The following is a 72,089-nucleotide window of genomic DNA, read 5'->3' as shown; positions in this document are numbered from 1 at the left end:
GTGCTGCAGTTCACCATCATGTTGTCTTTGGCTGACAATTCCCTTCCACTTAGCTCCGAGTTGTTCTCTGCTCTCCCTGTTACCAGGCTTACGGCTTTCTCTTTGGCTTTCCTGACTGCTCAACCTCTTCACAGATTTGGTCCATATTGCCTGAGGTCAGCCACTGAATACAGTATACGCAGTGTGTGCTGATCCTCCAAATTGCCACGTGTGAAATCCACCCCACTTACTCCTGGGGGAGTAGTCATATCACTCAAAATGAAACAGCCTCCCATATCCTCCCCTTATTCTTCCACTTCAGTGTTCTCTATGGCCACCTGGGACCATGCAGTGGTGAGGCTTTATTGTGGAAGCCTATTAGACAAATCTGAGAAGAATGCAGCAGAGGTGGTGTGATATCAGGTTGTCAGTGTGCTCCACAGCCTCATATAAATATATCAGTCATGCTGGCTTGGAGGTCTCACTGAGTGATATTATTTTTCTATTTTGTATAAATTCAGTGGAGGGGGATTTTATTGTTCCATATGGGTGAAAATTGCATCAAGTTTTAGGGAGAATGCTTCGTTAGATTTATTAATAACATCTGTCATTATGTCTCAGTCAATATTGTGGTAAAGCTATTCAGAAGTCAAATATGCTTAGAATCTATTTCCATGCATGAAGTGGCATCCTACAGCTTATAAGGATGATGTGCACCATTTGAGCATCTGCACATTATTATATACCAGTTTCAGCCTGTGTCACCTGTGCCTCTCCTCATCTCATCTGTCACAATATTTTCCATTTTTTGCTTATAATGTGCTGCAGGCACAATGTAGCCAACCCTCTGTCAAATCAGGGAAAGAAGAAAAGAAGAATAACACAGAGAGAGGACAGAGATGTTAAATTGCATTATGGCTGTTATAGTGGAGAGGTGTATCTCCCTGCAGCTGGCAGCGCATGCGCCTGTGGCTCCTAATGAGCCTGCATTGAGGAACCTGTGTGGAAACAAAAGGCTGTGCTTGTCGGCCATACCAGACCCCTTCACCCACCCTCTCACTGCTCCCCCAGCACTGAGCGTGACAGACCAAGAGCAGAGCGCCGGTCCCTTCCTGGTGGCGTGATTAGATTGGGGCCGAAGTCTCCAGCTGGCAGGCCTGTCTGTGACTGGAGGCGGCCGTCCCCAGCGCTTGTCACTGGCTGACACCTCTGACAGGCAGGGGACAGCTTCAGCAGACAGGTTCATTAAATGGCATTTTTTACAGCTGGGCCTCCAAAAATGAGGGCTGGGCTTTGTCAAATCCCCAAGTCTACAGGGGCCCTGCATGTTGGTTTAGACCAAAGCTTTGTTGTTATGACAAATTTTTTTGATCTGGGTGGTTTGAAATCAGCTTTTTTTCTCCTCTTTAGCCTCTCTTTTGTTGACAGCTAGCCCTTTGGCCTGTACTTTGTCATGGCAGCAAACTGTTCATGTTAGTTGTGTAACAACAGCCAATGCTAAGCTATTATACTGACAATCAGTTTATTGATACATAATTGCAGCTGTTTTCAGATATGTTTCTAAAGAACCTGCAGAGTAGTGCCTGTTTGACATTTTTATTATTCCTTGAGTAATATCATAGTTTTTTATAGTACATGAAAATACCAATGAAGAGCTAAGACATGCTTCTGTTAAACTCAAAATAGTAAATGAATACTAATTCAGAATATTGAACATAACTATTCAGTCTCTAGACATCAGACAGCTCATCACACCCATGATGGACTAAACTATTGTGGCCTGTGCATGATTCACATCTGTCTACCTTGTTCTCCAGCATCTGCATTCAGAAGCCTGCTTCCAGAACATCTGGCTACAGAGTGGTAGCAGGAAAAAAAGCTTCCAAGTCTGCTAGAGAGCTGCTTCTGGCCCCCAACAAAGTGCCTGCAGCTCCATATCCATCCGTCTGTCTAACCTCCCTTCCTCTCTGTGCCTCCACTCTGCATGCTGCCTCCTCAGGGCCATGCTGTCTCTATGACAACTGTTTGAGTAGGGGGTTGCAGAGGTGTCAAGCAGGGGCATTACTGGTAGAAGAGCACCAGAGCTGCTGTGCTGCACATCCAGCATCTCCACCTAATCCAATTTTAATTGAGCTCCAGAGATTTTGGATGAGGCACGGAGGTCGGGCATGAGCTATTCCACAGAGAAATTAAAGCGGCCCAGCTCGTGCTGCACTCCTTCAGCCTGTCACTATTTTAAATGAGCATTAGCATCAGACCTAACCCAGCTCACCATCTCACTGTACCTCTCCACATCGTCCACCCCCACCCCAACACACACTCACACATGCACACACACAGATATCACTAACGTGCTGTAGGGCCTCACTTCCTTACTGCCTGCCCTGTTATATCTTTATTCCCTCACACTATGTCTGAACTGTACCTATGTGTGATTACAACCTGGGGAGTTGATGACGTTTCTCCAGGGTTCATACTGTTGGACAAAAATGTTCAGAGAGATAGGAGGAGGGAGGAGAGGTGTGAGGGGATCATTCTCACCTGCCAGAATGACTATCTTGATTTTCTGTATGTGGACCTTTTATCCCAGTGGTGCTGCACACTCCAATGATTCTTTGTCTTCTCTTTCTTTTCTCTAGCACAATGCTTTTATTGATTATTTATATGTCATGGGCCAGTGGGTTATTTCTTTGTTGTTTCATTGTGCGTTTAAAAACCAACAGAAAACATGTGAAAATAGATATGTTGACAATTTCTGTTTTGTTTGAACATGCCTTGATACTTTTTTTTTGTTGAAAGAAATTAATGGGCTAATACTAATACTGAACTCATGACTGACTTGATTTTGTGAATGTCTTTTAGTTTCTTTAGTATGGAAATAATAGCTTACAGATATAGCTGAAATTTGGTTTTAGTGGTCCAAATAAATAGAAATAACTTATTTGACTCCAAGCTGCCAACGGTGAACGAGGGCAACATTCTTTGTCTCAAAAGCTGTAGGAGGGATGGCCATAAACAAGGCAGAATTCAAAGAAATTCTAAACAATGCAGCGTTGTTCAATTCTTTTATAATAACAAAGCATTAAACAAATGCTGAACACACTGATCTCTCTCTCCTTCAGCATTGGGTTTTTTTTTATGTCAGAGCTTTGACACAGTATGGAAAACAGTTTGTTTACCTATTTTTGTCTAAATAACAATAAAGCAATATCTTACTTCACATTAGGAGTTTGTTTAAATAGATAATAATTTAGAAACTTGTCTCAGTCATAAAAATGGATTGCAGTAAAAAAAACAAGACACGGTTGATGTTTTCAATTATTTACAATTGCTTTTAATACCCAGTAATATGGTGACACTTTTGTCTTATTTTATTCTGTTATTCAGTTTACTTTTTACTCTTTAATTTTTTTTTACTCATTTATATTTCTATATTTTTTGTGCTAATTATTTTGTGTAATTAGCTTTAATGATGTTTTTCTTTTGTGAAACACTTTGGTTACCTGAGGGTTGTTGAAAAGAGCTATACAAATATAGTATTAATATTAAAGTATTATTATTATTATGGTTTTGCTCTATAGAACTTTAAAATTGGATATTTTGACATTGGTAGCACTCCATATGGCCTGTAATTTGGCACAGTCTTAGCTTTTATACAGCCATAATGACCAGAGGACGCTCTTCTCTCTGTGACACCTTCCAGGTGTTGGCATACACTGAGGGTTTACATGGGAAGTGGATGTTCAGTGAGATCCGAGCGGTCTTCTCCAGACGCTACCTCCTGCAGTGCACTGCGATGGAGGTCTTTATGGCCAACAGAAGTAAGTAAAGTACCAATTAGAGATTGTGATTTTCAATACTTTCTTTTTTCCCCCTTTTAAAAAAAAAGTAATTTCTTTCACTGTTCACAGCATCTGTCATGTTCAACTTTCCTGATCAGGCCACAGTAAAGAAAGTGGTCTACAGTCTCCCTAGAGTAGGAGTGGGCACCAGCTATGGACTTCCTCAAGCCAGGTGGGTCAAAGGATGTCATGTTGAAAAATTAGCAAATCCTTGTCAAATATATTTTGTATTGTAATTCATATATGACCACTGTTATCTCCTCTGTGTAGTGTTGTGTGGTACATCTGTTCAGCCTGGCCTGCAGCAGAGTTTATCTGAAGTCCCATTGCTGCACTCATTGAAGTGGATGTGCACTGACCCTGACTGAACTGACCTAATTCTCTGACAGAAATCTCTATACTGCAGGACTGCAGCCAGGTCAAAGACCATTGGAAAAAAATACACTGATTCCCTTTAGACTCAGTGCTAACAGGCCTGTTTATTTACTGCTGCAAAACAAGCGACATCATATTAAATGGATTTAAAGCAAACCACTCCATTTAAGGACTTATAATTAACACCTTGTTTTCGCTTAATTTACTTGAGTGAAAACTGTACGAGTGAACATTTTCTTTTGTTTTTAGTGTGACTTTTTGTGTTCACGCTTGACAGCTCACAAATGACAAATAGCTGCTTATTTGCTTCTGTTATTATTATTCATAGCCACAGTGCTGCTAACAATGTGAGCATAGTTTTTTAAGCATGTTTCTTTTCCTTCTAGGCGAATTTCGTTAGCAACTCCCCGACAGCTTTTCAAATCCTCCAATATGACCCAGCGCTGGCAGAGGAGAGAAATCTCAAACTTTGAGTATCTCATGTTTCTCAACACCATAGCAGGTAAAGATTTAATGTTGTGAACTCATCTGATTTCCAAGTGAAAACTGCTTGAACAGTGAAAGTAGCCGAGAGTACAGAAATAATATTTCTTTCACAGCCATCAGTTAGATTAATACATTTTGACTTCTTTTCTTCCTTGTGCAGGTAAAATTTACAACCCATGAAAGTTTTAAGTTTTAATCTTGTTACTTTAAGGTCAGCCATCAGGATGAATAAACTTTATGTGTCAGTGGTGCTGAAAACATTCTCTAAGTACCCTTAGGTATGTCGTATTTGTTTAAGAATTCACAGTAGCCTTAAGCAGTGCTCAGCATGGTAAACTTCACTGTTCATGTGCAGTTTGAAACAAAGAGCAGGCACAGCAGATTTTTCCAGATAATTAGTGCCTGGCTTTGTGAGTGTGTACACACAAGTGTCGGCGGAGTTGAAAGGTTCTGTTGTCGACTCTCTGATCTGAACTGCAAGTAACAGGGAAGGCAAGAGCGACTGCACGCTACTCTGCTCAGAGAGGTGTCATCCACTCTCTCACTGCATATTCATGCATATTTATATTTAGCTTGTGCTCAAGTTCGATACATTATTGTCAGCTAATTAGATGTAAGGAAGACAGAAAAACATGCCCAAAATTCATTAAAAATCCCTGGTAATGACCTGAGCTGCCAGGAATGTCAGAACAGTGTGGAGTGGGAGACAGGCGGGGGGAGGTAAAGTGCTGGGATGAGGCGCGAATGGGAGGTAGTCTTCTAATTAAACACTATTCCACTGTTATTAACATCCTGCCACCCCCAACTCAGGCCTCAGCACCAGCAGGTCCAACGTCAACACCAACGTCCAACTCATCCTCTACATTCACCCCACTTTTTCCTTTAAAGTGTGTGCCATTAACCTGGATAATTATGCTCTCCAGCTTCCTCTAGACCCTGGCTACTCTGCAGAAGCATTCTCCCTTACTAGCCTGTCAGACACTTTGACTTGCTCAGCTAGATTTAGACTCTCATGCCAACATTTTGCAGAAACACATTTTCTATAGTGGTTAAAGTTGATATTTTGTTGGAAATTTTCAGAAACTTTGGAAGACATTGGCCATCTCATGAAAGAGCAAAAATATTCAGCATTTATCTGCCTTTGTAAATTTCAACCGTAAAATGTTAACTTATTAATATGAAATTGTCCATATTTTTGCGTCAATTTCTTTACTATTTCCTGTGTAATGAAGCCGTTGTAATGTGTGGCTCTGATGTAGTCCTAGGCCTAAAGATTCATCCTTTCAGCATGTCTCAGTGATGGGTGTGAATGCGTTCTGGAAAATAGGGTACGTTATACAGTATATATGCATTTTTCTGTATTAATAGCTAGATGAACTGATGCCTAAAAACCCATTTATGCTTGACACAGAAGATGCATACGCAGACGGACAGACAGATTCATCCGTGTTCTGCATTGATTACGCATGTAATTTGGTCTGTTTTCAGGGAGCTTAGCTATCCCTCGCTTGACGCAGAAGATAGAGCAATACCACCTGAAATCGCGGGGGCAGTGCTGAGCAGAATAGCTGAAACAAACCAGAGAAGAAGGGTCAGGAAGAGAACAGCCTCCGAATCCATCCTACTAACCCACACTCCATTTGGCCTGTAATGAAGGCTGCTGGTGATGCATCCTTCGCAGCCTCACTTCTCCTGGAATTCATTGTGCACATGACGGCTGCAAATGAGCAACTAAGAGCCAAAGAATACGTTTTGTCTTTTTTTTTTTTAAACCACACTTTAGTAGAAAGGTGACAAAACCAAGTACATTAAAAACATGTTTGTTAAATGGTGGCATTAAAATTCTGTAATATTTGATATTCATGGATTTTTAAGGGGTAAATGAAGTGTCTACCAGCAAGAAAACAACAGAGCCTCAGATAGATTTTTTTTTTTTTTTTTTTTTTTTTTTACATTATTACTCGGTCAGTGTTACCATTCACTAAAGTGTCCTATGATATGTAAACAGTAATTTCAGAGGATTAAATGATTTAATGTCCCACATTGCTGCTTTGGGAAATATTTGTTAGCTAGGTAGGCTGTCCCATTGCACAAAAGGTTAGCAGACTTTGAAGTGTGCAGACTATGTATGACACTCCTTAGCCTACATAGTCTGCACACTTTGAAGTGTGTAGACCCTGAATTGGGACACAGCTTACATCAAAGCGATGCATTACTGCTGCCAAACGGTGTCTGAATCTGATTTTGGCTCGCAGGAGTAAACCCTGAACTTAACACTGCCCAATAGTGGAGGAATTGACTTAACAACCATGACAACACATAAGATGCCTGAAGGTATGAGGACGGCAACATATGACAATGTTTCAAATAGACGTCCCTATTTACATACTTAAGGGAGCATAAATGGGCCTTTAGGAATATGGTTCATTTTTGATTGTAAATTAATGTATTTACTTTTTTAAGTGTCATTTTGCTTTTGAACCAATGTATTTTGCTAAATTTATTATCTATTACCTATTAGCATTAGAAATTAAAACAAAATTATCTATAGCAGCTCTATCCCAACACCGGATTACAAAAATTCCTCCCCTCTGATCTCAAAGAAAAAACCAAATATTCCTGACAACCCAGGGCATGCTGTTAGATTTTCCCATGGAGCCTATGGTGCTTTTTTAAAAAAAAAATATCCATCTGAAAATCATGTTTCCACCCCCAGAATTTAGAGAAAGTCCACATCCAGTAAATCAGTGATTCAGACTTGCAGTGATGTTCCCAGGCTTTTAGTGTAGTGAATCTATATCTCTATAATTACATCCATTCCATACAACAGAGAGTTTTAAATGTTCTTTGTAAACTTGGAGACAGGCCAGTCATGACTCCCACATCTACTTACAAAGCGATCCCAGAAGGCTATGTCAAGGCCTGTATGCAGAAAACATTCTCACATTTACTGCTATTAGTGTATGTATTTGTATTTCCTGGGCAGATTCTTTATGAAAGTGTTGAAGGAACTCTGTCCGGTGGGGGTTCTGAGATCAAGGCTTCTTGGAATGTTGCATACTGATCTCCAAAAGTAACTACAGCCTCAAGTGTACCCTGCCCTGCTGTCAACCCTTCTGTTCCTCTCCAAAACTTCATCACTCACAGATTTCTGTCTGCTCTGTGTCTAGGGAGGACATACAATGACCTAAACCAATACCCAGTCTTTCCCTGGGTCCTCACCAACTATGACTCTGAGGAGCTCGACTTGACCTTGCCAGGGAACTTCAGAGATCTCTCAAAGGTAAAGGGCCAAGCACCTGAACATAATGAAGAGTGCCAATTAAAAGGCAGCAGGACTTGATAGCTGGGGATTTTCATACAATGTGGTGTTTAGTGTCGAAAGAATGCACACTGAACTCAAGAGGTAAACTTGGGAAAGTGGAAATTGTCAATTGTAACATCCTGAAATGCACTTTTATACTTTATATAAGTTTACTCCCCATTTGGTTAAGGTGCTGCCTTATCTCAGCATAGACAATTCTTCACAAAGTCAATGATGCTGTCTTGATAGGAGGCCACCAAGTCCCATCCTTACTAGATTGGAAAAAAATACTTCCTTACATTTGGAAAACACATGATGAAACAGTCCTATGCATTGGTTTCACCATCAAGTGGTATTCACAATTGCTGAAATGCATAGTTGTTAAATAAAGCATACCCATAAGCCATTTAAACAAGAAATTTGTAGTTTGCTGTTCTTCAAGTTTCAAGTTGTTTATTTGTCAAATGCACATACAAGATGGCAGTGAAATGTAGTTGTACATGCATCCAAGGCTGTGCACACCTATTTACCACCAGTAAAATTACAACAACACAGTAATCAACTAAAAAGACATAAATATAAATAAAATAATTGTGCATGGTATACACAGACTGACTATATATATATATATATATATATACATATATATATATAATGTACATGGTGTACAATATATAAACCTTAGAATAGTGACATGATTAAATGACAGTGCTTTTCAGCAGAAAGTAGGACACTGTGCCAGTGTCACTACAGGGCAGAGTTCACAGTTCTGATGGCCCGAGGGAAGAAGCGCCTCCTGATTCTTTCTGTGTTTGCCTTAATGAGCCTTAGGCACTGGCCAGAGCACAGAGCTCATGACCATGTTCGCTCTGGCTGTTGTTCGCCTCATGAAGATGTCCTGGAGGGTGGGGTGTTTTGTACCCATGGTACGCTCTGCTGTCCTCAGCACCCTCTGCAGGGCCCTCTGGTCACAACCAGTAGCCTACTGTTCCTGTACCACTGAGTGATGATACCAGTCAGAAAAATCTCCACCACTCCTGTATGGAACATCCTCATGGTTTTCAGAGAAACTCTGAATTTTCTCAGTTGTCTGAGGTGAAAAGGGTACTGCTTTGCTTTCTTTATCTGTCTATGTGCAGAGTCCAGGATATATCCTCTGTGATGTGCACACCTAGGTACTTGAAACTGCACACGCTCTTCACCAGAGTCCTTTTAACCCTTAGTGGGGTGTGGTTCCTCTGCTGTCTCTTACCATAGTCAAAAATCATCTCCTTAGTTTGGTCTACATTTAGCAGGAGGTTGTTAGCATGGCACCACTCTGCCAGTTTCTACACCTCCCCTGTATACACCCGCTTATCATCATCATCATTGTTGCAACCAACCATGGACTCCACTCCATCTCTGTACCTCTGCTTAGCATACTTTACCGCGCATCGCAGTCTGTATGACATCACTTTGTAGTCGTCCATCCTGCCGGTGAGAAGTCCCGAGTTGTAGGCGGTAGTGCGCTCCCTCAGTGGTTTGGGGATATACTTGTTCACCTATAGTTTCTGGTTCGGGAAAACCCAGACTGTCGCCATGGGAACGACATTATCTATCAGCTTAGCAATGAAGTCTGTCATCACCTAAAGTTGCTGACATCCCATGAACTGGACTGGAGCCATGGCCCAGTCGACATACATGGCCTCCACCTGGTCGTTCCAGCACCTCATCTGCCTCGTGGAGACCCCCTCCTATGCTGTCCTTTGTTTGTTCTTTCGCACAAGGAAAATGGCAGCGGAATCCGATTTGCCAAGAAGATGCACAGACACCGCTTTGTAGCCCTCTTTGAGTGGTGTGTAACAGTGGTCCAAGATGTTATTCCCTCTGGTGGCACATGTTACATGTTGATAAAAGGTCGGCATAACTTTTTTAGGTTAGTCTTGTTAAAATCCCCTGCCATGATAAAAGCAGCATCCAGGTGTTTGGTCTTGTGTTTGGGACACAGCATATCGTGTAGGTCCAATAGCGGGGTGTTGGCGTCAGCGTGTGGTGAAATGCATATGGCAGTCACGATGGTGGTTGTCAATTCCCAGGGGAGATAGAATGGCTGGCACATGATGAAGAGATGTTCCAAATCTGGCGAGCACGTGGTGGAGAGAGTTTTGGTGTTTTGGAGGTTGCACCAGTTGTTGTTCACTATAAACCAAACTCCACCTTTAGACTTGCCTGATTTCTCCATTTTGTCCTTGTGGAAAGCAGAGAAGGATTCTGACGGTGATATGGCCCGGTCTAGCACCAAAGGAATGAGCCATGTTTCCATCAGGCAGAAAATGTTGCAGTTGCAGTGTTGCAGTTGCCAAATGTTGCATTGGAAAACTTGTTTGAAACAGGATTTCCAGTGTCCAAAAGTGTGCTGCAGTCATAATTTATCCTGCCTGAGATAACTGGGATAGCAAAAGTCAGGAAAACTAAATAAAAAAGAAATAAAACACACAGTCTAAGTAAAGCAGTCCGGAAGGCCACGCTATCTTAACTAGATGGAACACATTGCAATGCTAACAATGTGATGATGATGATAACAATAACAATGGTAAATGTTAAAAGTGAAATAGAAAATTTGAATGTATATTAGAGTAACCTCAGTTTCTATTCCATCTGCACTTTCTTTGGCATACGCAATGGATTATAGGAGCTTTGACGACAGCAAGGTTACACAGAAGCCTCTTTAAAATGTCACTGAAGTAAGGACTAAGTCCTTAAAAGATTCCTTGACATCAGAACAGCCCTTTGTTGAGATTTGATGACGTTACATACAAATAAAGTAAAATAGCTATTAGAGATCCTTCCTTAACTTTGAGAAGCACCAAGTGTATAGTCTGAAACTTTAATGTTTTTATGTAGGTTTTTTCTTCTTTCTTTTTTTTTAAATGTTTTATTAGCCTTCATAATCTGAATTTACAAGCCAAAAATATGTTGCTGAAATAAGTGAAAGGATGTGGATTCAGATTCCTATTTGAGAAATTCTTTCAGCTGTAACTTATCTTTGGTTTTATTTTAGATGTGCAAACTTGTTGGGCTTTGATACTAAAATGCAGGCTAGAGTATGGAAAACATTATTTTTTCATATATAGCCTTGACTATCCTGTATGTGCCTGACAAAGCCTCAGTATGTGACAGAATGGTAGTGCAAATGTACCTTTTTGATTTGAAAATGGTTCAGAGACAGAAATGAATCATAAATGAACCAACAAATGCATTGCTTGCATTTTGCTTTGGTAACTGTGCAAGCCAACAATTTCTCCAGTGACCTTAAGAAAAGCTAAGCTATGCATTCAAGTAAACTAATTATTTGAAATATAATATGGCAAATGTGTACAAAATTATTGTATAATGTAAAACAATCCTTCTGATACTCAAGATAATGACATGTTTGAAACCAAATTTAATACTTGAACATACTTCATTATAGTTTAGACAACAAATGTTTTAATAGCTGTCATAAGATAAAACATATGATCACATCATGATCAGCTCAAACACAATAAGTAATAATGAGAATATCTCACAGACTCACCCTATAAACAGACAAACCCAAATCATAAATTGTTAACTTACTTCTGATAAAACCTTCTGCTAAATTACTAAATATAAACATTTAATCTCAGGATAAAGCACAACTAAGACATGTTTTTGATTGTTTTTATTTTCTTATTTATTAAATACTATCACACAACTGCTTGGAAACACTTTTTCAGGTTTGATGTGATGATAAAAGCAAGTCACACACAGTTTCAGTGAAAAATGTTCTAAATGTAGCAATACAGAAACATGTCAAGCTGTTCAACGATCTGTAGCCCTGATAGTCTGCCATTTTATCTTTGATTGCAAGGGAGAAGGGAAAAACTCTGCCCCAGACTGTGGCCTGGTTTACTGGTCTACCCCCCACCCCACCTCCCTCCTCATCTCTCGCTCCTGCACACTGCTGTTCACTGACCTGAATACAGTCGCATTCCTGTCTGAGCTCTCTCTTTCATTTTATTGCTGCCTCATTCCCTCTGGTTTCCCTCTAAGCACCAAAATTCTGACCAAGAGCCCCATCTTGCCATCTCACTTCCCAACAGTTTGTATCAATTTTCAGGTTTTCAAAGCATGTTTTTAAGACATGTCATCTGTTCTGTACTGGGAAGAAGGTGAACTTTGAAATTCTAAAAGAAAGTCATTTAAAAACAGTCACAGACTGACTGGAATTTTTAAAACTGATTTTGAGTATCTTTCATTTCAGTGCACCCAGAGCACATTGGACAAACATCTTAGCTATGTCTTACCACTCTCATTTCAGCATTTATTGGCTTTACCTAAAGGGTAACCAGGTGGGCTGAGAAAGCCATAGATTGGTGTGGATACTGTATGTGTTGAGGGTGGTTGATCAAGGCTGAGCCACATGCAACCCTACTGCCCTGGGGAGACAGTTATGTATTGTAATGTATTCCAGTGACATCCTTCCATGCTGTTTACAGGCCTGAACTGCCTTCATTAGCATGAGTTCACAGCTCGTGTCTCCTGACAGTTGTCCTTGGAACCCCGGGGCTCTTTCCTCCAAAAGTTCACTGCCAGTATAGCAGAGAGGGACAGAGGCCTCTTCTCTGCTTGGTCTGCTCTTTTGTTCAATTATGGATTAGTGGCTGAAGAAAAGTCTCTGGAGACTTGTTCATTGTAAAGGAAGGTTAAGTGTCATTTTAAGGAGATTGTCCAGTGTATGTGGTTGTATTTTAAAAATGTGATATGTGTATTAACTAAGGAAGGGCATCATGTCAGATTTGAAATAGTTGGCCATTTCTTTTTTTTTATTAATTTCTATTTATTTTTCCAATAAATACCAACAATTCAATCATTTTAAGGAGCAAAAATGTGTAACACAGCTTCACAACAACTTTGACATGATTTTCAACAACAGTTGTTAAAGCTCAAGCAAAAGCAAGTTTTTTAGATACTGGGCTACAACCACATTTCTGTCTGTTTCTAATAAAATTCAATGGCTCTGGTCAACAGACGGTATGTATAAGAATTAAAATGAATGTTGGCAACATGACATCATCCGCTGTTTTGTAAATTACAACTTTTAAGTTTTAACATTAACATTTAGGTGTCATTCTTTCACTTAGGCTTTTGGAGCCAGAGGGGAATTATAAAGAGGGCATCTGAGGGAGAGGATACTTTCCACTTCCACTGGGTAAATTGTCACTGAAAGCACCTGTCAGTGATACACAATAAATAAATAAATAATCATCCATGTACAGTTTTAATAAAGGGACAAATTATTCATTTATAGACATTTTTCCCTGCTTTGAGCATGTTTTGTTAACTCACAACTGAAGTTAAGCTCCAGTGGTAATTTAAGAAGCTGCCATTTTTAGCACAGTGGGATCTAAAAACTGGTAACAGTGACTCCACAACCCCCTTTAACAAATTAAAAAAGACTGTAGCTTATTCTATATTTATACTTAGAACGTTATTACTAATTAATGCTTTATTTAAAGGCCTGTTTATTTTCTTATTCATTTATAATATGGTTAAATAATATCTAATCATCAAAGTTAATGTCGCTGAGTTGCAGAATCATAAAGACACACTGTCTTTTTTAATTCTTAGACAGAAAATCATCACAACTTGTGAGTTAGTCTCACATGATCCCATACTATATCTTTCTTTCCCACAGATCATACCTGAGACTATAGCTTCTCATGCATTCATGACTCACTGTCACCTGGACAGCATTGTTTAAACTGCTTGAGGTCTGATCTGCTCAATATCTTCCCAAACTTGTACACACCTACAGTTACCTGCTGGTTGAGCAGTCATTTGGCTGTAAACTGTGCTATTGGATGCTGTATTGCTTTTCCTTGAGGCTAAACTTCTGCATATTTGTATGTCAGGTTCATTCATGCAGTGAAGTGTTTTGTTAGATTCTAATGATTATTTCTTGATGAAGTGACAAGTGGATGATAGATGGAGGGAAGCTAATCTTCCTCATAGCTGTTAAATGATGTGATGGAAATCAATTTAATTGCAAAAGAAAGTGAAAGGAGCAGATGTGGGTTAAGACTGCTTCTTTATACACTGACTACAACTAATGACATGTATTTAATTTAAATTGTAATTTTGAGTAGGCACTTTTTAACAACTATAATTGAATCTGATATATTTAAACTGTATGCTAATATTCTATATTTTCTCTATATTTCCTCTATATTTCCTCTATATTCTATATTTTCCTCGTTAAACATGTGATAGATACAGAAAAACCTATTTCTGTTTGTTTTCTTGTTTTTGCATCTGCACCCTAAACTGAACACAAAGTTTCAACAATACTTGCAGAGCAACTCCCCCCCTAACTTTCCCATCCATAATGGAGCATTACTTATCCTCAGTTCCACTCCAGACAGCCTGTTTTGAAGCACATCTGCTTTATCTTGAGTTGGAGCAACTTGATTTCATTAGACTAGAGCTTCGTGCCACCCTGCTTCTGACAAGGGAAGCAAAACGGACTATGACTTCTTTTGACAGAGCACCATAGCAACATACTGTAATGCAATTTCTTTTGAAATATAAAATGCAATATGCCTCTTTGAGAGGAAACTAAAATATAACCAAACAAAGGGAGATACTGTCTGTATACTCACCCACCAATAGCCATGCTCATTTCCTGCATCTTTGGAGTTTAACACCAGCATGATCCAGATTGAATCTGAAGCCAATCTCAGTTTGATCATCCTTTGCTTAGTTGTGATGATGTATTTTAGTAGGTCAGGTGTTACAAAATAAATGATCTCTGACTGGAGAAACTGTGGAACTGTCTGATGCAGTTTTTTCATTTCCCTTTACCTGTGATCAATGTGATATACAGAGCAAAGAAGAGTTGTTTTTCTTTGTTGCACAATGGTAATCAAAGCTGGATTGGAGTTTATCAAAAGATGGTGTGCATGACAGGACTAAAAGCTCTTAAAGTCCACAGAAGTGCTCATGTTATCTCATCTTAAATGTTTTTTTTTATATATTTAAAATTAAATGTTTAATCAATCATGCATTCTTTTCCTACTTTAGCCTACTTTAGTTTAGTTAAAACAAACTCTAATTCTCTCTCTCTGTACATATATATATATATATATATACAATATTTGGTGGGAGTTACTTGAGCAGAAAATAAAATGTGACATTTCCATATTATACATAGTGGATTTTGCCCATGAGGCCAAGGCAACACATTCAGGCTGTGTGGAGATGTACAATATTTGTACTAACTTGGAAAGAGTCTTCTATTTTATGCTTGAACTCTCCCAGGAACAACAGTGCAGGAGCTTCATTATGCAAAGCCTCCATGTTCCTGCAACATGGTGTATTTTCTTGGCATGCATACTGTGGAAGAAGTGTCTCTCGCAATGCAACACTTTAAATTCACATCATTGCTTTTGTATGTGCTTTACTTCACAGTCACCACTTTGAGATATTTTACCCATGTTTTACAACCAATGTTGAGGACATTTTTTTGAATTATTATAGAAAATTATTGATAGTTCCAGAAATATCAAAATATTAGCAGTGACTACAGGTGCAGTCACAAACATTGTCCAGGTACAGGTGAAACAAGACATTGAAAAAGAACAGGCATAGCATGTGAAGGAGTCAATCTGTTGCATGGGGATCAATCAATCAAATTTTATTCATAGAGCACTTTTTCATACATAGAATAAGATTTTCCAAGATGGAGAAGTGAAGTTTGTTCTACACTGTTTATTTATGGAGAACCAAAGAAAACTTGTTAATCAAACTCTTTTAAGCTTTCAGAACAGTTGTAGCTTTTATTGCTTCCATCGCTTTAATGTTTACATAAATTTATCACCTTTCTATGTAAATTCACCCCTTTTTTATGTCTATATGAATTTTTCACAATGTAATTTATCAATGACACATTTTTAATTTCCTGAATCATACCAGCAACACAGAATCACAGCAAAACAGACATAAGGACAAAAAATTCCTCTACTGATTTGTGTCCACAACCACCCTGTTTTTGTTTTTTTTCTCTATGCTGTACATGGAAAAACTCAATAAAGCAGCACAGGGATACCACAGCTTGTCAAATACCCATGAAATGAGGGTTGTGTCACTTTTAAGAGGTGATTTGCAGATGAAGCTGCAGAAATGATCATGAAGTTAAACAGTAAAATCAGTCTCCTCTTCTAACAAGTCTTGTTAAAGGTAACCTCACTTCTCCAAATGTAATTTTAAGATTCATTTGCCGTTCCATTGCTTTCTATACACTGCAGACTACTGGGTAAAGGCTGTAATGTAATAATTTGAGGTTAGGAATTACAATCTACATGGTTGAGGTTCAGAAAGTCATTAAATGCAGGTATGCACTTTATATAATCTCTATAATAACTTATAGCAGCTACATTTTGAACAGTTTTAAGCAGTCAGTTCTCCATGACATGACAGTTAAATGTGAAGAATAACTTCTTCAGTGATGTGGGTTTTTTGTAATTCAGTCATACAATTATCTCTGCTCACCAACCACACAAGTTTGCTGGGAACAAACATTATTAGCGCTACAATGCAAGCTTACATAGCTGAACAACTTGGGAACACTGTGAGACCAATTTAACTTCATTCATGTAGAGCCTAATGGAAGAATTCATAGGAAATACCTTGTCAAGTAACATGTTTTTGTATTCCTTCCGTGTAACGTGGAACTTCAAGATGTGGTTAGCATAGTCAGGAAAAGTTTTGATAGCAGGGGAATAAGTACAAATTTCCTTTTTTTGCATGGCCAGAATGTGGAAATGTATATAACCCTATAAAATCCTTCCGGTCACAATGATCTTTGTATCGCATTTTCTTATCTGTAATGAAATATTTGAGCTAATTTTACTTTAAAAGCTTTGTCTTTTGTCCTAGAATATTGTTTGCAAGAAAAAACATTCAATCACATAAATCAAAATATTGCAAAATCAGGCATTTTGCAAACTTTTTACTTATGACTATTGTGTGAACTGTGCCTTATTGCTTCGTTGCACTCTCAAGTGTTACCTGGAATTGTCTTTTCTTTCACTCTTCTCTCTCTGTCACATAAAGAACTAGTATTTTTTGTACAGCTCTAAACTGTATTAGTCACACTAGCAGCGGTTTTACTGAGTGTGAGACGTCTTGTGGCTTGCACCCCAATCCAGCTGGGCCACAACGTCACATGCAAGGCTATTATCACCCCATAAATCTATGTAGATCTCAATAGACTTCTCTTCTGGTCTATTCAATTGTGCTAACACTGATGTGAACCGCCATTAAAGTTTAAGGAAGAAGGAGGGAATAAAGTCTCCATTTAGTTTTAACTTAGTTGACTAAGTGTTTCAGGAATGTACTTTGTGTCACACAAATATGATTGTAATCATCACAATGAAGAAGAGCATCAGTTAGTCTATTATGTTTTAGACAAGGTGAATGTGCCCAGGAGTTATGGTGTTGTTTTAATGATCCAATTAGAAAATATGCCTATTAGGCATCAGTCTCAGACCATTCAGAATTGATGGCTTTTACTCTAGTTCTTTTGACTCCTGCACTCCATTTTTAGGTAGAAAAGCTGCTATTGATTACATTACCAGTCTCCCCTTCCCCTTGTGTTACTGATTCTGTGGTACAGAGTATATTAATATTGACTGCCAATAGGCCTTTGAGGCTCATATATTGAATGGTGTGATTGAAAATGCGAAGAAAGCAATTTATTCACCACTAAATGTATGTTTAATGGGAGTCATTTTGTTGCCTTGAGAACATATGAAAATGAAACTGCTGCCAAAGGGCAAAAATCCAGTGATGGTGTCAGTACAATACTGAAGTTATTACTGAGGCTGTGGTTAAATTATGAACCATGCTATCCAAGGTTCCACCTAACAATGAAAATATTGGTAGGATGGAAAATAAATTTAGCAATAATGTAGTTTTTTTTCTTTGTCTATCCTTTTCCTCTTCACATTTTTAGTCTGGACACTTGAAAATTTCAGGCTCTGGTATTTTATATATATATATATATGTGTATATATATATATATATATATATATATATACACACATACATTTGTGTGTGTGTGTGTGCATGTAAATGTGCTCATTCTTTGCAATCACTACTAGTTATTTCCAAAATGTTTTGAAGGGTGTTATTTAGTTCTGTATACTCCACCTGGGTGTATATATATTGAAGTCCTGGCAGTTTCCACTGCTCAGTAGCACAGAAGGGCTCTAATGGAGAAAGAAGTAGCAGTTCTGGGTTAAGTGTTTGGCTTGGGTGTAAATCAGGTCACCCAGGGTTAATCCACATGGATTACCAACATTTTGCAGGCACATATATTTTTCCTCCCATCCTCAATGCACCATCCTAGTCACCTGTGCCTTTAAACCCCTTTAGATTTAAGACAGAATACAGTGCAACAGGATCAGGTTTAAGAGAAAAATGGGGTTTGACAGAGTAAACCTCCATGTCTGCTGTGAACTTTCAACAAAACTGGTTTTGTTGTTTGTTTGTTTTTTTGCTGATCTAGCAAGTAACAGGAGAAAAAAAAAAGGATTTGTTTTTGAATAAATGTTGTTGGAGTGTATAATAAACACATTGTATTCCATTGCATCCTAGCATCCAGATCTTTCAGTAGTATATATGAGTATATTGAATTTACAATGTAATTAATCAATGTTAAATTTAATCAAAAAGTCACAACACTAAGTCAAGATTGTTTACATCCACTGAGCAGATACAGTGCTATGAGGGGGAAACTTTGATTGAACTAACACAAAAAATAAGGAACGAATGACTTTGTAGCCTGAACTATACCTTTTATTTCCCATTTCTTTTCTTTTCAGCCTGTTGGCGCACTGAATCCAAAGCGTGCAGCGTTTTACGCAGATCGCTATGACACATGGGAGGATGACCAGACGCCACCTTGTCATTATAACTCCCACTACTCCACTGCTGCCAACACCCTGCACTGGCTTGTCAGAATAGTGAGTAAAATCACTCTTTTAACAATAGTGACTGCTATTTTGTTCAGAATCCGTGAATTAATCAAGTATGTGAAGAGGAATGAAGTCAAACCAAGACTACAGATAGCTTTTCATTTTTTGTCTGCATTGGTTGATTGTCACTTGTCAGACTTGATGATGCTGTTACTTTGAGGTCTGTCGGCTTCTGCACAGGAAGCAGCTCGACATTTCAATTTGATTGGGGCTGGGTTAGACCAATGGCGCTCAGAAAACACATTTCACAGGCCAGTAAACCAGCATATGTGAACTAAATAAAGAGTGGCTGGGTAATGATTTACAGGGGCTGCTGTGACAGGTTTATGTGTTTCAGGCTACCCAGTGAGCGCTGGAGACATGTCCATCAAGGTTACTGAGCACTGTCCTCATTTACTGTGGAAGAGAAGAAGGAGGCACATGTACCTCCAGTCTGTTCCCTATAAACAGGGCCTTATATTCAGCAGATTTATTTTGTGAGTTGTTATACATGTGAGCTTGAAGAAAGTAAAAAAAAAAAAAAAAAAAAAAAAAAACTGGAAAATTTGCACAATATTTCTCCCCCCTCACATTAGTAAAAAAAAAGAAAAAAAAAGAAGCTGATGAATTGAGGGAGCTCCCTTGACAACAGTTAAATTGGTTTCACTGTGTTTGTTCCCAGAATCCCTTACTTCTTCTGGTGAGTGATCCACCTGCTCCTGCCAGCATTGGTTGCTATCACAGTCTTAGGAAACCAAATTTTAGCCAATTATCAGTATGGCTTACTGTACTTAGGAAGACCACTAATTGATTCTCCCTCAGGCTTGGAAACAATGAATGACTGAACTCTACAGAAACCCCTTAGTGTGCTGCATAGAAGAATAGTGAATTTGTGCATAAGATTTTTTTAGAAAAAGTAACACATCGATTTTCCTTTTTATTTAATGATGATAGTACTCGAATGTGAAGAAAGTGGAAAAAAATTGTAAATGTAAATTTGAACAGGGATCTTTGACTTTGTTTTCTTTCTTTCTTTGTAGGAGCCCTTCACCACATTCTTCCTCAGTACCAATAATAACAAATTTGATCACCCTGATCACACATTTTCTGCCATTGCCCGCTCCTGGAGGAACTGTCAGAGGGACACCTCTGATGTAAAGGTCAGAATCATAACAAAAGTAAACAGTTCAATGCATGTTCTTTATTATACCGAGACATAAGTAGAACCATCATATTTTTATTTAGTTTTATTCATCAAGCAGTTACAATGGACTTGGCCATATTACAAAGTAATCCTGCAAATTATAATAGATTCCAATATATAATATACCAGTTATAGAAAATGTAGGGAGAATTTACAATCTAACCTTGTTAAACATGCAAAAATAAATGGTACCACACTCACTATGCACATTTGATTTTCACATGCAAAAAGTAAACTATTTTAGAGGTGGAATGATCTTGAACAAAGCCTGCATCTGAGAGAAAAACAAAGCCCTCTCCCAACAGATCCAAAGTGCAGTCATCAAAAACGCTGAACCCTGCTGATTTTCCTCCATTTTGCCCACTGCACTGCACGCAGCAGGAATACGCAGTGACCTCAAAGTGTCATATATTTCTAGCACACCCTGCATCGGGTAGTGTTGCTCCAGGCAATTAATAAAGCATTAATGACAAAAGCTATTTAAAATCTAGTCTTTTATGTACAGACAGGGCTTTTACTTGCCAGAATCTGGGGGAGAGCAGCCAACAATCTATGTGAGGCAGAGGTAGAATGCTGCAAGACACTGAACAACTGAATAGTCAAATACCACCCTGTTAACAAATACAGTCTACTTTTGACTACTTGTATGTCTGCATGCATTCGTTTTTACACACATAAGATGGCTGTTGATCTATTAGGAGTAGCATTGTACTGTGCAGGACAGTGCAGGATTGGTAACAGTATTTCATAATGCATAAGAAAAAGGAATAATATTGCTCAAGAGCTTGTTTGGGTTTGTCATGGTGCAGCAATGAGGCAATGTAAATAATCCACTGTAATCTCAGATCTGTCAGCCAGATTTGGAAAATATTTTTATATGTATAAATTTAAGCTTATTTTATATTATATTAATTTATTCAAATGATAAAAGAATAGGTTTTAAAGGATGTCAACAGAAAGGCAGCCATACATGTAAAAAGATGCAAATACCACATTGGGTACAACATATTGGAGTTCAGGGTTAAGGTTAGTTTTAGCTCTGACCACCAAGCAGCCCACTAAGTCTCTGATGTAAAGGTAAAGGTAGCTTGTTTTTTCCCGAGTCTCCCTTTCATTAACCCCAGCCTCTGCAGTTATGACAACAAGTCCAAGGGAGCCTGAACCCCTGCTGGGGATTGGCCTCCTAAAAGAGCAAGTCAAATGGAAACAACTCTGTGTCTACCAAGAAAGAACCTCACCTCCTTGACCACCTCATCATTAATGTTAATCTGTTTCCATATTTCTCATTTATTCAGGGTGCACATACAGTCACATTATACTAGCACAGTTGCCCATGGGCAAAGAGAAGTAGACTTTTCTTGGTAGTAGCAGACATACATCCACACACATATAAACACACACCCCAAACCTGCCACTATTTTGTCTGCAGGAATCCAGCAGCACTCTGCTGGTGACAGAGTTTGACGAACATGTCATTAAGGTGACACAGTATAAAGCAATGGAGACTTGTGTGATTGACTTGTTAGCCCATTATGATGCTGTTGCAGAATTAATGGCTGCCATGGGATGGTGGCTTGAAAACGGAGCTGGCAGTTTTAACGGCTTGGTGGTGAGTTACGGCAGGAAGTTTACAACAAAAATATAAGGGTGGGGGGTGTATGTGGGAGACAGTGGGAAATAAAGAGGAATGTTTTTTTTTTGCTCCCTTTCCTGTCGTGTGCAGAGGGTGAAATGTGACCAACAGCAGACCAGTAGTGTTTATTGGTCTGTACTATGTCATGCTATTTCACTTCTTAGAACCTAGTGATTTATGGCTACCTAAAAGCCCTGCACATTATATATCCCATAGGCAAAGTAAAACTTCATAATGCCACTTAACCTGGCAAAACACTGCATTTATAAAACAAAGCTGATAAAAGGATTCTGATTTCCATCAAACTTTATAATCCCAGGCTAAGAGAAAGAACTATGTTTAACTTTTTCTAGTTTGTGTCTCTAATAAGGACAGAATGGAGGATTTAAATTCCTCGTGTGCATATGCCTGATTGCTCTGAGGCTTCACTCACTTATCCGTTCTTAGCTGTATGATCAAGAAGATAAGCGATTGAAGTGGAGATTGCATAACTGCAGTTTTCTTACAAATAATTAACATGATCACATAAACTATATCAGCCTTATCTCATTTACTATGCATATCATGCTATAATTTTTGGATTCATTGTCAGTAAAATAAATCCCAATTTTGCAAGGGATCAATAATTGCTTTTAATTATATATTTAATTTTTAGAGTTGGTTGCAAAAGAGCACTAAATAAAGTTTATTTTTGGAAAAACAAGTAATATTGTAATGGTTTTAACTCATGTAACAGTAGAGCTGTTTTGTGCAGAAGTAATTTAAGCAGTGGATTACCTCAAGCAAGTTCCTGAAAATTAATTATGTAAATTCATGAAAATTAATCTAAGTATTCTTGAGCCAGTATGTAAAGTATACATGACACATTCATACTTGGTTAAAAAATTAAGAAATTCCTGTGTTTACATTTAGTTTTGCAGGTGAATGCATTTTCAAACATAATATAAGAAAAGAAAATGAAAAAAGTTTTTAAAAAATGCAATAAATGAAATGGAACTTCACACCCAACAAATAAAAAGAAACAGCAAAAAACAACAAAGACAAAACAAAGACAAAACCAAACTCATTAACAAAATTTCCAGACATTTCCTTGAAATCATTATGGTCTGAAAAAGGAGTGGGCAGAAGTAAAAACAGCACAGGAGAAAATAATTTAAACCGTTCTGTTTCAAAGTGTAAGTAAATATTTGCCTCCTTCTTTTTTGTAAGGAATCACACCAGGCTTTACATTTGGGGCTCCTATACCAGTTTGACTTCTCCTCCAGTGCAAGGTCCTGACCCCATCACAGGAACCTAGACACCAGGGGGAAAAAATCCAACTCGGTTTCAGTTTCATTTACCACATCTAACACCTCTGCATGGAATAACTGGACTAGCACCTCTCAATGCCTTTTCATGGCCTCCTGTTCAATTTGTTTGTGCAACCTTTTCCACTGAAGTCACACATCTTTTTTCTGGTTGTTTTCTATGGTTCTGTCCTCACATATGTCATTTATTACGCCTTGTTGAAATGTTGGACAACTACACAGCGGCGTCTGTGGTATTATGTAATGTGTCCTTGTCAATAACCTGTAAAACAGGAACATCTTTCTTTCTCAGGAAATGATTCCAGAGTTCTACTATCTCCCTGAGATGTTTGTGAACAGCAACGGCTACCATCTGGGAATTAGGGAGGACGGTGCCATGATTTGTGATGTGGACATGCCAGCCTGGGCCAAGAAACCAGAAGATCTTGTCAGGATAAACAGGATGGTAAGCTTTAGGCCTAAAGCAGTTTTTAATCCTATGGAATATTTTATTATCTAACACTGTCCCATGTTTATGATTTTTACTCACTTATTATATAAACTAAAATATATTTTAAATAAAGTTCCTCAACTATTAGTTATCAAAAGCCTCTGCCAGCAATCATTGTCTCCTTCACCTTCTACCAGTGCATATGTTGGTACTCAGTAAGTATCTAACAAGAAACTAAACCTATAAATATCATAAATGTTTACTAAGAACTGAAGCTATGTTTCTACACTATTTATTTGTTAGGCTTTTTTTTCAGGTTTTCGGGATGACAAAAGCAATAAATTTATAAAATCTAATACAATAAACAAAAAATATTATTACATACTTAGGCACATATAGGTCAACATATAAATGCATGAACATGTAAAATGTTAATAAAAAAAATCTGAATAAAATAAAGATGCAGAAGAAGCTGTTTTAAAAATACTGCAGTTAATGTTTATTACATTTCATAATATTCATTTCCTATAACCAGTTCCACATCAAGAATAGTAATATATTTATCTTCAGTCTATCTTTATTCAGACAAAAACTGGAATATTTTAAACTCAATTTTTATTTTTATTTTTTTTCCACTCTTAGCTTTTCTGCCTCCTCGTGGCAGACAAAAAATAACAATTTTCTTCTCTGTTCTTTAACCTTCCCATACATGTGTGTCTCCTTATCTTATTCACGAACCATCTATTAAAGCCCATCGCTCAATACTATGACTGTACCCCCTGACCCCAGTGATGTCACTGAAAGATGTGGCTGAGGACAAGGTCGCCCTATAGTTTTACCTTCTGAATTCCCTGGACTCATCACTTTGGCAGTGTGCAGGACCCTTCCCATCAATTTTTTTGTGTATGTGTGTGCACACAGGCACATTTATTACAGACAGCTTATCAACATGTGGCTCACAACTCCCAACAGGTTTCAGGAGCAGCACAGAGACAACAAATTAGATTGTGCCCATTTTTGTGTTCAGATAACTCTGTTCTTCCTTTAATCTGGAATCACTTATTGCTGAAACCCAGCAGTTGTTCTTCTCACAAAACATACTGATTGTTCATATAAAAACATCACACAAATACTACGCAATAAGTGGCCATTATGCTGATTTGTTGAGTGCATATGTATTTTATTTATTCACAAATGGTGACATTCAAATTAGACTAATAAAGTTAGTCATTGTTTGTTGCTATTGATGAAAGTTCTTAGTACCCAGTAATTATGCACAACAGTTTCTATGTGTTGTAGACACCATGCTAGCATTTCCTGGCCTGCAAGTCTAATCACTTCCACAAACAGTAGATAGTGAAGTAAGAGTGTTGTCTAAATTTTGTATGAGTTTAAAAATAAAAAGGTTCTCAATTATATGTCTTTGCTTTTTAAATTTAGGTGTAATAAATAGCTTTCTTCCTTAAAGCAGAGCAACTTCCATAATACTTCTGGGAAGAAGCAAGTTATCCTGACTTTAGAGTATGCAGTGTTTATGGTCCTGAGGTAGGAGGAGGCTGTGGGAACACTCCTGACCTTTTCAGATGGAGTGACAGAGCTTGGCTGGTCTTATGCAGGTGACCTTTCCCCATGTTTTACCCATACGACCTGGTTGAGCTCTATTAGGCTTGTACATTGGCTGAGCGGGGTTAAATGAGAAAAGCGAAAATTTTTTACAGGCATATTTGCATCTCCAAAACAAAACCAAAGGCTGACTGAAAAAAAAAGATTATGGTATATATGTGTGATGTTCCCTTCCTTTGTTAGATTCACAGACCATTTTATTCATAAACCCAGAAAATCATAGTCCTCTGCCTCCCTTTTTTGTCTTTTGTTCTCTTCCCAAGCTAGCCCACACTCTTACTTCCTCTTTTATTTATTCTCTGTCAGTGGATCTCTCTGACAACCCCCCCCACCTCCCTTTCTCTCACTCTTTTCTCCGTTCCCTCCTTTTCTTTTTCCTCCCTCCCCCCTTGTCCTCCCACTTCCCATCTTTGCATGTGCCACTTTCAATTGTCGTGATATGCCCTGTGGCAAAGTCTGCCTCTGTGTGCTTGAGCAGGCTTTGTTGATAATGGCTGTTATTCCTGACGTGAGGGGAGGAGTGTAAATTTCTCTAGCTTCTCCTCAGTATGCATGGGAATTATGTTCTACCATACTCTGAAACAATACATTAACTCCCCCATCGGGTTGCTTCCATAGATACTGTATATTTATTATTGGGTACAGGCCTTAAATCTTATTCTGATCTGAACGTCTCTCTAACACCCAGCCAAAAAAAAAAAAAAAAAAAAAATCCAGTCTAATTTTTCATTTAAACTGGTAATTTATCGGATTTTCTCTTGCAGATAATTTAACAGTAAATTGGTTTCTGTTTGTACTGAACCACTTTCTTTATCTCCATTCAAAGGTGGATTTTTAAGTGGACAGAGATAAATGTCTAATTGTTTTTCCTGTAATCTTCGTGTTCAATAAAATTATTAGATGAAGATGTTTTACTGAATACAAGTTATTTTTGGTTTGGAGCAAACATCATAAACCATAATCTCCAAATATCATAGGCTAATATAGTTACACCACAGTCAGTCAACCGAATACTACAGTTTTCCCATTTGCTGTTCTTCTGTCAAAATATTCTGGTATGATGAATCAAAGCACCATGGAGAAAACAGAAACATCTTCCTTCTACCCAAAGACAGTATTTCCTTCATTTTTCAGTCTCTCTTTGAAGGAATAAAGCTTCTTTAGAATGTGGTTCTTGGTATTTTTGCTGCAGTCCAATAAATGCATTAAGTGAACACAGAAATGTTGTGGTAGCATGTTTATCTGCACTGCCCTCATCCCACACATAGAGAGCAGTTATGGATATACCGCTCGTGCAGAAGGGCTTGCACCAAAAGACTTAATGTTGGTAATTCTGATATGCAACATTGCTGCAAGAAGAGCAGATCTCAAACCACTGTTACTTGCGATATAAGATCTCATGTTGCCATAAATGCAAAAAATCTGACTACTTTTTAATATAGACATCAACCACACATGTTAAAAACTGTCTCCACTATTGTATGTTAATCTTACATAGCACAGCTATGCTAATACAGTGGGTTTATGTCTAATCCTGTTCTCTCATAGCACTCCATGAAATAAGTTTTGTGATGTTTGATGGCAATGTCATGTTCTGTACACAGGTCGTCTCTGTACTGTATGTATGCAGGCTGTGTTTTGTTGTATTCACTGTTGTGCTTAATTTCAATTTGTATTGTGTCTTATGGCTTAAGTGCTGTGTGTTGCTGGTGTGCTTCTCACCTATAATTGCCCTGTACTCCTTTGACAGGCCTTGGAAAGCGAGTTTGTGTCATGTCAGCTGCATCAGTGGATTGACCTTATTTTCGGCTACAAGCAACGAGGCCCAGAGGCAGTGCGTGCCCTCAACGTCTTTCACTACCTGACTTACGAGGGCTCTGTCAACCTGGACAGTATTACTGACCCCTTGCTCAGAGAGGTAAAGCTTACAGAGACACGCAAATGTATTCCTATGGCAACTGAACCCTCTATTTTCTTATTCACCAGCGGCACCACTTCCTGTCTCTATCTGTTCTGGCATGTGTTGGAGCTGTTTGTATCGTGCATCTGTCAATCACTTAATGTGCCATGCACATGTAATCCGTGAGAAAATCTGACTGAGCTGCTGACTCATTATTTGCTTAAATTTTTTTGACAACCTGAGATATTAATTTTCTTTCTTGGGTAAACAGCATTTGTTAATATTTTTCCTTGTTCCTGATAAAACTTCTAATGATTCTGTGCTTTCTTTTTTCCCTTTTTTTTATTTTTTAATCCGATCAATAAATCTGATTGCGTTCTTTGATCAGTCACTAGAGGTCACACAGTCAAAATATGAGAAAGTGAATCTTCATATTCTTTACAAATTAATTGAATTACTATTAACTTGATGGTAGTTCTCCTGAATGGTTTATTTGCGAGAGGAAAGAGGACCACAGACTGCAGCAGCTGGCATGCATTGTGGCACTTTCCAGTGTGAGCCCATCTCTCTCTGTGATATTCACCATCTGCTGTCTCCAAAACAAGTCATTTATATACTGTCACTTCCAGGGGCGCCTTTATTTATCAAGTGGCCACTATGCAAATCACCTGCAGAAGATTTGGCTGATCTAATTACCAAACCATATTGTGAAAGGTTTGGTTTTCATCGTTTCAAGAAAGATTTTAGATGAGGCCTTGTTTATTTTGCATCAGACTGAAAGGTTTTTAGCTGTCTTCCAACCTGATTGTTGTTAGAGATGACAGTATTGTTTGTTTGTAGCACATTAGAAAGCCTGCAATTCAGACTTTCTAATTGTACCCAGTTGATGTAGTCACTGTTGTGACATGTGATTGCATTTGTGCAGGAAAAAGAAAAAGGTTTAGCTAATTTCAACTGATGCTATGCTGATACGGTGAGTGCTAATGAAGAAAAACCCTCACACTCTCAGTTATGTGTTTATGTTTTTAACATAAAGTCTAACCTTTATATGTAAACACCAATATGATTGGTGTTCTTGTTTTCTAATATTATTGACAGTAGTTTTATTGAAGCAATTTTATATTGATAAAACATAAAACTCATAAACACACAATAATGGTGTCAGTGAAATTTAAAAGACAACCAAACAGAGATCTCTACAGCCTGAACATACAAACCACACTATATATGTTTTATGTATTTCTTTATTTATTTTTGGCAACCATATTGTATTTTTAAGGGAGATATACAGTTAGTTGCAATCTGCAACTTTTGTTTTTGATTAAATTTATCATACAAACTGCCCCTGTAAGCATGGTTTGTTTGTCAGCAGAGCTAGTGGAAATAAGGATGAATTTGCCTGAAAAATGTAACAAGTGAGGCATGAATCAACTTACAAGCTGGTAACATTTGATGTCGATACAGATTTGGGTTGTGGAAGTATTTTTTCATTCACTTTTGGCATAGGGGTGAAGTCCTGGACTACTCTTGTGTAACACTTTTGCAACAACAACAAAAAAACTTATAATTAACAATATTAAAGAGGATATTTACTAATTATATTCTGATTAATAATATTTCAGATTTTCCAAAAGATATAGCAATAATACAAATATAATCATTTACTCTTCTTAAAATAAAAGTTGAGCATGTAAAATGTACGGTAAAATGTAAAAAGTTATTACTACACTGATAATACATCATAGACATAAGACATTTAGTAGAAACATGCCATGGTAATTCCTTCATCTCAAATTTATTGAAACAGAACTTAACAACAGTGGTAAGTATATCACAACATAAAATGTTAATAGTTTGTCATGTGTAAGGTGGCATCTTGTTTGGATGATGAATATGTGAACAGTTGGATGAAGAGGACTGTTTTAAGTAAAATTTTTTAGTTAACGAGAACATTTAGTGGTTGATTCATGGTTAGGACACTTTTATTTTTGGTAAATCTTGTTAGTGACCAGCATGTTGTGCAATGATTACATTAAACATGTGTACATGTGCATTCAAAAGTTTAGATTTTTATTATAATTATTATTCAATCTGTGGCAACTTCAATGAAATTCAGTCAGCTGAACCCTGTTAACTGTTGCCATTATCTCACACAGACTAGTCTGGGACCTACCTGGATGAGTCAATAAGGTGGAGTATGGAATTCTGCCCAGTGACCGTCTCACTAAGATCTTCTGAAATGTGATGATTAACTCTGGGGTATTGATTCATTCTGGGCTTGACAGGTGAAACTGCTGACAAGGCATTAGTCACAACAATTAAGGCATTTGAAATGTCAAGAAATTAGAGGTCATGAAAGATAATTTCCTCTTGCGTGTCAGTAGAAAATGATGACACCTTCTGACATGCTGCCAGGCCTCTGGTCTGTGGTTGAGGATGAAGTGACAGATCTACTGGGCACACTGCCGGAACAGCAGTCCTTCGGCGTGATGCCTCTGCTGACAGTCTTCTCTTATGGAAAAACATGACAGCAACCCCTTGATTCAGACTCCTCTGTGTCACTCAGAAGTATACAGACAAATTATTCATCAGTGGGACTCTATTTGTCCTCCTGCCACCGCCCCTTCTGTCCCCTCTGAACAAACAAAGACAACAAAGTATGCTGTGGCTAGCTTATGACGGGCTTTGAAGCAGCTGACAGACTTAAATTTGATTTCACCTCGATATTTTCATGGTTATTAAATGTTTGACCATGCAGTCTGTGCATCACATAGTGTATATAACTTAATGTGCATTATATATGATAATAGCTGCATTACAGACAGCCACTTACTAGTGGACATATTGTTTGAGACATTTTTGCTCCTGCATACAGTAGTGCACATGTCAGCTCCCAAGCTGTCACTCAAGAAACACCCTCAGGGCAATTCTTTGTTTGTATTTGAGGATTAAAACTTAGACAAGCTTATCGTGAACAAATTTCCATTGGCATGCAAAGCATGGACAGCAGTGTAATCACGTGCAAAAATAACACAGTTGCTTTATGTCTGTATGATTTTTATTTTTATTTTTTTATCATCTGGTATGTTACTTTAAATTAAACAGTGCTTAAGAATAACTTTTGGCTGAAATCCCTAACAACTTTCAAAAGGTTGAAAGATCAGCTTCATATTTGTTGATCCCAGGTGTTGTGACTCAGCATGATCCCACGCTTCTTACTGGGTCAACTCAAGGCCGTGTCTTGTGTTCTGTGTGACAGAGCAGTTGTGATGCTGCATTACGTGAGTAGATTGGAGGGTGTTGCTGGGGCATCATCCTCCCTGGAGTCCCTGTCATCAGTTTGGAAACTAAACATTAGATAAAGTGAGAGCTGCAGCCACTCATCTCAGAAACTTTCTGTTTATGCTAAAATTGTACTCACATGGAAAGGTTGATTCAGTCTTATGAAGGATGTTTGGTGCTTAAGCAGGCATGATGGCTTTTGCTTGGAGGGGAGATCTTTGGCTGTGGCTAAGAGTGTCACTTGTTAACTAAAAGTCAGAGCCTGAAGTGACTTTAACTAAGGAGTTGCCTGTTAACTACTCTCCATTTCTGATTGAGGTAGAGATAAATTTCTGACATACATCACAAAGGATTATCCTTTAAGCAGCTGAGAGATATAGATCTGGTTTCATCATCTAGTGGAGGAACGTGCTTAACCTTTAACAACTCATATCTCCTTCCCAAACACATGCATTAAAAAGCCACAAATGAAGAAAAATCTTTTCTGTGCTTTCTGAAAATTATTGTTGTCTGAAAATAAAAAAAAATGCTTAATACAGCAGCCTTGTGTTCCTGGTGATAGAATCAGCTTAAGAAACATGGTGATGCTTTCCACATGGCCCTTTCTGCATTTTTTATTCTTGTATCAAATTTCTTTATTTAAACAGACACTGTGACCCTCACCTCAAACCTAACTTTAAATAGCCATAATGTCAGTTGCTTTATTACTTGACAGACTGTGTTTTAAAGACACACCAGCTCTTAATGGTTGCCAAATGTGCTCACTAACTCACATGAAACTTTCACTGCTATGTGACAGCACTCTGCTATGTGGACAGCACCTTTTTTTGATGTTGTGGAAGATCAGAAGTGACCAGGGGGTGTTGGGTGCGACTGTATGCCTTGCAGGTGGCCTGTCCTAATTCAGCAGCACCTCCAAACTTCTTGTGCCAAATCTCCCACCATGGCATGTGCTACCCAATGGGTCCTTTTGATAGTGAACAGTGTGTACAGGCTGAAGAAAATGAGGGCTAGTTGCCAAGGCAGTCAGAAAGGCAGGCGAAAAGCAGAGCATGTATGTTCCATTGTGCACAGTGGCATTGACGGACGTCTACAAGCTCCCCTCTGATGGTGGAAGTGGCTCCAGTCACATCAATCACTTCCACTGTGGAGTACCCCAGTCAAGCTTAGCAGCGCTCACTGGTTGTTTTTTCCCCTTTCATTTCAGACAAGATGTTCATTGGTCAGTTTAAAATTGCACTTATTTTCTAAAAATAGTGATTTATGTCATTTTATTTTTATTTTTTGCCCATAATGAGATTTGCATGGCTGTTTTTATTTTTCTCCCTGCTAATCACAAACCTCTAAACTTATAGACTGTATCCATAAATAATGGTTCATTAGAGTATTGTACCTTTAACCCAAACACTATGTCCTGCTTGTGTGATGTTGTGCCTTTGTATATGAGTGTGCACATACACATGCTTTTCCCTTTTGTTTCAAACACAATAACATCTAAAAGCATACTGGCCCACTGCAGTTCTAGCTGGATGTCACTCCAGGTTAACGTTTGTGCAGTTGGGGCCCCTGCTCCTGGAAATGGGAATGGTTAACTGAAGCATGTTAATAGGAAAAGGCTTGTCTCTTCCATACTAACACTTGGATGACTCTGCAGGCTGAGGGGGGAAGGGGAGCACCCAGGCGGATTGGGAGTGCACCCCTTTCCCTTTACCTCCCCCTTCCTCAGAGGCACGGCTGAGTTAGGATTTGCTTGCATTGTCAAGTAACGCATTGACCCATCACTTTGATGCATATTGATTGTGACAGCCGCTCTCTCTCGCACTCTCTCTCTCTCTCTTTCTCCCGCAGGCCACAGAGGCGCAGATCCAGAGCTTTGGACAGACGCCATCTCAGTTGCTTATTGAGCCACATCCTCCACGCAGCTCCGCCATGCACCTGGTGAGAACAGTGAGCATGCTGGAAAATTTTCCTGCACCTTTGGATGTGGTGTGTGTTCGAAGAAAGATGAGTGGACCTGGTGTGTGTTGCAGTGAATGTGATTGTAAATGGACATTAGATTGAGAAAGATGTCCATGATTTCTCATTTCTGTGCATTTCCTACAGTCTACTCTTATTTAAAATAAAGGTTAAATATTTTAGATGTTTTCACCTTTTGTAGGTTACAAACCCTCAATGTAAAAAGATATGTTTTTATAGCTGGCCTTGCTTGCAAGTAAAGTTTAAAGGGAACAGTGCTCCCTGCTGGCCCACTAGCTCCTCTCTTTGTTACCTGTTCAGTCTATTTAATAACCAGCTTTACCTACATTATCTGCACATGGCTTATTATTTGCATTATTATTTTCCAAAAGACAAGTATGTTTCAGTTAACATGTTCACTTCTTTCAACATCATCTAGGATGAGATGAGAACTAAAACTGGTTCTTTCACAAAGTACTGGTCCATCTGCACCATCTCACATAAACTGTGCCTTCCATCCCAGTTTCTCTCGTCAACCCCTCTAATTCTCTTATCAGACAACCGTCAGTGGGGACTGCATTAATTCTCCTAGTGTCAAAGCCTTACTCCCTCCAATCTCCACAGTATTTCTTCTTGTGTTCTTTTCTCTCATCTTTTTATAGATTCTCTTATCATTTTCTCCATCTTTTTCCCTCCTGTTTCTGTTTTCTTAAACTAATCCTCTCCTATCATCATGTCCCTACATTCTATTCCACACTTTGTCTTTTCCCCTTTTCTACTCAACAGTGTTTCCTTCCACAGAGTCCTCTCATGTTTAAGGACCAGATGCAGCAGGATGTCATCATGGTGTTGAAGTTTCCATCTAATTCGCCCGTAACCCACGTGGCTGCAAATACTCTGCCCCACCTCACTATACCTGCTGTGGTTACTGTCACCTGCAGTCGCCTATTTGCAGTCAATCGATGGCACAACACTGTTGGTAAGTGGTGCCAATCTCACATAGGAGGTGATATGTTCAAACACAGGCATACGCTCTTGGAAAAAAGTGTGCCACATCACAAATGATACCAACCACAGGAGTGGCCCTGTAAAATCACTTCATCACCCTCACACAAAACCTTACCTAACATTCATAATAGAGCTGTAGCCAACTGTCTGTGAGAGAAGCTAGCACCTCCCAGGTAAGCTGACCATGAGTGTTTCCACATGTTCCTTTTCAGACATGTGTGAACAACATTACCCACAGAACCCCTCCCGAAAAATCAGCCTCACCTCTGGGTCAGAGGGCCAAAGCAATGGTTACTGGGAAATTAGGCTGCAACTGCACCATATTCTCCTCACACATCCCCATCTGTCACCGTAGAAATATGTTGAGCTCAGGACCAAAGAGTGCACAGTGTGTGGTTGCTCTTAATGAACACAGCTGCAGCACCCTTACCATCCAGTCTATAAGAGGGAAATGTGTTTTTTTTTTTTTTTTTTTCTTTCAAATCAAGATAATAAGGTCTGCATTTTGGCTGCTGTATCAAAAATTATTCAAGATACTCATTCACAAGGATGAAACATATCCATTGAGAGAAAAAAGCCTGTTAACACAGATGGACCTCCAATACTTTGATTTTATAAGAAAAGACTTTGAATTAACTGGGCTCTGAAAGGAGAACAGATGTTTATGTATGAATGTGCAGTGGTCAATGAAAGCCTTATGTATGACTACCTGAATCCAGGTCTCAGAGGAGCTCCAGGCTACTCTCTGGAACAGGCCCATCACCTCCCCATAGAGATGGATTCTCTGGTTGGTGAGTAAGCATAAAAGGAAAATACAGCTTTAAAAATGTTTGTAATTTATGTATGTTGTTTTTGTGGGAGCTTTTGTTAATAGTTTGATTTGTGTGTGTGTGTGTGTCTATAACAACCCAAATATTGCTCTGTGGTTCTTTTTGTCTCCTCAGCCAACAACACTGGAAGCAACAAGCGTCAGATCACAGACCTAGTGGACCAAAGCATCCAAATCACCACACACTGTTTTGTGGTGACAGCTGACAACCGCTACATCCTGGTGTGTGGCTTCTGGGACAAGAGCTTCCGTGTGTACTCCTCTGAGACAGGTAGGTTAGAGTGTAAACTCTATTTCCTACAGAGGTGTGCACTGATGTGTGGAGGACTGAATACTATGACAGTAATGATACAATACTGGTGCAACTCTGTCCTGACACACTGAACAACAGATTAATCTACTATAATCCCCTGAAAAATACAATAAAAACCGTGACTGCTCTGAAATAATGCTAAGATCCTGCTTTAAATATACAGGTGATTTTTCCCACAGCTGCTCTGGATGAATCTTAAGGTTGTCAAGAAGACTGGAACTTTTCCTCTTTGATAAAGCTGAATATTTAAATTTTGTATAAATTATGGGTTGAAAAGTAAACCTTTACTTCCTTTTTATCTATTTTAAGATTTTAACAGGAATTACTAACACTCAAATGCTCTTTATTCTCCCTAGGCAAGCTGACACAGATAGTTTTTGGCCATTGGGATGTGGTGACATGTCTGGCCAGATCAGAATCTTACATTGGTGGAGACTGTTACATTGTCTCTGGATCTAGGGATGCTACGCTGCTGCTGTGGTACTGGAGTGGGCGGCACCATATTATTGGTGATAACCCAAATAATGGTGAGTGGAAATATACAAGTACGTTGCAGGTACACGTACTGTGTATGCTGTAAAATTACCTCTGGACAAGGTTTCAGAATAATTTTTTACTTTTGTTTTTTGTTTTGTACCTTGACTATAAAATATTTTCCTTGGTGTGATGTGAATAGAGCCCATGGAGCTGCACAAGTCTATTGTTTTTAAAACACTGCATATATAGGAGGCAAGAGTCTTTGATCAACACTGGAAAAAAGTATTCTGTCCAACAAATCGTGTATTGCGGCGAGACAGGGAGAGAATAGATTATCTGCACTGAAACTGTAATATATTAGTTTGATTAATGGAACTAAATTGTGCTGCTTTTAAGTAGAACTCCAGATGTCTCTTAATTCAAAGAATGGTATATATGTGTCTTTATTAAGACAATCCATCATTGTTTGGGAAATCACCTATAAAGTTATGGTACTGTTCAAACTAGGAGCACTATATAAAGCATGGAATGAAAGAACTCAAAATAAAGAAGAAAGTATGTCTTTATTTTATTTCTGGGCAACAAAACAACATGTGTATATGAGAAGATCTTGTGTTTCTAATTGTGAAAGATTCTAGGAGCTTTAGGATTAGTAGCGAGTGTCCTCTAATTAACTTCATTGAGGGTTTGACAGTTAATTAAGAATTTCAGCTTGGATGCCTCCAATTAGCAAGGGGCAACAGTACTTGTGTTACTGCAGCAGGAAAACGGTATTCCCCTGATGTTCATGCCAAACAATGCATCTTCAGTGGACAAAAGGAGAGACAGAAGGAAATAATATAGCGAAAAATAGGGATGGAATATGATCAGCAAAAACTTAAATCTGTATAGATGTCTAATTATACATGTAATTTGGTAAAACTATAAATGGCAGGTATTCACCACTGAGGAAAAACCACAACCACCTTTCATATCTTCCAAGTGGAAGCCCTCAGAGTACGGCCACAAAGAACGGCTCAGTCCTTTGTTTTACTTATTGGCTTTTTAATTTAATAAACTTTTCCAGGAACCTCATTCTAGAGGTTTCATACCTATAATATGTTCTGTAATGCTGGTTAAAGTCTGCAAATGTGTAATAGCAGTGTGTGAGACCACTACTCATCCTGCAGGTTGGGCATGGGCAAGAAATTGATTTCAGCCACACTCAAAAAAGGCTGTCTGTGTCTTGAATGTGTGACAATTAATATAACTTCCAGCTTAATCATGGCCTTGCTTTTTAGACTCAACCCATTGTACTGGTGCAAGTGGATATTTGCACCAAGTTAATTGTGGCGGCTAAATCAGCCTGTCCCAAGGGCTACGACAGAGCTGGGGGTATCCAATGCAGGGTGATTAAATCTTTTGTTGGGCAGGTGAGCTTGCTTTTACTCCCTGGGGGCTTTTTTGACACTTGTCCTATTCAGGCCTCCATCAGCAGCGGGTTCTGGGAATGACAGGGGTGCTAGGGTCTTAGTCTCTAAGGGACCATGATGCATCGATCACAGTCCAGCTCACTGACTGAACTGCTGCCGCTATGAAGGAGACATGCCAAGCCACAGAAGGAGCAGATGATGATGGTGGTTGGGTTTTCATCATCTTTCAAAATGATGCTGTCAGACTCTATAGGTGAAACTAGAAACTGAATTGGGTGAACTTGAGACAGATGTGATATATTCAGAGTTGCTAGTTGCTTGCCAAGTTTTTGACAGTGGCAAACTTACACCAAACTAACATCTCAGTGTTCTCAATAGATTTTTAGTTACACAAATAAATACAATACAGAACAAGAAAATGTTATGTGCATCTGAAAATATACTACTAAAACCCTAGAAATGAGCACTCTGACCTTTGCATTTATAAACCAAAAACCAATAGTCTCCCCCCATTTCACATTTCCTCAAAAGAGAAATAACTGCCCAAGCAATATTAATGAGGTATGATTTTTTTTCATTTTCTTTTTAATTGGTGATCAGAGTATTTCAGACTATTGTTTTTGTCGTTGTGGCAATACTCAGGGTTGATGGCTCCAGGTGCCATGAAACACCCCTCACTAACCTCTCCCCCCAGCTATCATCAATCATATAACACATAGCATGAAATCAAGCGGCTTGGTGGCCATCACGGCATCCCTACATTTACATAATTTAAAATGGTCTCCCTTGAACCAGATCTGTTACATTGCTTGTATTTATATGATTGATATTGGCTGATACATGTAAGGTGGTTTCACATAGTTTGTGCCAAAGCCATTTTGTTACCATTTTTGTCAGTATGTGATCAGATTAGAGTGGTGATGTTTTCACTGTTGCACAAGAGATTTAATCGATTTAAACTCAGTGATTTTCTTCATCATATTGTTTCTGTCCTCGTTTAGGGGACTACCCAGCACCACGAGCAGTCCTGACTGGTCATGACCAGGAAGTTGTGTGTGTGAGTGTCTGTGCAGAGCTGGGCCTAGTCATAAGTGGAGCCAAAGGTGAGTATGCTTCTTTAACAGGATATCTACAACACTGAAGCTTTAAACTAGAATGTTGGTTTTAGAAAAAGTCTCTTACCCATCCAGACATGCTTTGTCATTTTAGTGAATAGACCTGGTACTTTTCCCAGTTTCTTTCCCAGAAAATGTCAAATATGACAACACCAAATATTTCCTTTTCTTAGCATTGGTTGCTCTTATTTGTACTTTTTGGTTTTGCAGAGGGTCCATGTCTGGTCCACACCATTACAGGGGACCTGCTAAGGGCTTTGGAGGGCCCAGACCACTATCAGTGCCCGCAGCTCATCTCGGTGTCCAGTGAGGGCCACTGCATCATCTGCTATGACAGGGGCCGCTTCTGCAACTTTAGTATTAATGGCAAACTGCTGGCACAGATGGAGGTCAATGATTCCACCAGGGTAATCATAAATAAAAACTCAGTCCTAAATGCATGAAGCCATTTAATTCATATAGGTATTCAGACTTATGTATTGAGTCCCTTTAAAAAAAAAACTACCTGTCCTCTGCACAATGTCTGAAAAGCAAGCAAGGAATTCAATGAATGGGACAATCTGACTATGGTACATGTATGTAACTTTTAATGGCCTAGTTATTTCCAAAACATTCTTTTCAGGGAACTACAGAAAAAAATAACACATTATAATTTCATCATTTATATTATTTAATTGGAAGTTAATGTATATTCACATCAATGCATCATTCTCATACTGTACCATTTTATTTTCAAATGCTGGTCATCTTTTTGGGCATTTACCCTCAAATAAATGACAACCATGTCTCATTTAATGATATATTTTGCATACTTCAGAAAGAAAAACTCTTTTGTAGATTAGACAATAAATTTTAAGTAGGGGGTGAAATGTTTACACCTCTATTCTTCTTAAAGACAATTCTCCTGAGCAGCGACGGCCACAACCTGGTAACAGGGGGAGATAGCGGAGTGGTGGAGGTGTGGCAGGCTTGCGACTTCAAACAGCTCTACATCTACCCAGGCTGTGATGCAGGCGTCCGAGCCATGGATCTTTCACATGATCAAAGGTCAGTACAGGCAGTTTTATTGTATTAATAGTAGGTTCAATTTTCATTTAATAGGTTTATTTGAACATAATCACAAATTATAAAAACAAAAGTATTAATAAAAAGAAAACCAAAAAAGCAAAAAAAAAAAACAAAAGTTGGATAAGCAAAGGCTTATGTATTACCACCCCAGTAACTTACAACAAATTTTAGCTATACCAATCCATCTTAATAAAAATCTCATATTTCTAAATCTATGTTTATGCTAAAGATGTCAAGAAACTAGTCAATGACATCATGAGAACTATATAAAACTGCAACGATCAGCCTTAAATCTCAAATTTGTCTCCTGCCTCTGCTGTGCACTCATTGGTGTCACAGGCTCAATAATCAGGATGAGTACTAAGACAAAAAAAACTGTCGGTGGAGGTGTTACATGTGTTTAGATCTTAACTGTTGTGAAACAATTAATAAGCTTTTCTGTTTGATTTGCTTCTTTAGTCTTCAAACTGGCTGCTGCTCACTCAACTTCCATTCAGCCAAGTTTGAGTCTGACGTTCCAAATTATTGTAAAAGTTGCTTAATTTTGGTCTTCAAGTCTTAATTGTCTAATTGACAGCCTAATTTTTTGTCATACAGTTTCAATTACTGTAATAGGACAAGCTCTCAGATGAGATGAATTTAGAGAATTCAGATAAACTTTTTGATTTCCTGTTAAAAACCTACACAAATCTCAGAAGAGGTATTTGTCGAACAAAAAATGTTTTGGGAAAGGGTTTTATTGATCTTAGTGCATGAGATTAATTTTATAGGATTTGTTTTAGGTTCCTTCTGCATGCATGGGCTCACATTTGTGAATCCATGACATGCTGTTCTAATATTATCCTCTCTTCAGAAACGTTCAGAAACAAAAGCTTCATGTTGCTAGTGTTCAGTTAGGGGAATACCCCCATTATGATATGTTTTGCAAGTGCCCACATTTTGAATTACATTGAGTATACACACATTGCACCAGTGTGTTGGTGGATTAGCTGCTTGTTTTTCAAGTTTGCATTTTTTAAAGACTGGCCAGAAGTCACATAATGGATGCCTGAATGGCCTCCCAGAGGTGACAGGGTTCGCTTTGGGGCTATAAGCGTCTGATGTGATCATGTGACCCCGGCGGTTACAAATTCTGAAAATTCAAGCTGCACTTTACTGCCACAGGGTGAAACCTCCCTCGGCACTTGCAGACTCACCCAAAAAACACATATTAATTGAAATAAATCAGCACCATCATAAGTAACTACACACTTAAGATGACATGGGAATGATTTATCAATGAGAAATTTTAAATTAAAAACATTTTAAGCACTTAGTTTTTTTTAATAATACAATAAGTGTTACCCACTCGTGTATATGCCAGTTAACAAATATTTTAAGAAACTCTCAATTCAGCTGCAACCTTTTTCTTCAACAAGTTGACATTAGATAGCAAAATTGACCTGGGGTCTAAGTGTATTTAAGGGAGCCATTCTGCATCAGCTCTGTTCATTGTGCTCAAGCTTTTAAACCCCTGGGGTGTAGCCTTAAAATCCAACCCTGTGAAATCAGCTGCTTTCGTGCATACTAGCAAGACATGGACGCAAGGGTTGCAAGGCGACACTGGGACTTCTTGGTCAACTCAGTTGTCAGAGGAACCAAATAATTTCCACATGCACTGAAATAACCTTTGCTGCAAACATTTTAATGCATGTCATTCTTATGCAAGAGATGTATGAATACAAATATAACTGCCAATAATTATGTTTTTTAATGTAGCACTATGCTTTAAATGGAATTTCATGATTCTTATTCATGGTTTTGTTTCTCTTCAGGACTTTGATCACGGGCATGACTTCAGGCAGCATTGTTGCATTTAACATAGATTTCAACCGATGGCACTATGAACATCAAAACAGGTACTGACAAGAGATGAATACACTCAGCAGAAGGCTAGTGCTGAAGGTTAAAAGGATATCTACTGTCTGGTGACCAAGCTGTGCAGCAGATGATTCAAAGACTGTGGAGAAAACAGCAGAACACTGGCGTGATAAAGACCTTCTATATGTTCATCTGCCCTCTGAGGCACACGTGTTGCTTTTTATCTGCCACTGAGCAATCTGGACAAATTGTTGATTTTCACATCTTACCTGAGTACTAGGCATTCTCCAGCTGAGTAAAACAGGTATTCCTTGTTTAGGAGAAATTGATATAATTTAAAAAATTGCTAAACACTTTCTTAATTGTTAAAACTGTGAAAAAGATCATTTATCCACTTTTAGGAACATTTATACATTTGTATGGCTGATACTTGGAACACCTTGACATAAGTTGAGTTGCAAGTACTATCTCAAGTGTTGATCTGTAAAGGCTGAAAAATATCTAAATGCTGTTAAACAAGCCTCTTATCGTTTCCTTCATGCCAATCTGTGTTGAAAATTGTCATTGCATTAGTTACATGTATGAGGCCATTGTTTGCTCCTCAGTGGTCACTTCTGATTTAGGGAAAAGACAAAATGTTGTTAATTTGTTAACATTAATGTGAGCGAGAAGTCAAATTTAATGTGGGTTCTGTCCGTTGTGATAAATGTCTTTGATATGTCACCAACATTAACTGTGATCTCCGTTTATTTTAAACAGAGAAATTATTTTATGACACATTAGTGTAAGAGAAAATTTCTAGTGGGACATTTAGAGCATTTTATTATGTTTGTAAAAAGTTGACTTTTTGTAAAATAGAAGTGTCACTTTACCGACACGTAACTGATGGCACTTCAAACATAACTGTACCCTTACTACATGTTTTTCCAGTTTGCCTCTTTTTGCATAAATGTTGTCTTGACCATTTTCAATGTGAATTCAAACAGCATTTCATGCTGTCACTCAGTGCTCTAGCAAGCAATATTGTTACTTCGTTGCTAAATGGATTTGAGGAGGGTTTTCAGTTTGGTTGGAACAAGACAAAAATGACTGGTCTATTTTTGGTATAATAATCAAAGGGTTGCCTCGAGTTGTCAGCGTAGATGGACAAAAATATGCAAATAGATGGACTTCAGTTTTTGTTTTTTTTAAATACAGTGGTTCTACATGACACCACACTACCCAAAGCTGACATTTTGCGTACAAGTCTGAGAAAAATCCTTTTGTCTGAGATCAGAATTAAGTATTGCTTTTAGATATTATTTCAGCTTGCTGTTCAGCATGCATTTTTGGATGAAATAGGACATGTTTGAAGTTTGATTTTCTCAAAATTCACTTACATTTTTTTAATAAAATTGAACTAAAACCAGTGGAGTTATTCTACAATGTTTTGAGTAGGTTTAATAATGTATCAAGGTATGATAAAGCAAAATAATTCAGTAAATCTACAACAGTATAGTATAAAACTGAAGTTGGAATTTTGACTTGTGAGGTTTGGTCATACTGCCATCTGCTGGCTAAATTTGTTTTTGAGGACTTACTGAAATTAGACCTTAAATAGTTTCCCTTTGAGGGTTTGTTTCTTAAACAACAACAACAAAAAAAAAACATGCTGGAACTTTTTTTTTTCCCCTTGTAACAGATTTATTTTCATTCAGTTGCTTTGTAGCATCTTTACAGAGTATGGGTGAACAGAACGGTACTCAGCATCTCCATTTACTTAAAATATTGGCATTCCCAGTCATCTATCATTTCAATCCCATTCTATCCAACCGTACTTAATGATTACATGTTTTTCGGTGGTTGAAACCAGATAAAACAACAGCAAATACATCCCGCAAAAGTCACCCACTGCATCTTAATTACCTTGTGCTTTTTGGTTCACTTTCCTCAAAGAAAACATAAAAGCCCTTTTACAACAACAGTCAGTAATGTGTTATTACCTTATTGTTAAAATACGCATACACACACACAATATTCTGGTTATTTGACCATGGAGAATGTCCATTACCAAAATCCATTCACTGAAACAGCCCAAACAAAAACAGCGATGATTTAATATCGGACAGTTGTGTATGAAACTGCATTAGACCAGAACTACTGATTTGTATGTATATTAGCATTCATGCAAGTTACAATCTGAAGAAATGAAAACACATGAATATTATGTCTGGTGAAACAATGTATGTGGCCGTAAGAGGCCGCACACCACAGACAGTTTTTTTTTTTTTTTTTTTTTTTTTTTTTTTTTTTGTTTTAAGTACAGAATGATGCACAAACAAAACCATTTTACTGGAAGCACTGTGTTTTCTAACCTTTAATATTTAAATGTTTTAACTCGCTGCCAGCATTACCACTGCAACATTTTCATTCTTGTTAGTATTTAAAAAGGACATGAGATACTGTGCATTGGATAGGACACCTAATTGCACTTAATATGTGCCAAGGCAAGGCCTTTAACATGCACTTACTTTCTGCTACCCTGTACCGACATTCATCTTTACCACCGGCATCGTAGTCACTCTTCCGGACATGTATCAGACTATTTTTGTAATCATTCTCAATCACACAGGTAAGCTAGACCATCAGCAGCCAAACATTGCTGTCCCAGTTCTTTTTAAGAGCAAGCTACATGGAGGCAGAACATTTCTCTTCAAAATTTGAGTTCAGTACAGATAATATTTATGGTACAATATAGCAGCATTTCATTAAAAGTTTAATTCATCAATTCAAATGTGTCAGATTTATGCACCATAACTTTGAGACTGACACAACAAAGCTGTCATTACTACAGTAAAAGAAAGTTGGGTTTTACTGTGAAACTTGCATGGAAAAAATATATATGGTACCATAAAATTAATGTACCAAAGTCAGAATTTTTGGGAAATCAAGGTTTTTCACATATACAGCAAAACTGGGGCTCTTTCCTGCAGTACACAAAATAAACCATGAGAGGGCTCTAAAGTACTGTGGTAAGCGACCACTTAATGAGTAAAATTAAGGCTTACAAAAATTTTTGATGGCTTTTTGGAAAGGGGAAGGGGGTATTAATGTGTTAATACCATTACTTCAGAAGTCTGTCACAGAGTCTAAGTTCCAAGACACAGCCATTTTACTCTGTGGTCATGCACAAACAGGTGTCTTTAGTCACACTTGACCACTTGCATACCCATGTCAGCTTCAATTAAAATACTAATGTTACTACGAATGTTAATTTTTTTTGGTTTCACAACAGACAAATTAGAAGTGGCCTTGAAAAGGGTGGTACCAAAATAGTTTGAGGGGCTGAGTGAATCACCTTTAACTTATTCAAAGCAGTGGTCCCCAACCTAGACACCCTGGCCACCTCAATTTGCAACTTGGCACATTGAACAGACTTTGGGAAGAGATCAAAGTTTGTTTTACCAAGACACCATGTACTTATCAAAGGAATCATGAGTGTTGCACCTCTACATCTCCAGAGGAAAATACCTCAGTGGTGATGATCTGCTTGTTCACTTCACCTTTAGACTATTTTGAATGGTAAATATTTTAAGAATGTCAGACTGAAAATAAAAGAATAACCTTTTAGTGCATTGCAAGCCCCTTTCATGTCAATGCTTTTAGTTCTGTTTATTTCCAATAGGTTGTCCTTTAATTTGATGAATGTACTCCAATTAAATGAATCATAATTGGGGAAAAACTTAAATGGGTACACATAAATACACAGTCTGTATGCTCATGACAGACTATATACACATTCAGGATTTAATGTTCCTTTTGTACTTTCTTTCCCACCATTTTCCCATAAGAGTGGCCAGTGCTCCAATTTTAGGAAAGCTGTTAGAATGGAGAAGTAGGTGAACGGACAGTATCAGCCGAACTGGGAGAACAGTCTTCAGACTCGGAGGTAAATTCAGCAGGGGAGAGGACAGGTTTGGCACTGTGGGACATGCTGGCACCAATACCGTGAGGGAGATGGGGGGTAAGCTTTACATCCTGGTGGCGTCTTCGTCTGAAAACTTGCTTCTCTTTATCAAGTGGCGTGGTCTGAGAGAGGATGACAAGGCAACAAGACTTAAGTTCTCCACAAGACCAGAGATGAAAATTTGCGTGTCATTAACTTTAGATGACCCAATATTATCAAGCCAAAAAATGGTGTAATTTGCCACACAACTCTTCAGAAAAATGTAAACTTCTTGTGACACACTATATTGCACTTAAGAAAACTTAGAAAAGCAAGAAGAGACTAAGGCCTGCCAGCATCAAGCCTGTGACAGCAGTTCTTAACAAATCCTGTTGCTCAATACAACACATAACGCTTTAATGCAGTTTGCATTACGAACACAACTTTTTAATGCAGAGTAAATGAAGCGCAGGTTCAAATGTGCAAGAAGAAACACCCACAGCACTTAAGATGAAGTAATGTGATAAACTGATGAAGTATAAAAAAAAAGGACTGTTTTGAAATGATGAGTCAAAACTTTAGGGAATGGAAAATGGAGACTGCCAGCACTTTGCCATGGAAGCACTCACTGCACTTTAGTACTAAGCTGTATCATACCTTATCCAGTACAATCCTGGATGCTGGTTGTGGTCCAAAGACCCTGACTTCTGGATGGTAAAGTCCTGGTCCGGCTGAGTAGAGGGAGATGAATGCAACTCAGAGGATCACCTTGAACTCAAAGCATCACTGACCTGATAATCAGTTGCACAACTCTACACTGTATTGGAGCTGCTATGACACTGGCAGAAACCATCAGCTGACATTTTGCAAAATGTCAGAAAGGTTTGAATTTGGTAACTTCCGAGTGCTTGGCATAAATGATCAAGAAAATATGTGTATTTTTTTTTTTTAAATTGCTCAAGTAAATCCGGTTCAGTATAATCTTCCCATCCCCCACCCATCATCAATGATGAGCAGTTCAGATGCTCAGATTTAACACAATGTTGATTTAAATAATTTCTAAACACCTAATCACTGCCCTGTTAAATATAAGATCTAACAGTGCTGACAGTCCAATCAAAAAAGGTGATAGGCAAAGGCAAACAGGAAAACATGGCAACAAGACAATGGATGAACAGAAAATAAAGGAAGTTGCATTTTTAAAATTACACAAAGTAAAGAATATTCAGCTTTGCAAATGCAGACAATGCCACCTTCAACTAAAAACATTTAAAGTAAAGAGTTTGTACTCAGAGTTAAGCAGCTGCTTCATCATAAGCACTTATGTTCTGACAAAAATGCAATTGCCAAAGCAGGTTCATTAAGAAAAATGAAAGCAGAAGAAGAAAAAAAAAAAAAAAAAGCTCACATATAACCTAATAAAAACAGAATTCCATACAGTGTCAGTATTTGGTGTTGTGCTGCAAATCTTTGCTTACCGTTATAATAGACACGCCAGCTGTAGTGCTGTTGGGCTTGGGTCCAGTATTGAAATGCTTTTTGATTTTCCCAGCCACAGGAAGCTGGTGCTCTCTCTCCAGTACAGCATCACCCTGAAACGTACAGAAAGCAATGTTCAATAGCAACACATTCGGTTTTACAGAATCAGACTTGCTATGTATACCGTTTGTGATTATGATAAAATGTTGGACTTACATTAACCCATGGGTGATCAAGCACTTGTACAGCAGTGTATCTTTGAACCACCACTACCTGCAGCATCCCAGTGATTAGACCCTAAAGATGGGAATGTTACCCATAAATAACCAGGGAAAAAAATAAATAAATCTCAAAACACCCCTACATCTGATCTGACAGATTGATGTTTCACATGGAGCATAATCATAGCAGATGAGAGCACATTCTGACACAAACCCTGGCAGCATCTGAAATGTTGTCCCAATATGGTGCTGGAAAATCAACCTGTCCCTTCAAAATTTGTTCAAAGAGAGCCTCCTGGTCTTCACCATTGCTGTAGAAATTAGAATACATATTTTTAAACAGACAGGTTTTGCATTGCAGGCTACAGTGTGATGACAATACACTAATGCAATTACAATCAATTAACTGAAAATAATAACAAAATACTAAACTACTGATGCAAGAGCACATACCAACGAAAAGGAGGAAAACCACAGAGTAGTATGTAAGTGATGACACCAGCTGCCCAAATATCCACCTTGAGGCCATACCTACAATTAAACATTGCAGATAGCAACGTCATATATGAGAGACCAATGACTTCTCCACAAGTATTACTGTAGTAGTTTGATTGTTCTAATAACTACAAAATTACATTACATGCATCTCACCCTGTTTCAGCAACAATTTCTGGTGCTACATAGGTGGGTGTGCCACACACAGCATAAAGAGGTCCATTCACGACAGTAGCCAAGCCAAAGTCACCCAACTTCAGAGATTTACTACCATCCTGATGCTCATACACCTATATAAACACACAATAAGGGATGTGAGAAATGTTAAAAGAAAAAAAAAACAGAGGGCAATCTAGGCTGTAAAGTTTAAGTGATGAGCTTGAAATTTTATCCCGGTTTTTACACATTTTAAAATTTCCTGACTACCAGTGATTTTTACTATATTTTTTAAATTGATATTTGCCAGAATATATCAGAATTAACAGTAGCTGTGACAATGAGAAAATATTAATATGTTAAAATTACACAAGAGATTGGTGTTGCAAGTGTTAAAATACATATGTTGTAATTACAGCGATTGTGCTGCCATAGTTTACATCATATATTTTGTCTTTCAGATAAACCTAAAAACAATGCTGGAAAATGTTGAACAACTATGGACACAAACAATAGTGTGGTTTACCTACAGGAAAGCTTTCTGTCAACCGTCTTACAACATAAAACATTCAGCATATATATTAAATAAAACAAAATTAATATATTAAAGTCCTATTTCATTTCAAATTAATCAAACTGACTAATTTGGTCACGGGTTTAATACAATAGCGAAACTGTTTTGCAAACTATTTTGTTCAGGTGTAAAGTGAGTTTATAGGATAGTTACACACCATATTGTACTTCCTGACATGAATTTGTGTTTTTCTGGTTCCAATTTTCTAGACATTTTAGAAAGAAAAAAAATCCATTATTTTTTTTCTTTTCTTTCTAATATGGCATAAAGGACGTATAATTTTACATTTATTCCCAATACTTCTTTATACCTAGAGGAAAAAACAAAAATACAAACACTAAACACAAACAAATTCCATACTTTTCATATTGCATGTCAATCTTATAACTAAATTAAATATATATATATATATATATATATATATTAAAGTACAAGCACTTTAAATAATAAAAAGGCAACTGTATATATAAATACTATGTGAAAACAAAAACATTTAAATAAGTAAACAAATAAAAAAGGTGCAGTTTGAGTTCTACATCATTTAAAGGTGATGTTGGTTTCTTAATCTCACTCTACTGTGGCTGAATTAATGTGCTGCTCATTCAGCTCCGAAATCTTGAGATCTTTGATATATTTATTAGAAAATTCATTAAACCCCCTCCAAAACTCCAGGCATTATTTCTTTCTTTAAGTTAATTAATTACTTCTTTGCATTTCAAATGGGGAGAAACTCAGGGTGTCAAGTAGAGAAACTTTGTAAAGTCACACTTACCAATAGATTTTCTGGTTTTATATCTCTGTGGACAATATTGAGACTATGAAGGTATTTGATAGCACTTGCCAGGTTGAACAGCATACAGCTGGCATCTCTCTCAGTGTATTTGTTAGAGGAAGTAATGGCATCAAAGAGGTCTCCCCCCTGGAGAAAAAGCATTTAGGATATGAAAGATAGCTTCATTTGTTAAAAAGGCTAAACATAAGTATTTTTTTAAACTTTATACAAACTGTTCACAGGACGTATATTAATTCTATTAAAATAGTCTGCTAAATTAAATAAAAAACACTGAACCTAGTTAGCAAAATGTCAGCAATTGAACAGGAAACATTTTTTTAACATTATGAGATGTATAATACAGTACCTTAACCAGCTCCATTACAAGATACAGCTCATTTGAGGTGTCCATTTCTTCAATTAAGAGTACAATATTTGGATGTTTCACACGCCGAAGGATGGATACTTCACTCTGTATCATGTGCTCCTGGGTGATACAGGAAATTTTAAAGATCAACATATGCATAACAATATAAGACTAGGCAGTGGCCAAGAGCTTGGGAAATATATTTAAGATATTGTATGACCCACTGTGGGGGTACTGACTGATTATTATAGCTGCATAAACATGTCTGAATGTAAATTACAGATGGGAATGCAATTGGAAAAATATGTAGAAATTGGTAAACATTTATGTATATAAATGCTGTTTGTTTTTACCTTTATTTTATTTTATTTCTACCTGGTTCTGTGTTGACTGTTATGTAATTTCGTACATAAATTAATAAAGAAAATTACACAAAGAAAAAAAAAGAAAAAAACACTATACATTGACCTTTTCTGTCATTTCAGTTTATATAGGACAAGTTTCAGTAAAGATTAGAATAATCATTTCATTTAAATCAATAAATCCATTTTAAAAAGATTTTACACTGACATTATTATCCGAAAAGAACAGTAAATCCACCGCAATTTGATTATGATGGAAGCAGATGTAGACGCATGCTCACCTTTCCCCTGCATTTATCTTTGCTGATTATTTTGAGAGCATACTCTCTTCCAGTAGACCTCTCCACACATTCACGGACAACAGCAAAGTTCCCGTTCCCTAAAGTCCTCCCCACTTTGTACCTGTCTGCTATGGAGACAGGAACTGAGGACCACTCATGCACCAACTCAGCTGTGAAGCAAAAATAAACAAATCATTTTCTTAAAAAGGAATAGAGAAGCCTACATTTTTCTTTAAAATGGGCTTTATCTAGAATGATTATGCCCTATGCAATGTCTTACCCTCACTGCCAAGCCCATCTCCTTCATCCATTGAGCTGCATACCTTGGTAGAGGCCAGTGAGAGTGAAGAACCACTATATTGAGATCCCTGAAAAAAAAGAGACGGCTCTAAAGTAAGAAAGAAAGAACTTATGCATGTGTCTAAGAAAACTTCTGAGAGAACAAAGCCTGTAAAAAACATGAGCCAGCTTACACAAAGCTCATTTGTTCAACTGTATACATCTTAAGGGTGTCTAAGCTTGGAGAGAAAAACAAAACAATCAAGCTTGGGGAATCACTACACTAAGATTTTCATCAGAATAAAGAGTTAAATTTATTCTAAAAAAGAAAATAATGTCCTCCACCACAACAGTAATACCACCCAATGCCAGCCTTATGATTAATTATTGGCATAATTGAGAATTGACATTTATTCCAGCGATAAATGTACTGAACAGTCTCAAAATGACCTCATTTCCTGATTCATTATAATCACAGCAGGTCTGTGTTGCTACAGTCAAGATCTAATCTTTTCTTTCTTACAGGTACAATGGATGAACAACAACGGCAGAGTAGCCACCTGAGAAAACCCCAAAAGGCCCAACAGCCCACCCAGTTACCGACCCCCAACACTCTTATGTATACTTCATGCTAATATCACTATTTCCATCATCATCATCTTAAAGTTATTTGCAATTTCTCCAATGGCTGCAACCTGGGCTAGTTGTTAGTGTATTTAACATCATGATGTCATCTTTTAATTTTATTTTTTATTTTTGCCAGTGATTCTGGGCATTATCTTTTGAGTTAGAAGCTGTTTTGGCAAAATGATCCCCATCTCCCAGTGAAGATAGTAAAAAATTTGTAATTTTGTTGCACTTTTGTTGTAATGACAAAAAAGTTCTAAGAATCCTTTAAAACATCCCTGGATCCAGATCCAGATCACCCCTGAAATCTAATCACTTGTTCTTTATTCCATTTCTAAGGAAAAGATAACTTTTTGAGTTATGTTGCCAACAGACAGACAGACGCCATCAAAACATAACAATGCTCAAATGCAGCTTTGCTGAAATAGGACTATAAAATATGGCCAATTTTCATTAACTTGTGACATGGATGGCTGATATGTCTTTACCTTGTTTACATCATAGTAGGGCTGGGCGATTAATCGATAAAATCGATAAATCGAATTTTCCATTTCTGGAGATTATTTTTTTTGAAAAAAGGGATTTTTTCCATAGTTAGTTAGCAGCAGACTTAGCCCTCCCTCCACACCAGAACGGTGTTTGTCTGACAGATTTTCAGTAAAGTGACCCTTCACTCACGCCTGGGATTTAGCTGTACGTATAACTGCAGTGAGAAATGCTGCAAACACTAGTTAAGAGACAACCTTCATCAGGGGAATTATTCCTGCAGTGGATCCTGTATGATAAGGATCCAGATGGAAAGAGATCACGGATGCATTGTGTCGCATAGTTCTATGTAAGATATGAAGTCGTTTATATGGTGGAAGAGCTATGACATTATATGCTTTATTTTTGCTAGCATTCATCTATATAAACAAATGAATGTTTTAATAAGTTTATTTATGTTTTGTAAAAGAAAAGGAAAAAAAATCAATTAAAATCGGAAATCGGATTTGGTTATAAAAAATCGGAGATTTTATTTTTAGGCCATATCGCCCAGCCCTACATCATAGTAACATCTGTTGCTTTCTAATGACACTACAATAAACAGTTAACCTTATTAAAGCCTTCCATGTTAAGGTAATTAGTTAAAACCTTTGAAGGCTTGCTTGTATACAGTTATCAATTACCTTAAAATATTTGTTAATTCATTGCTCCTATATTACTTTAAGTGTTTATTGATGAATAAAACTGTTTAATCTTTGCACAAATCCTGTTAATGACACCATGTAAATTTCTACCTTAAAGGAACATCAATCCCCATTACCTGTCGTCTTCGGAGGCTTGCTGGACTGGTTGGAGAGGGGCTTGGAGATTTTCCAGATCGAGGTGTGGACAGCTGACTGCCCGCAGTGCCATTAGCTGGAAGTACAGCAAAAAAAGGAGACAATAAGCAAACTAATTAAATTCTGAAAGTATACCACATTAAGTGTAGTCTTAATGCATGTAGCTCAATAAGAACACACTGTATAGATTAGGAACAAAAACAACAAACAGACCATTTGGTCTTTGTGCTGAGAACACCACACAGGCACATTCCCACAACTTACCTGAACTAGGCGATGAGGGAGACTTGCTTCTGCGGGACATCCCACCGCCTCTTGGGGAAGAGCGACCTTGCACTGTGGGGAGGCGACCATATGATGCAGACTTTGCCACTCTGCATTCTGTAAAGAAGTCCAACACAAAAGCAATGCATTTCCAAAGTTATACATTTCCAAAATAATAAAATGTTTTAAATGTGCGACAGTTGGAGGTTCAGTGTTGCCTTCTGCTCATATAAAGCATCAACATTAAACCAGAGCCAAGGACTGTGATAGTGACACCCTAGCCTGAATTAAACGGTAAACTCACTGGTAGAGAGGAATGTTGGAACTTATTTTCATTCAGTCTGTTGCAGATTTATGTTTACTGTGGTCTGATATGTCCTAACACCACCAAATTAAAGTAACCATGCATGTTATGTATCAGATATAATCACTGTGGCAGGGCTAATATCCTGTCACAGAGACACATGAAAAGTTCAGAGGGAACTAAAGGAAGATCAACAGTATATAGTGTCAGTGTATGAGACAGTTAAATAAAATCTATCTTATACATGTTAAAAACAAAAATTTGATAAAAGTGGAAGAATTGGTCCATAACTATTAATTCGTAAATAACAAATTTGTATGTTTGAGCATTTTTTTCAGGGCACATGAAAATTGTAAAAGAAAGAAACATTGTATGTAGTACCATATGACATTGGCATGTAAAACCACAGTAGGAACACCACAATAACACCACCACCACAATAATTCAGCCTACTCTACTTACCAGTTTCATCCAAATTGAAGTCATCTTGGTAGCGGAATTTTTCAGGGCCACAAGCAAAGAATATATCATCTTCGCCAAAAAAGTCCTGAAGGCAGGTGACCTGGAAAAGATGATATTTTCTTTTTCAGTTACAAACAAGTTTTAAAAGATGTACTCATCTAAGTGATATCAGTAAACAATTCTATGGAGTATATCCCTAGTATAGAGTATGTATAGAGTATGGCCAATTTAGTCACACATGCAACCAGAAATCTGTAGGGTGCGACTATGTCTCACCCTTCCACTCCTAAAAAAAAAAAAAATCTATGCAGTTTATAATATAGCTAAAGAAGAGATACTTCTTAAATAAGTCTTTTGCTAGTGTGGATACTGCTGAACAAGCAAGGTCAGTTTATTTCTTCAATGAATTATTAATTCAACTTTACCTCCATAACCATTTCTCTTTATAATTTATGTATTTATTGGGACTAAATGTAGTTGATCTTTGGTACATTCTTTGAATTATTTTAACTGCAAAGAGAAAATGTTAGGTGCACCAGTGCAACCACTGCAAAAATAACGTGGAACCCTGGCAAGTAGTCGTAAAATGAAAGAATCCACATCTCTTGAAATAATAATAACTAGTAATAACTAAATGTATAAAAGACAAAAAGGAAAGCAAAACTGTAGATAATGTTTAATCAGTCTATAGACCTGCAAACTGATGCAGCCTCTGAGAAATCCACAGGATTAAAAGAAACATGACTGTTTAACAGACACTAACATTTTCATTGTGTGTAGAGAATGAATAATAGAATTAATCCAATCCTTTCAACCAGATGAAAGAATCTTTGGGGTACCTGATGTATTTTAAAAGTAGCTTGAAATCTCCTGGATTTTATTCTGTGAGTCTGAGACGCTGTTGTGTGCCAGTCTTTAAATAGTCTACATCCCCCAGTGGGAGATTAAGTTATTTGTCCTCTATTGTCATTATTCAGTATCAAATCATGTCACAAAATGTTTACCCTCAGTCATCCATTTAAGATGCTAATCATGTTAGCACAAAGTGATGTTCCATTCAAAATTATGCTTAATATGCCATGGGTAGCAACATGTGTGTTGTTCAAGAATTAATTATACCATTTGTTTTTCCAAAAAAGAAACCAAATCCCTTCTCAATGGCCCTTTTCACCTTGACCACATTTTTAAATCCTTACTACCCCTTAAAAAAAAAAGAAAAGCTGAGAGGGACTAGGGCAGTGGTTCCCAACCTGTTTTCCTCCCCTGCATGCATATCTTAAAATGCCATGGACCCCCTGCTCCACCCTGTGCTGAAACTGTGCTGGTTTTAGGCTTTCAAAAGTAATATTCTCACCATAAATAATGTATTAATTTTCTCTTTGGGAGACCCCCTTGGGGGGTCCCAGACCCCAGGTTGGGAACCACTGGACTAGGGGACTACTTGATTCCAAGGGGGGGAGCTGCAGCAGTTGCCAATGATACCAGACAGAACAGCAGCTTATTTTAGTACCATGTGGGGGACAGGGGTAGTTAAAGATATAGCTTCAAGTTCTATCTAAAGCCTTTCATAGAGAATATTACAAAAAGTAAAATGATGTCACTATTAGTAAAGATCAAATGGCTCATTAACATGTTGCCATGATGATTTTAAAATTACCATATTTCAAATAAGAAAATGGAATCAGACCAATAGCATATTTTAATTTCTACTACTCATACTCTTAAAATAGTCAAATAAAACAAGGCCCAAAAGTTAAACTGAACAATGTTTAAATGTGTCAATCTACAAATATATCGTGAAATCTGATTTTGATGATTGCTACCAACATATCAGTGCTGTACTACCTGACTTAGGCAGGAATGAGCCAAAAGTTGCTTCCTGATTTCTTGAAATATATTTAAAATAAGCACTGTCATTTCAAATTATATAAACCTCCCATGAAACAGCATAACTGGAGCACATGCTTTATATTGACTACTTGTACCTTTTAGCTCGATGACACAGAACCTCCATTAGACCTGGCACTTATCTGAGACACACACTCAAAACGCATCATCCTGAAGCATCCTGTGCAAATATTGATTGTCAGGGTTTGATCTATGATTTCCACAAACACAAGAGCTGTTGCTGGCATTTAGACCAGAAGTCACAAGATGGAAGGAATGCATGTAATAAGCCAATTGGTATGAGCCATTGTAAAGACCTGCTCAAGAAACACAAATGTGCAATAAAAGATATCAGCCTGTGAACAGACAGATCTCAAGTTCTTCTAGCTCGTTTTGAAGCTGAACACAAAACAGTCACTAAGCAAACTAGGAAGATACACATCTCATTTTAGCTTGCAACTTTGACATCATTCCAGTATCATTTGGCAAGAGCTACTATGCACAAGTTGTACAACCAAACCAACCTAATTAAGTCTTTTCGTAAAAATCTTCATATGCTTGAAAGTCTGATAAGCAATAGCAAGTTTTATTAGTGTATCACTGCAAGTCACTATAACAGGGACATCCATAAGATCCTGCACAAACATTCACTAGCCCACTTTCTTCCCACACTCCATATCGAAATACTCCAGTCTTAGGATTCTATACAGTATTTAGCATTTAGGTGCTATAACATTGTCCTCATCAACAGAACACAAGGACAACTTTGTGTTTCAAAAAGGTGTGAACTAATTACACTCACTTTATCATGCAAAATGATTAGGGAATAAGGACAATAAAATATGTAAATGTGTGTTAGTCTTCAAAACAATTATTGTAGGATCATCGAGAGGAATTGTAAAATTATTTTTCCTAATCGTTTGATTTAAAAAAAAATCAGAACACACAGCAACTAAAAGTACTGGGGGAGGGGCTTTGTTCTGCCTACCTACCCTGAATGGCCAGTGCCAGGTGGGCGATGTTGGCCCGCCGGGCCTGTGCCCAGTGACTGTGGGGGGTTCTGGCTGGGGCCTTCCCCTGCCACCTTCTGGGCAGGTCCAAAGTTGTCCTGGTGGTGGGGTGGCTGGGATTCATGTTATGGTATTGCTGATCGCCCGGGTATCTGGGCCGTCCTAGTCTGCCTCTAACCTTCGTTGAAGCATGGTCTCATTTGCACGTTGCTTTCCATTACCTTTACTTTCCTTTTAACCCATTTTCACTATTCTCTTTTATCTGTCCTCTCCGGTAAGGTCCAGCAAGATTATATAAAGTTCCATAATTCTAAATAAATAAACAACATCAAGAGGAGCCTTATAACCATAAATGTCCCCTTAGCTAAGCAAAATTGCTTGGCACAACACAGCAGCCAGACCATCATTCTGCTTGCCATGATGCTGGATAGGACAAGATAAACAAACAAAAAAAAAAAAAAAAAAAAGAAAAAACACATTTTTTATTCATATTATATATATATATATACACATATATATATATACACATACATACATACACCTTACTTTCTCCCAATAAACTGTTTAGTTAGTCCTATATACAATTTAAAAGGATAAAGTTTCACCAATAGGTAGTCAAACTGTTATTAATGAAGTCTTCCAATTCAGATCAAATTAAAACTTGTCATTTGACCATTACTGTAAACCAATTCATGACAGAGGCTTGTGCAAAAACCTACAATGCACTGTGCAAAAATTATGTCTATAAAATTAATAGAGGCCAAGCGATTAATTGTGGGCAGATGCAGGCCTAACCAGAAAATAGTGTCAAGGTCAACGTGAAGAAATTAATTGGATAGTAAGTTAGATTCTGCATGTTGGAACAAAGGGTGCCATGAATATCATCACTTCCATTCTGTATCGAATGTCTAAAGCATCAGCGGTCTACTTAATTACATCTGTTGCATAATAGTACCATAGAGGATTTAGCCCCGCTTGCATTAATTGATGTAAGGCCAAGTTCTGTCCTCAGATGGCAGCTGACATCTATTTAAAACAAGATTTGTTGACCAACACAAAGTTAATGTGCACAATGTAATAACATTGCAGGGCTACATCCATTGTTGTAGCAATGAGACCATCATGTTAAAGCGTTTCAGTAAAAGCTGAACAAAGCTGTCAAAATCTCAAAGTGAAAAATAAATAGGCTTGCAAAAAATTATAAAAAAAAATAAAGTACAAAAATTTGCAATATATGTTTATGCTTACAGGAAAAACAGTAGAATATCAATGCACCAGCAAATTTTTAGCTACAAAATATTTAATGTGCAATAATAAGTTATATACATGCCATTGTAATGGGTTAATGAGCGGGTTGCATTGGGAAATTTTACTGACTGAACACGTTTTGTTAAAACAAAAAATACATAGCTTTAAAACTTCCAAGACCAAAAGCACAAGCGGCATGTTTACTAAAAAGGTTAAACACCCATGAAAATTGGCTCTCTGAAGCCAGTGGGCAATTTAATATGGCCATCTGGAGACACAGCATGGCAAAATGTATATGGAGCAGAGAAAGAATGGCACAGATTCATTGCCAAGGACATAAGACATCTCATTTGGAGTGACTGGGGTTAAACTTCTAGAAATAAGCAATGATACTAACAACTAGTGAAATACTCCAGGATAAATAAAATTCCCATGGTAAACAAGGTAGATAAATCTACTAACTGTTGTGAAGAAACCCAGCTGCAACAATGACATAGTGGGTCCCATCCTGGGACTTAACTTCAGCCATGTGCTCCATCTTACAGATTAAGCACTGCATCTGTAAACCCTCTTGCAGTACACCTACATTTCTGACATCACTACTGCACTGCTGTTCCTTAGCAACCAAAGTAGGAAACCACTCAACATAGAAATGGTCACAGCCAAATAATACGAACAGTGAATAAACAGAAAAGAGTTTTTGAAGAGACCTTCATAGAACTGTCTATTTTTACAGGATGCTCAGTCAGCTCTTTTAGCAGTTGCTACATACCGTCCATATTTTCCCACGAAAAATCTCCATCTGCTATAATTGCCAGACAAATGTAGTGCCATGCATGGGTATGAATGATAGTTTATTAGTGCAAAGTAAGTCATGCAAGTAATAACAGTCAAATAAATTCAAGTTTAGGAGTATAAACTGGAAATATTAAGGCAAGCAGCTTGTTATTTAGTTGCCACATCACTAATCAGATTACCTGTTGGGTTCCAAGTCAATACATGATTCCATTTAATAGTGTGCTGCTGTTAGCAGGAATATGAGATGGAGTCCTAGAAACCCATTTCTCGTAATACATTTAGCAAATATTCCCTGGTGACTTTGAAGCTACTGGGCTGTGCCTCTCCTTGGGTAAGGAAGCAATTCTCAGAGGCATGAATGAAAGCAAAGTTCAGTTAAATCCTCTGCAAATATGCATCAAGTTTTCTTTCTTCAATGTACTGAATTAAACTTCAGATGTAGGAGACAGTACCACAACTGTGAAGTCCATTTGAACAAAACCTGGTTCTACATCTTATACATAGTATTCTACTATGTTAATGTCCCTAGCCTAAATCTCGATTATAGTAAACATTAGAATTAATCTATGCACAGAGGCCATCTTTCCCACTTAAGAGCTTTAAAACAGAATAAATTTCTCCCTGCTCACAGGGAGAAAATAAAAAAAAGTAAAATTTACACATATTCACCCATTCATTCACGCACTGAATGTGAATGTGAGTTTAGCTTAATATAAATATTGCAAATACAACTGACATCTCTGTATAGGAATTCATGGAATTAACTTTTTCCAATAATTCTGGTTATTAGGGAAGACATAGTTGCACATGTATATAGCAGTTACATAAGAATGCATCAAATAAAACCATTCAAAATTCATCCAGCAACTTTAACTATAAACGTTTGCCACAAACTGCATCTTGAACAGCCCTACAGGCTACTGTATGCTACTAGTAAGATATTTTTATTATTTCTAAGTAAGAAGAGAACTGAAAGGTTTTATGCAAATACATTTTATGCATTAAAAAAAAACAAAAAAAAAAAAAACACCTATATAGGCAGCTTTTTTGGTTTTGTTTTAGACTCCTAAAACCACTGTGTTATTTCAGTGTTCCTGTTGTCCCTGCCCTTCTTGGAAATATGGCATGATATCAAAAATATTAAAATCATTCCATGAACAGGTGTGTGCTTTTCAAAATAGTCACAAAGAATAATAACACCTACCATTTTCCCATCAACAGTATATAGCCTTTTGACGACTCCAGAGTCGAGCTTAATGGCATCTGTGACGTCAGTCATAACCTGCTCAAACGAGTGTGCAGTCTTCTTGTTGAGCAAAATCCGTACAGCCTTGCGTGGTTTTACTCCACTTCGAACAATTGTTACCAGTTTAGGCCTTATGAATTCTTTGTTCTCTCTGGTTTCTGGGGATCCAGTCTTGGCACTACCAAGGGAAGAAGGATCACGGACAGACACAGCAGTCCTGGCACCAAGTGACCAGTTGGGATTTACGTTCTTTGTGTAGTCCAGCTTCTTATAGGGCTCTATTGAAGCACAAACATAGCTCTCGCCTACAGAAAAATTAAAACACACAACAACAGATTTCATTTTATACACATAAGCAAAGACACTGATTATACAAAGCAAATATTACAGCCTTGAGCAACACTGTCATTTTCTTTTTAAAAAACTGAGAAAGTGAGGTATGTTTTTGATTATGTTATGCATTTCCTTATTTTGTTTAGCAATTTTTGTAGCATTTTTAACATAAGTATGCAGTAAACTTTGAACATCTCAGGAGCACAGCTCACCTTCCACCAGCTGGTCCATGCTGGTGATCCTTGCTAAACCATCAATGGAATATATGGTCCGTACTCCTTGGGGCAGGTTGACATTATCTGACAGACATCTTGTGAGGTCAGCAAGGAGGGCTTCCAGAGACCTAAATCTGTCCTGAGAAATGGCATACACAATTCCTTTGAAATATCGGTCCCCATTGCGGTAGAAACGGATCTTCTTGGCCTTCTTTTCTGAGCTCAGTGCTTGCAGTGTTCTGGTTCTGTACAGGCTGCAGTGGGCACTATGAGTGGGGCTGGGGAGCCCATTTCCTCTTGAGCCCCTTCGAGTGTATCTCTGAGCCTTGTCCCGCTCATCAAAGTGCTCCAGCTCCATGACTGTGATGTGCTATTACATTTAAAAATAATAAAAAAAGGATGTTTAATTTTTTAAAAGGTAATTTAATTTAAAACTACATGACAGAAACATAGCAGTTATGTTCTGTGTTAGTTTAGTTTCTAATACTCCTGATACAGCATTGATACATGCTGCCAGTGCTACTCATAAACATAGAAGAAGCATGTCACACCCATTTTATGCTCCCTTGTGTCTCTCCACTCAGTCTTTTTACGCACGTTGGAAATGGACAATACAATCTCAAGAGTATATGACTGTTTAAAGATGCTGGGCTGATAGATTACTGCAAGCTAAATCACAAAACATAGCAAGAAAACGAAAAGAAAATGCTTTTGTGAATCTAGCTCCAATGTCTTACCTTCAAGGTGAGTACGGATGCAGTCAAACGGGTACCTATGAACGCAACGTGTCTCAGATAATCTTTTATTATTGATGAACCATGCGTCCCTTTGTTGCCCTGTGATGGAGCCCTGCCTTCCTGCCGTGTGTCTGCTCTGCAGCGTGCTCACATGCAGATTGGAGGCAGGGCAGCCGGTGTCCTCCTCCACCCTCCCCTACTCCATTGCAGTGATTTATCGGACCGCTCTGGTGTCAGCCTGCCTCGCGCCCGATGCTGTTGAAGCGCGCACACAGAAACGTCGCTGCGTGTGGGATGCGCGGTCACTGGAATAACCTTTCTCGTGTATTTAAGGACTTCTATTATATTAATCATAGATCATAAACACACCATTGAAAAAAGTGTTAACTCATTAACCCAAGGCTAACCGTTCTGAAAGCTTTGAGCTATTATTTGTATTTAAAAATTACAAACAGGCTAGCAGAATGCTGACAAACTATATTTTTTTTTCTTAAAATCAGATACGTTGCTCTAGTGTTTGTTTTATCGTTTATGTAATGTCTTTCTACTTTTCAGTTAACAGCTAAGTAAACATAGCATACAACTTCTAATATTCAGATACATTTATTTGTTTGGAAAATTCATCTGACCTTAAAATGCATTTTCAGGTCATGTAAACTGTAGAGCAGGGGTCTCCAACTCCAGTCCTCCTAAGCTACTGTCCTGAGGGTTTGATATGTCTCCTACCACAACACCTCTGCACAAGCCTGTTAATGACCCAGTCATTTGAGTCAGGTGTGTTGCATCAGTGTAGAATCCAAAACCTGCAGGAAAGTAGAGGACCGGAGTTGGAGATCCCTGCTGTAGAGTTTACTGTGAGTTATAAACCAGATGTATCAACTACTCACTCCATGTGATATTTGCTCTCACATGTGTGGGTGATATATTTAATTGGTTCAGTCAGGTGTAGTAAAAGTGCATGAGGATTTGAATGATGAGTTCAGGTACTAGTCAGCAGTCATGAGCAGATGATCATCTGATGGGTAATTATCTATTCCTTGGTATTGCATTTTTACAGAAGCAGATACTTTCTTTCTTGCTTGCTTTCTTGTTCAACCGGATGCCACCCGTTACATTTTTATTGGGCTTTTGTCCAACAGGCCTGTTAAGGGATTACTGTTAAATGCGAGCTTGCAAAAAGATGTAAAATGCTCTAAACGCTTCCTATATAAGTTATAGGTAACCAAATGATCTTTTAAAAGCTTTCAAACATGTTGATTCTCAAAATTTGCTAGTTGTATAATAATAACATGGGATTGTAGACCTCTGTATAGACATAACATATTCAACACATCTTAGCGTTTATACACCCCACACATCACTCAACACAAAGCGAAAAACACATTGTGTGTTGTTCAGGTTCAGATGTGTTTCTTTCAGGTTTAAGGATAAGTCTGAAGATAAAACTGTTGAAGGGCAGCTTTTCTTCTGAAAACAAGAGTGAGCTTTGGATTCCTCCATTATTGTCCAAAAACACAAGCCCAGCTGGAGTTTACACTCCTGACTTTTTAACTGCAGAGGTTGGGATGTCAGTTATCATATTGGGTATTTTTTTGGTTTTATTTATATATATATATATATATATATATATATATATATATATATATATATATATATATATATATATATATATATATATATATATATATATATATATATATATATATATATATATATATATATATATATATATTATAGGTCTCATATGAATTGGGCTAATTGCCATCGTGGTAATAACTTATCATTTTAATGTTAAAACCCAATAGAGGATATTATTATAGTTGTTCACACATTGTGAAATTAACTTGGTATACCCTTTCAGATTGTGCCAATGGACGAAGCATTTAAAGAATCTGTAAATGAGTATATCTGCCATCTACTACAATGAACAGTCCTCTGATGATGGATCAAATGCCTGCTGAAGAGGACAGCCTGACCACTGTGAATGTCCGGCCAATATTGTTGGACAAATCAACTGTTCCCAGAGGACAGATGCTGCCAGTGTGCCAAGATCAATTTCTTTTTCCCTCATTTCATTTTGTGGAAAATGACTGGATAAACCAACGTTCTGCATTCATAAACCTCACTTCACATGCTTTCACTCCACCAACAATCAGCCACACTTCACAACAGATGGGACTAGACCCGTGCTTAAGCCAAATGTCATGTGATGTCACTCCTGGCAAAATGGATCCTGTTGCTTTTCCATCAGTTAATTTAGCCCAAGACTACAGTCCGCCTGAACAGGAGTGTGCTGGAAGAAATGTAATCTTATCACTAGAGAGTGAGACTGATTCTGCCCTGATTGGGCCACCTAACAGTACTGCAGGTGAAGATTTTACAAACCAACTATTCATCCCGTTTTCTCAATGTCTGAGTGCAACTTCATATTCGGTTGACCTCAAACCTGGAAATGGAACTCATCCAGTGTCAGACCCCATGTCTTATTCACTTGTCCAGGACAGTGACTGTCAGTATGATATGGTTAGTACCTTATGGCTGGATCTGTTTTTGGATAGCAGCGGTAACTTGTCCTTCCCTGATGGTAATCTTGTAGACACTGTTTTTTCACCTTAAATGGACCCATGCAGTTTAAGCGTTATCAGTTGTATGCTTAATGTTTAGTTGCAGGTGAGGTCTTGTTTATGTTGCATCTCTTTCAAAAATGCTTTATAATTTGTTTCCTTCATCCATCCACACACACTAGTGGCTGGGAGCTGGCATGTAAGGTGTGCCTTTAGGAGAAACTGGGGATCAGTGGATCTTTAATTTTTTTTTTTCCTTTAAATATGAAATTGGAAAAAGTTCAAGCTCCAGATATGAGATATTACACCTTGTTTTCTGAAAAACTGTGTTGCTATAAAAATGTAAAATAAAAGAAATATAATGGTATATTAGTCCTTGAAACATATATATACAACAATCCAAATACATCAGATGTTTCAGAATTATGCCACTTCAAACTTCAATGCAAGCAACTTAACCATTTCATATGCTCAACTGTCTAGGCCTTCCTTTGTTGCATTTCCCACTTAATAAACAAAATTATAACCACTGTTTAACCCCAGTGCTATGTTGTTACAGTATGACCAAAATCTGAACTGCATTGTCTTTTTGTCGATAGTTAAGCTTTTGTGGAAGCCAGTCTTTTCAACCGCAGCTTTGAGCTCATTAGCAGCAATGTTGCCATCACATCCATCCACTAGGTGGAAGTATTACATGGAAACATTCAATATGAGGGTTGTATTAAATGGTAAATGGCTGTATTTATGTAGCACACTTTTCTTCATTTGCAAACACTAAAAGCCACATTCACCCTTTCACATCTGCACACTTGCAGCCCTTTTAAGCGTGCAGTCTGCACTGCTTCCCTTTCATCAGAGAAAAGGTGGGGTTCAATGTCACACTGAGATGCAAACCTGGAGATCAAACCACTAAACTTTTGAAAGGTAGGCCACTTTTCCTTCTCAGGGATGAAATCTCACTTGCTATTGTTTATGGTCAAGCTCACAAATGAAAGGATAGACACGTTTTATAGCTTGAGTTTTTCCACAACATTATATATATTTTTTTTTAATATTTGATATTTGCAGGCACAGGTAGCAGTAAGAACATTTCACACACCACATGGTGCAACTTAGAATACAATTAACATGAAACATCGGTTACATATGAAGATAGTGAGACATTTATTGAATAATTCATTCACACTATACCTGGGAGAAACAAATAACTTCATGAAGTTTATAAAAATGTATTTAGAAACTATTCAAAGCTTTGTAAATACCAACAGTAAAGTTAAAATGTTACCTTCCTTCAGTTAAATGAGAATATCTGCAACTTATACAGTGCATCAATGTACCCTGTTTAGTTTGGATAATTTGTTCCATCTATTTAAATTACAGAAAACTTAAAGTGCTTAAGAGCATTATGAAACTGTAGGAAATCCATATAACAGCTCTCTTGTAAATATAGAATGCTTTATAAATAAAATTAAATATAGATTTCTTTGATTAGTAAATACAAAGTTAAGGCTTTGTTGAGGTAAAGAGGCAGGACACTACCAGTTATTTCTCCAATTTCTCCACTTGCTTTCCGGTTTGTGGATTTTCCTGAAGCTTGTGGTCCTCCAAAATGGCCTGCGCTGTGTGCCTTCCAGTCCTTTTAACCACAGCTTTGATCCCCAGGTTATCAATATTGAAGGCAGTGATACCGACATTAATGGCAGAATTGACAGCATGGTCCGTGGCTTGTCCTGCTGCTGCCCCGTACCTTCATCAGAGTCAGATTGGGTTAGAGGTCAGAGCAAGGAGTGGGAGAATCAATTAACAGGCAGTCCAGGGATTACAAAGAAGTCATGCTAAATTTATTCCCATGCAAGTGCACAATCTGGAATAAAGACATGCCTGTCTGCCACAACCTGATTTTCACAGAGAAAATAAATTAAGAACCACATTAACAATTCAACAGCCCATCAGGCAATTTGCCTACTAAAAAAAAAAAAAAACACCTCTATTCATATAAATGCAAAACCACTTTAAATCCATATTGAGGTCCAGCTTTTTTTCTTCTTTAAATTGCCAAATACAACCAAATATAAAAAGATCTCATGGCAAATTCCTATCATTCCATGATAATCTATAATAGAAATCAGCAAACTATGTATATATTTCATTGTTACTGCAACACCCAACATGAATTCAAACTATTTATGAGATGATTGGGGCAGGCAGGACAGTAACACTGAACTGTGAGATTTCCGTTACGTATTATTAGAAATCTGTGAAGGTGACACCCAGGTGTGGATTAGTATAAAAAGGAGGGACATGAACTTATGCAGCATAGGAGACACAGAGCAATTTGTGCAAAAGCAAAATCACTGCACAAAACGGGTATATGCTACTTCTGTGATTAGTTGTATGATAGGTTTAAGAGAGGTGTATAATCATGAAAAATTACACTTTTTCTCATTAGGTGTGTCATTAGGTGTGTCAAAGATGTGTTGTAGACCCCTAAATCTGCAAAGCAAATTAAAGAGGAATACAAGTAAGTGCTTGTTTTGTTTAAGTTGAACAGTGCAAAATGTAATTTGCAATATACAAATTGAAAAACAGTTTAGCAAACTGACACTGGTGGAGGCTAGTGATTTAGAAAGGGAGACTTACTTGTGTTTTATGGTGGTGACTGTCTCACTTGCTACACTCGTCGTGATGTCCTTTGCAGCTGCTTCCAACCCCGTCCACATGGTTGCAAATCCTGGACGAATAAAGAGATCATACTCATGTTACATGTAAAAATCAGTTTTTCCATATTTTTACAATTTTCTTTTATTTTCAGGAACACTTTCTTAAAACCTGAGTTCCTTTTTTTAATTCCAAAATTGACTGTCACTGTCCACTAAAACCTATTTTCTTTACTCTTTCTTAACTATTAATTTTAATCATAAGCTATATCAGTCATGACTACCAGCTTTACACATCAAAAGAGTCCTAATTGTAAAGCTCTCATTGTAAATTACAGATTTTGCCCTCATGTTTAGAACTTTAAAAAGTAAATAAAGAAATGTACACATCTTGAAAATGGCAGCTTGATATGACTTGTCCTGGCTTTAAAAGTAAAACCACACAAAAAAGGCATATAAAACCTGCAGCTACAAACTAAAATTGTGAATTTATTAAGAAAATGGTAAAAACCCAATAAGAAGTGCAGTTTTTTTTTTTCATATGCTTCTATACAAACATTTCTTTTTGCAAGCACAGGAGCAACTGCCTGCTGGACATTAAACAGAATACAGGTTTAAGGCAATTTCCTGCATTTCTACTGCTTAAATATATTATGGTGCATTTAATTTCATACATACCTAATCAACCAATAACATGACCTTCACATGACAGTGAGAAAAAACCCTTCTGTAAAAGACAAACTGATGCTAAACCAGCAGCTAGAGAGATTCTGGCTGCAACACCAGCTGTTTGAGAAATTTAACCATACTTGGGGAAGATAATCTGTCATATTACTCTACCTTGCACTCCACTGGCAGCCACCACCATTGCTCCATCTATGTTCGATCGCCCATCTTTGTCCTTCTTCATGGACTCTGGGATCAGCTTGCCTCCGTGTTTTTTCACATGAGGTGCCAACTCTCGGCCTACGCAGCCAGCGACAGTACACACCCCGTCCACTGCAGTGACAGCATTACTCAATTAGAGGTCTGCTGCCAAACACTGTAATCACACCAAGTCAGAAAAACATGCTGACGGAAGATGAATTAGTCACCTAGAAACTGGCTGACTTTGACAGCTCCCCCTGTTGCTTGCTTGGCTACATAGAGGCTTTTAGAAACTGTGGGGCTGACTTGGGTGGGCTTGTCCTCTGGAGTGATGTGTTCTCTGAGTTTAGATGCACCCATGTGAATGGCCTTGCCGGTGTACTCAGCCCCTTTCACCAGACCCCAGCTTAACCAGGATGCACCTGACAGGATCACACCTGGTTAGCTGATCTGTATTGCTAACATATTCATTTGCAACATAATTCCAAACTCATGACAAACAAACTGACAAATAAGGATATTCAGATTTAAAAACCCACCTGACAAGATCCCACTGGCCACTTTTTCACTCCATTCGGGCAGATTTTTCTCCTCCTCCGTTTCAGCTGGTGCTGTCTCCTCAGGAGTAGCAATAGGCACCTTTTGGCTGAGATTAATGGTGTCTGCAGCTTCATCTGGAGCCTGATCATAGAAACACATTGATAACAGACACTATATATACAAAGCAAAATTTACTTGTCAGTCTAAATCTTTGGACAATTTGCCTATCACTTTGTGTAGCTGTACACATCTCAGTTTAGATTCTCGCTTCCAAGTAACCTCCCAGTGTACACAGTAGCTTCTCCCTGCCCTTCTCTCTGTGCTTCTTATCACAATGCCCCCTTTGTTTGTCCCCAACAGACTTCCATTTTAAAAATTCTGCTCAGAGAGAAAGCTTAGAAGTGAACGACCCAAATATTCAACTTGATCCCAAAAATCAAAAACAAGATAAAAGTGCTTACTTCCTTACAGGGTACCACTTCCATCAGAAGATGTCTTGCCTGACTGCATTAATTAAAAATGACCTTGCCTGGCATCACTCTGAACCAGCATTGCTTCCTCCATCATGGCTGAACTGACGCTTGTCTTTCAGCTGAGACTCTGGAGGTTGTTCTAAGTGCTGCAGATAAGAGCATTATAGCTGATTAATTCTCCCCACCTGCCAGGATCAAATCCCCACAATGCTGAGGCAGGGGTAACATGGGGAAGGATGCCAGATCAGAAGTAGACAGCAGCAAGTGCTTCATGTCAGGCCAAGAAAATGACATTTTAGAATTCTCTTCAATCTGCAACAATTACCTTCCTCTGGCAGGTTGAGACTAATTATTTTCAGATTTTTCTACAGCTGAAGACATTTTTGTGATACGTGAAGAAAAAGGAAGGTGGAGTGTTGGGGACTGCAAAACAGCAGTCAAATCACAAGCAAGCATGAACTAGTTGGTGCACTTTTCTTTTTAGTTTTTATGGTTTTTTTTGTAATAATGTTTTAAATATCTGTTATAATGAGTAAACATGTCTTTAGGGGGATTGTTTAAATGTGGGAGAAGCTAAATTAACTCTCCAATAGCTGGAATAAGACCCAGAGTTCAGACAAGCTGAAGAGGAGACCTCCAGAATGGAAAGCAGGAGTTAAAATAATCTTATAAGTTATTGTTTTGCAGATTAGACAAGTGTTTTTCGCTTTATTTCACTAATCAAAATAACAGTGTGGATGGTCATGAAAAATAACTTGCAAAAAAAATATATATATATATTTACATTAAAATACATTTGCATAAACATATTCCAAATTCCAGCACCTTGTTACCCGTCTCTCGGGCTATGAAGGCAAATGGAGAGTAGAGAAGCAAAAGTAGATGAAAACAGCTTGAACAGCTTATTATTCAAATGTTGGCTGTGAAGCTCTGATTGTTGTCTACTGAGAGAGTTCACCTATGTTATTTTGGTGGATGAATGTGGGTCACTTTGTCCTGATGCTGGAGCTTGATGTGACATCATCAGCTCAGTTGTTGCCAGGCTACAAGTATGACACTAAAATGCATTCATGGTGATTGAGTGAGTTCAGTCATGCTCATCTCTCTGCTTCATTTTCAACTATACAAATATCAATAAAATAATTTTAAAAATTCAATTGATTTTATGTTATGTATTAAGTTTTTTCCCCTCATAATTTTCCCCCAATAACTACTGATACTAAAGCAAAAACTTCCCCTTTTTACTGGCAACTGAAAAATATTTTTCTGTATAGACTACTTATTTATTTAGGTTCAACATCAGCAACTAAAGATGTGATTTCAGGTTTGAATATGTAGAAATAATCAGGGCTATGATGGGGAATTTACAAAGTGAAGATAAGAAAACTTTTGATTGTGTGAAGTAATTTTTTTCCCCTAATTTATTCTCATTAGTCCATCACAGATGCATTATCTGTTACAAGAATGCTCATCATCAGTTTCTTAAAATAGCTTTCAGTGCCCACCAGTGGCACAAGAGGATTTGCCAAAAGACACTGAGTAATTTTTGTTTGATGACTAGAATGGTGGAAATGCTGCATATTCTATAAAAATGATTCTCAGCATTAAGCCGGTGAAATAATGATACATGGTACAAAGCTACTGATGGCTGGTTTTATTGACATATTATTTGTAAAACTAATGTTACTTGAGATGTTAACCAAAGGATATCAAAGCGTGTTGTGTTTTTCTAGACACAGCTACACAGAAACACTAACCTGAACCCTGAGATCTGTCATTTGACACAACAGGGCCTGAAAAAGCTCTCTTTCTGCAGTGGGAAGCTCAGACGACAACACCACCCCCACATAATAGCCTGGAGCTGGTGCCATCATGTCCGGAAACATAAACACACCAGTGTTGCAAAGCAATACTGGAGATTGCATGGACATGAGCGGGTAAATCCAGTCACACACCTGCCAGGAGACAAACGATAGTTAATGAAACAAAAATAAAATCAAATAAATAAATTTAAAAACCTATATGACAATGTATGAATGTGGATGAGATAGTGGGATGATGGGTACATGCCTTGATTTTCTGATTAATTTACATAGAAATGTGAACAAATATAGATTGAAAGTATATAAAAAAGTTATTTAAATAACCTTATAATTATCAGTCTAGCATATCTACTGGCAATTTTAATGGGTGAAGAATTTTACAGAAGACAAAACAGAGACACAGAACTCATCTGACTGTTGCATGTCTAACAGGATTACAGGGGACAGCACGGTAAGCAGGGTTTATGTAATTACGTGACCTCATGTGACTCACTGATGTCACCCATTGGCACAACACCTGGGAAATTCCCCAATCAAGAGTGGATTTCAGTCTCATGACCCACCAGTGGGCAAACAGATTTGTTTAAGATATATGATAAGGGACTGATTTAAACACTCAACAAAAACCTATGCTGATTTTGTTTACATAGATAAATAATTGGTTGCAATGATTAAATACAACCTCCACATTGACAAATCAATCTAGTGGTTCAAAGAGCTAATAACCTGTACCCTGGCTGCATGGTGGGTCACTTATCAGAGCAAAACTGTCAGACAAGATAAAATCTGAAAACTCAATTTTGCTAAAGACTTTGTATTTAACGTGTCACTACCAGCATTACTATTTGTAACAGCAGTATCACTTCAAGCTGACTTTTGGCTATAAGTAAGCACATTAAGTTGATCAGTGTAATTATATTATTCACAAACAAACCATAAAGCTTCCTTATATTAACTTCTTGCACTTAACTGAAATGAATAATGACTAAAGGAACTATTTTTTCCAACTCTGAGCCGGGTAGGTAGGTGACAACATAGCCATTTGGATTAGGGCACTGGCAAACAACTCTCACATGAACATAGGGCAACGGATATTGATCTTTAAAAAGCTTATCTCCTCCTACAACTGAAGAGATCTTGATGGGCTGAGCACAGATCTTGCAAAACCAGGTTAAAGGGCACAAGACATACTGAAAAAAGTGGCTGCAGTGATGACATTTCACTTCCATTTATTGCATCAGACAGATATCATGCAGGTCTACAGGCCTGTCAGAATTACTAGAAGACTGTTTTTTTTTGTGCTACTAAGAACTTTTCTGTCCTACCTGCAAAAATGCTGGTGGTCTATTAGATTCCCTTTCACAGTGATCACTGGTAAACTTCACCAGCCGCAGGTAGCCTGGGTACGATGGAGCGCTCACTTGTCCCTCAGGTGTGACAAAGAATATCTGAACACCATGAGGAATGTAGAGCAGCTCTTGTCCCTCTTCACCCATACTTTGGGGAGATGGGGGTGAGTTAGATGTACGGCTGTAGAACTCATCCCCAACCAATGACATTTCCCCTGAATCTGTTCCATAAGAGATAGACAGGTGCCCATCAGCTGCCTGAGGTGAGTAAGCTGGGGGATGTTCAACTGGAACCACAGGCTGGTAGTTAGCAGCCATGCCACCTACGGCTCCAGCTAGCTGGCAATTACCAGCAGGTAAATTAGGTGGAGCTGGCCTTTGTGGCTTTTCCTTGGCAAGAAGCTTTGGATAAAGACCTTCTGCAGAGATATCTGCAACACCATGATCAGGCACACTGCTAGAACTCTGTGCAGGTGCTGTTTCAATGTCTGAAGTCTCTAATATGGCAAGGCGGGTGGTGATGTTATTCAACGTCTCCTCCATCTTCTGCTGCATCTGTCTGGCTGATTCCCAGGAGCTCCCAGCACACTCCATTCCCTGTGAAGGCACACTGATGGCCCGGAGGAGGTGCTTTCGGCCTTGCCTGTAAAGCTCCAGGGCCCGTGTCTTGTGCCCAGCTTCATCTGCTGTGAGTCCTTTGTTAATGCACTCAAAACCTCTTACATAACCATCTTTGATCACTTCAAGTCTGGCATTATCAAATGCATCTTGTTTGGCTTTCTCCATTTCCACTAAAAAACAAAAAACTTCGAGTAAGTCTCAGGAAATAACTGCCATGTTAACAACATCAACGATGACGCAAAATAAACGCAGCACGAATGAAGAAACTACTAAAAACTTTTCACTAAGGCTACAGGTTAGCAACAATCCACCATAAAACCTGGTCTAAAATCAAAAGTTTCGGGTGGAATTAATGTACAGTCTCTTTAAACGATAAATTATCTCATTGATTCAAGTTGTGTTAGCTGGCTTAACAAGTCGCAAAGTTGGCTAATAAAACAAGCTAATCTTAACGGTCAAACACAAGCCAATAACACCAAACTTTTCTTTACAAACAAGGTTCGACCAGAATACATAAGTCATATAAATGACATAAATAACATCGGCAATTTTGTTAAAATGTAATTTTGTTAGTAGTTTTAGTGATATACTGCGTAAGTTAGCAATAGCTACCTTGTTTGCTAACATCATCAATGCTTACCTTAGTGAGCGAAGAGCTCAAAACAGTTTAACTAGCAGTTGTCTGTCGTGTGGCTAACCTGTCTTCAGCTACCGAACAATGTGAACTTTTAAACTACACCGGCTTCTTAGGTTAAGTAGGCTGTACTGTTAGACGTATCCCTAACGTGGAGTGCTGTCTTGTGACGTTAAAGCACATACTAACGACCTTTGAAAGCTGAAGTGTCACGACAGGAAGAATAGATGATGTGACAACTGTACAACAGCCTCAAGTGTATCTTTATCTGTATTTTGAAAGTGTTTACAGGAAGTACTAACATATTACCGTAGAATAACTCGACTATTTTTGCAGTTTACCACTGTGACCACCGGAGGGGAGTAAAGAGTTATTAAAAAAAAATCTATAACGATATAAATCTATAATGATCAAATTGAGGATAGTTTATAAGAGGATCACGAATTTTACTAAGGTTTTCACATTAATTAGTCGTCTTAATAAAACTGAAACATTTCAGAATTAATGTCTAAAAATGTCTGGTTATTTGAGCACATACTTAAAGAACGTAGATATATAGAGACACGTATAGACCTAAATATTTAGGTAGTTTAACTAATATGCTAATGATGTACTGTTCAAGAACCTTTTAGTCACCTGACGCTAATTTAACAGATCAAACACTTCTACTGAATGTAAAGCTCAAAACGTCAAAAGATTCCTCGGTAGACAGCAGCGAGTCTTTACTGCCCTCTTGCGGCTAAAGCGGATACGTGCAATACTTTCTATTAGTC

At 37.8% G+C, this 72,089-nt stretch overlaps 3 protein-coding genes and 1 long non-coding RNA gene across 7 annotated transcripts in view; 2 read left to right on the top strand and 2 right to left on the bottom strand.

Annotated features, from left to right (window-relative positions):
• Nucleotides 1-41,148, top strand: part of nbeab (neurobeachin b) — a 188,041-nt gene extending 146,893 nt beyond the window's left edge. Inside the window, 17 exon segments of the mRNA XM_041993838.1 lie at nt 3,683-3,800; nt 3,891-3,993; nt 4,583-4,698; nt 7,853-7,965; nt 18,873-19,013; nt 20,045-20,164; nt 23,441-23,593; nt 26,952-27,119; nt 32,232-32,321; nt 33,141-33,318; nt 34,067-34,138; nt 34,292-34,447; nt 34,846-35,016; nt 37,380-37,481; nt 37,704-37,900; nt 38,389-38,540; nt 40,376-41,148. Coding sequence (XP_041849772.1) covers nt 3,683-3,800; nt 3,891-3,993; nt 4,583-4,698; nt 7,853-7,965; nt 18,873-19,013; nt 20,045-20,164; nt 23,441-23,593; nt 26,952-27,119; nt 32,232-32,321; nt 33,141-33,318; nt 34,067-34,138; nt 34,292-34,447; nt 34,846-35,016; nt 37,380-37,481; nt 37,704-37,900; nt 38,389-38,540; nt 40,376-40,466 — 2,241 coding nt within the window. The 3' untranslated portion in view covers nt 40,467-41,148.
• Nucleotides 41,149-44,277: 3,129 nt separating this feature from the next.
• LOC121645419 (serine/threonine-protein kinase DCLK1-like) lies at nt 44,278-60,519 on the bottom strand. 3 transcript variants are annotated; one of them, XM_041993860.1, is made up of 17 exons: nt 60,418-60,519; nt 59,789-60,126; nt 59,049-59,421; nt 58,462-58,808; nt 52,315-52,414; nt 51,549-51,665; nt 51,266-51,360; nt 49,334-49,421; nt 49,054-49,223; nt 48,411-48,530; nt 48,044-48,190; nt 46,698-46,831; nt 46,500-46,577; nt 46,261-46,357; nt 46,042-46,122; nt 45,825-45,938; nt 44,278-44,489 (listed from the first exon to the last, which is right to left on the bottom strand). In XM_041993860.1, exons 3-17 carry the CDS (start codon nt 59,407-59,409, stop codon nt 44,283-44,285), a joined length of 2,256 nt encoding a protein of 751 aa, XP_041849794.1. In that variant the 5' UTR covers nt 59,410-59,421; nt 59,789-60,126; nt 60,418-60,519; the 3' UTR covers nt 44,278-44,282. The 3 variants fall into 3 exon arrangements, with proteins under 3 accessions (XP_041849794.1, XP_041849793.1, XP_041849795.1); XM_041993861.1 differs by lacking the exon at nt 60,418-60,519 and adding an exon at nt 45,004-45,077 and having other exon boundaries at nt 44,335-44,489; nt 59,789-60,406; XM_041993859.1 differs by lacking the exon at nt 60,418-60,519 and having other exon boundaries at nt 59,789-60,406.
• Nucleotides 60,520-60,589: 70 nt separating this feature from the next.
• On the top strand, nt 60,590-62,446 carry LOC121645430. The gene is made up of 3 exons (XR_006011426.1): nt 60,590-60,810; nt 61,208-61,372; nt 61,650-62,446. It is a non-coding gene; the product is annotated as an uncharacterized LOC121645430 (long non-coding RNA).
• Nucleotides 62,447-63,368: 922 nt separating this feature from the next.
• On the bottom strand, nt 63,369-71,561 carry spartb (spartin b). Of its 2 annotated transcripts, none has more exons than XM_041993863.1 (8): nt 71,323-71,559; nt 70,038-70,852; nt 68,647-68,844; nt 66,416-66,557; nt 66,104-66,298; nt 65,850-66,008; nt 64,993-65,083; nt 63,369-64,099 (listed from the first exon to the last, which is right to left on the bottom strand). In XM_041993863.1, exons 2-8 carry the CDS (start codon nt 70,845-70,847, stop codon nt 63,895-63,897), a joined length of 1,800 nt encoding a protein of 599 aa, XP_041849797.1. In that variant the 5' UTR covers nt 70,848-70,852; nt 71,323-71,559; the 3' UTR covers nt 63,369-63,894. The 2 variants fall into 2 exon arrangements, with proteins under 2 accessions (XP_041849797.1, XP_041849798.1); XM_041993864.1 differs by having other exon boundaries at nt 63,957-64,845; nt 71,323-71,561.
• Between the last annotated feature and the right edge of the window lie 528 nt (nt 71,562-72,089).

Source organism: Melanotaenia boesemani, chromosome 9, assembly GCF_017639745.1.
Source record: "Melanotaenia boesemani isolate fMelBoe1 chromosome 9, fMelBoe1.pri, whole genome shotgun sequence".
Taxonomy (NCBI): Eukaryota; Metazoa; Chordata; class Actinopteri; order Atheriniformes; family Melanotaeniidae; genus Melanotaenia; species Melanotaenia boesemani.
Note: the sequence above shows the minus strand (reverse complement) of the source record. Positions and strands in the feature narration are given on the sequence as shown.

Bases quoted from the DNA above. Each gene is read 5' to 3' on its own strand.
- spartb (XM_041993863.1), bottom strand. From the start codon at position 70,847: ATGGAGAAAGCCAAACAAGATGCATTTGATAATGCCAGACTTGAAGTG. The intron at 66,299-66,415 runs GTGGGTTTTTAA...TGATCCTGTCAG, and splicing joins GGCCAGTGGGATCTTGTCAG to GTGCATCCTGGTTAAGCTGG. The intron at 66,009-66,103 runs GTGACTAATTCA...CTGTCACTGCAG, and splicing joins CAAAGTCAGCCAGTTTCTAG to TGGACGGGGTGTGTACTGTC.
- LOC121645419 (XM_041993860.1), bottom strand. From the start codon at position 59,409: ATGGAGCTGGAGCACTTTGATGAGCGGGACAAGGCTCAGAGATACACT. The intron at 49,422-51,265 runs GTAATGGGGATT...CTTTTTTTTCAG, and splicing joins CAAGCCTCCGAAGACGACAG to GGATCTCAATATAGTGGTTC. The intron at 44,490-45,824 runs GTAAGCAAAGAT...ATCCTCTCTCAG, and splicing joins CTGGCGTGTCTATTATAACG to ACCACGCCACTTGATAAAGA.